At 38.3% G+C, this 72,089-nt stretch overlaps 1 protein-coding gene across 1 annotated transcript; it reads right to left on the reverse strand.

Moving 5' to 3' along the window:
- Positions 1-39,740: 39,740 nt before the first annotated feature.
- On the reverse strand, positions 39,741-42,174 carry LOC149024100 (uncharacterized). The gene is made up of 9 exons (XM_089142887.1): positions 41,776-42,174; positions 41,496-41,682; positions 41,260-41,393; positions 41,043-41,155; positions 40,708-40,963; positions 40,458-40,616; positions 40,291-40,370; positions 40,139-40,188; positions 39,741-39,901 (listed from the first exon to the last, which is right to left on the reverse strand). Exons 1-9 carry the CDS (start codon positions 42,172-42,174, stop codon positions 39,768-39,770), a joined length of 1,512 nt encoding a protein of 503 aa, XP_088999013.1. The 3' UTR covers positions 39,741-39,767.
- Positions 42,175-72,089: the final 29,915 nt, after the last annotated feature.

Raw genomic sequence — 72,089 nt, forward strand, 5'->3', positions numbered from 1 at the left:
TAAAATTTATTGTTGGATTTTTTTTCATGTGTTTTTGGATGTTTTTTGAGTGAAAAAACGTGTTTTACCGTTTTTTTTAAAAAATTTCGTTCAAGAAAAATTGAAAAATCGCCGTTATTGGTCACTGTGGACCAGGACGGACGACCGTCTGACTAGACGGTCGTCCGTCTATTATCAGAGTGGTCACAGTGACCCAGACGGAATTTCCAATTCCGTCTGGTCACAGAATGCCAGACGGTCATCCGTCTGGTCACAGAATGCCGAGACGGAATTTCCGTGCGGGCGACGGTCATCCGTCCTGGGCATAAAAGGCAGATGGAATTCCGTGCGGGCAGACGGCAATCCGTCTGGGAGATGGATTTTTTTGGATATTGGTCTCGTCCCGGTTCGAGAATGTGTTTCTAACTTACTGGACACCAATGGCTCGACAATCTGTGTGATGTTTGGGCATTGAGGGCCTATTGGGGCCTAGTGGGAGCTAATGAGGAAGAAGTGTTCTGTGTGAACCATCTCATAGTTTTAACATGATTGCATGTTTTATTTTAATAAAACTATTTTTTATTTATGGGTCTATCAATCATGTTTCTTGCACAGAATGAAGCTAATGTATAAGTCTATGTGGGTTTGCATGAGAATTTGATTGAATGTTTTTTTAGCATCTCTTTTGGTTTAAGTGCTTATCCCATAGGTTGACTATGCTAGTGTGATTTTTTGTTGCATGAGTTGTGTTTTATGCTAGATTTATTGAACTCATTCTTGTATGTAATATCTCTAAAAAAAAATGGCTGCTACCAAGAGCATTGTTGCTGACCTCACTAAAGGAGATAAGCTGAATGAGAGGAATTATGACCTCTGGCACCGAAAGGTGCAATATCTCCTGGAAGAGCAGGATATGCTGGAGACCATAAACCAGACCATGAACCCACTTGAGGAAGGTACCACCGCACAAAGATCGCAGGGACCTTGATATATACAATGCTTGGAAGAGGAAAGACCGGGTAGCCGGGATTACAATCCCGAGCTCCATGAGGGATGACCCGATACTTCGTTATGAGAAGCATAAGACTGCAAAGTCTTTGTGGGAGGCTGTGAAGTTCCAAAGATGGAGGGACTTCCACCACAAGAGGCCGCCAGCTCGGACTCACTTTTGACGGTTATAAGATGCGCCAGGGTCACACCATGAGGCAAGCATATAACCATCATGTCTAACATGATTAGTGAGTTGAGCGCATGTGGGCGCGCCGAAGACCGATGAGGAGCAGGTCTCCCGCAGTCATCGTGTCATTGCCAAAGACTTGGGAGCATATGAAGATCTTCTTGACTCATGCCGATGAGGTCAAGACTTTCGATCAAGCCGCCAAGCACCTTGAGCTTGATGAGGATCGGATGTTGGCCGATACCCCTCAAACCGATGTGTTTGCTGCTGAAGCTAGCACTAGTAAGAGTGCAGAGCTTCAAGCGCAAGAGAGAGAAAGCTCAACCTCAGCGGTCCAAGCAAAGTAACCAGGGTGGGAACAAAAACAAGAGTGGGCCCAAGCATTCAAGGGGGACTAGTGCTGGCAAGAAGAAATCAGCTTTGATTTGCTTCAAGTGCCGAAAGCCTGGTCATTTTGCTCGTGATTGCACTAAGCAAGAGGTATGTACTATGTGTTATACCTCATCTTGTTATGTAACAAGTTCTACTATGCTTGCTGAACTAAATCCTTTGTGGATTGTTGATTCAGATGCGACAAAACACATAACAAGGGAATGCTCGAGCTTCGTGGAATACCGTCGTATTCCAAGAGGAAGCAAAAGAATAACGATGGGGAACAGCTCAAGCGTGGAGGTTCATGGCATAGGCACATGCAAATTAGTTTTGCGAGGTGGCCAGACGCTGTTACTCCATGATGTGTTGTATGCTCCAGACATTCGGCGAAATCTTGTTTCTGTTATTTATCTTTTAAGACATGGTTTTAGAGTTGTATTTGAAAACAATTCTTTCGTTTTGTATCTGGGTGATACAATTTATGGTTATGGTTTTCTTGATAATGGTTTCATTGTATTGGATACAATTGATTATTCATTTAATTCTAGTAATACTTTTGTTTGCCAAAATACTGTGTGTATTGATTCTAATTTGTGGCATGCTAGACTAGGACATATTGGCTTAGATAGGATGAACAGGTTGGCAAGAGAAGGTCTCTTAGGCCAAGGTTCACTATCCGATTTGCCAACCCGTGAGTCATGTCTAGCAGAAAAGCAACTAGAAAACCATTTAAAAAGGCTTTGAGAGCCTCTCTTCCTTTAGAACTTATCCATTCAGATGTGTGTGGACCCATGAATGTGCATACTAGAAAAGGACAGTCTTATTTCATCACATTCATAGATGACTATACAAGGTATGGTCACATTTATCTAATTTCTCATAAGTCAGAAGCTCTGGAATGTTTTAAGAAATTCATGAGCTTGGTTGAGAATCGCTTAGATAAAAGGATTAAAACTCTTAGAACGGATAAAGGAAGAGAGTATCTCTCCGATATGTTCAAAGGGTTATGTGATGAAAAGGGGATATCTAGACAACTTACTATTCCAAGGACTCCACAGCAAAATGGGGTTGGTGAGAGGAGGAATAGAACCTTGCTAGACATGGTGAGATCCATGATGGCGCAGGTAAATCTACCCATCTCTTATTGGGGAGATGCTTTGCTGACTGCGGCCTATATCCTCAACAGAGTTCCAACCAAATCGGTTTCTTCCACACCATATGAGTTGTGGACCGGAAGGAAGCCAGATTTGAGTTACTTGCGCGCATGGGGATGTGCAGCATATGTTCACTCTACTTCTCACCAATATGGAAAGCTTGGACCCGTGAGGAAGAAAGTGTATCTTTGTGAGATATTCTGAACCCTCAAAGGGCCATGTCTTCATTGGACTAGATGAGAATGAGAGGAGAACGGAACTTGAGTCTAGGGATGCAACATTCTTGGAGAATGTTTTTCCATCTCTTTCAGGAGTTAACAAAGAATCATCGGAATTCTTTGAGATACAAGATAGTGGTCTTGTCACTCCAGGGATTCAGATTCTGGATAATGAACCTGGGGTTCATCCAGAAGATCCTAGTGGGAGTGGGAGTGCAGATGTGATAGCTACCTTAGACGGTGAGCAATCTGACATGCACTTACGCCGTAGTTGGCTCGGGCTAGTTCCTCGTCGACGTTTCGACATAGAGGATGAAGCCTACATGGTAACTCTTGAAGAGATCGACTGTGAGATGATTTCAGTCGATGAGCATGAACCAAAGAGCGTGAAGGAAGCTCTTACGGGGTCAAGCTCAAAGGAATGGTTAAAAGCAATAAAGGAAGAGTTGGAGTCGATGAAAGTTAATCATGTCTAGGACTTGGTTGACTTGCCGCCAGGCCGAAAGGCGATTGGGAACAAGTGGGCTCTCAAGATCAAAAGAAAGGCGGATGGATCTATTGAGAGATTCAAGGCTCGTTTAGTGGCTAAGGGCTACACCCAACGAGAGGGCGTTGATTATGAGGAAACTTTTTCCCCTGTGGTTAGGTTTGCCTCAATTCGCCTCATACTAGCCATTGTTGCTCAGTTGGACTTGGAGCTTTATCAGATGGATGTAAAAACTGCTTTTCTCAATGGAGAACTTGAGGAAGAGATCTATATGGATCAACCTCAAGGCTTTGAAGCACATGGACTTGAGCACAAAGTGTGCAAGCTTAAGAAGTCCATATATGGCTTAAAGCAAGCATCTAGACAATGGAATGTGCGCTTCCACCAAGCTATGATGGAAAATGGTTTTTCCATGCTTGAGGAAGACCACTGTGTTTTTACACCAAGAGATCTGATAATAATTATGTCATTCTGACACTATACGTAGATGACATACTTATGGCTAGCAATAGCAAAGAGCTATTGGAAACCACTAAGAAATGGTTGTCCTCCGTATTTGATATGAAGGACATGGGTGAAGCAAGCTATGTGCTTGGTGTCAAGATTGTCGAAAATAGGCAAAAGAGATTACTCGGGTTTATCTCAAGAGACCTATATTGACAATGTCTTGACGAGATACCGATGCACAACCGCAAACCAATTGATACTCAAGTGGAGAAGGGTTTGCATTTGAGCCTTGATATGGGTCCTAAGACTCCAGAGGAGAAAACCAAGATGGAAAGAGTTCCATATTCCAATGCAAAGTGGGTAGCCTTATGTACGCTATGATGTGTACTAGGCCGGATATTTGTTATGCAAAGTGGGTTTGGTTAGTCGATACCAATCAAACCCGGCATAGAGCACTGAAAGCAGTCAAGAGGATATTGAGATATCTCGGAGGAACGAGTAACTACATGTTGTGTTACCAAGGATCGGATTTGCGGTTAGTTGGCTATAGTGATGCCGATCGGGCTGGAGACATCGATGAGCGCAAATCAACCTCCTGGATATGCTTTCTTACCGAATGGCGGGGCCATTTCGTGGTGTAGCAAGAAGCGAAGCTTGTATATCCCTCTCGACCATGGAAGCAGTAGTATGTAGCATGCTCAGCTGCGGTTCAAGAGGCTGTTTGGTTGAGGAGATTCCTTCGACATACTGGGATTGTGATGACATCCAAAGAGGCTGCCCTTGTCTACCGTGATAGTACGGTAGCTCTTAGCTATGTCAAGGACCCCAAGTATCATGGGAAGACCAAACATATACAGTTGAGATATCACTTTGTTAGAGACATTACATCAAGAAAGAAAGTTGTACTTAAGCACATATCGACTAGTTTGATGGTAGCTGACCCTCTTACCAAACCTATAGCCAAGGATGTTTTTATTTCTCATGTAAAATCCTTGGGCTTATGAGATTGTGACTTATTTTTGTACCGAGACTTTCTTATTAATGAGTAATATGAGTTCATTCCAGCATTTATTCTTATTCACTTTCTGTGTGATTGTGTTTCTTCTAGCATAAAACAAGATATGTCAATAGGCAAGAGAATGGCTCACTCACACGAGCATTCGCCTCTGGCACCTTGGAGGCGAGCAGAGATGAGACGGATTGTGAATGACTTTGTGTAGGTCAATTTATAATCATGATGTCGCCTTGATTTGGAATCAAGATGAGTTTCTCTATTGTGAAGAGAATCGACATGAATGTTCCCACTATTCATGTTGCCTATAAGAGCCAGGTGCGAGTACTTTATGTGGCGCTAGGGTAGCGACAATAAAGAAACTCGGGTTAGGTGCAAGAGGTTGCGACTAGACTAAGACCTGTATGGTGTTGAGATGGACATACGTTCTATTGTATATAGAATGCTCCACCATAGCACATATATCATACTATGTGTGCTTATCGATCATTGGAAATAAGAGGATGGATCCCTGCTCCTCTCATTGTGTGAGTCCTGGACCTTATGGTCCATTAGTGTTCTTAGTGACTTTCGACGACATCATGAAACGAAGGGTTGATGTGGCTACTTTGGGGTGTTACCTATGGTCATGATTGATTCGACCTAAAGGGGCACTACCGGGAAAGGAGTCAATCCTAAGTATAATGATGGTCTGGGGCGAAAGGAAATGTTTGATTCAACTGCACCCTAAAAAGTGTTTGCTGGCGCCAATTGTATGTGTTACAGTAGTGAACATTTTAAGGACAAGAAGGTGATCTCTCAGAGGGATCGAGATACCTTTAGTCTGGTGAGTTTGAATAAACCTAGGACACTGTGTTATACTAATGCTTATTTGATTTGTTTCTATGAGTGATGTGCCATTCTGCCTTCTTGGGAAGGTTTCTAGTTTGGGGTTCACGTGTGCAGGTATATCACCGGTCGCACAACCCATTTTGCCAGTATGACTTGTGGATATTAGTGTCTGGGACACAGGTGGTCTATGTATCTGGGATACATAGTGAAGAGATCAATATATATGTATATCTGGGATATGCATGTGTGCCTGGGACACAAGAGGTCTATGTATCTGGGATACATAGCAGAGAGATTGAATGTGTATATCTGGGATATACAAGTGTGTCTGGGACACATTGAAAGATTAACACTTGCCCTTGTGCAAGTGGGAGCTATTGGAATTTATTAATTTGATTAATAAATTAAATGCCCAAGGGCAATATTGGAAACTCACTATTAGGGCGGTTACAAAATAGGGTTATATATTTTGGTAACCACCGCATTAGTGAGTAAGTAACTGAGTGATTCATTCGTACGAGCGAATCTCTGAGAAACGACGGCTCCATCTCTCTCTCCCTCTCTCTTAGAATCGCAGGCTTAGAAATTCTTCTTTCCTAGTATTTGATCTTCATCCCATTAATCCACGGCATTTGGGTTGTGGATATTATTCCCTTTCCCTGTGATTGTGGAATCTCGCCGGTAAATCTTTGGTGGTGGAACGAGAACGTGGATCTAGACTTTCGCTGCAAATACTTCAAGTAAGGGAAAGCGAATCCAGGTAAGGAATTTTTTCCCCATCAATTAATTGAATTGAATTACTTTTGATGTATTACCAACAATTGCAATGTTTGTTATCCAAGCAAATGTTTACGGTTCCTACTATAGTCCCTGTTCAAATACTCAACCACATGTAAAAAACATGCATATCGTTGTTTAGGCCACATTCCACTCCCCATTTTAGGGTATTCTCCCTTAGAACCAATTCTTATGACACCTCCCCAAGAATCACCTTTAGCACCAATAGCTAAAGAATTAAAGAAGTTCTTTGGCCAATAACCAACGGTTATGCCTTGAAATTGCAGCCACCAGTGCCCAGTTTTTCGATCCTGTAAGAAAACAATCAATAGAATTACCAACAATGATCTAAATGCAATCTACTAATTTAGTCTTATCAAAAGATATACCGATTAATTGTATGAGACCTATTCTTACAGCACATGTCTATGTGAGATTGGCATCCTCGATCATAAAGAGGAGATACAAATGTCACTAATATGCATTTTTTTGATGACTTACTTGGAATAAAAGATAAAAGAAAGTTATACTTGGTGAACAACGAGATGGAACTCAAACTGTTTGTTTCTAAGATCAGATTTATAATAGCACCTGGCCTAAATGATCAGTCAGTTTGTACAAACCCTCTGCATTGAGTATTGGGGCACCCATTTTTGTAATTATCACCCTGCACACCTTGAAATTTTAGTTTTTTTTCTTCCCGCTAAACTGTAATTTAAATTAAAAGCGAAAAAGACCATACAACAACCAGAAATTTTAATTATTTAAATAATTAAGTATTTTATAAAAAAATTGATTAGTTATACAAGAAATTAATAGATTAAAAAGTGCAAAGAGGGAAAGGATTCTCATAAACGTAAATGTTTATATATGGTGTCTTTATTCATCACATATTTTTTTAATTTAACCTATGGAAAGAAAAATATGCATGGAATGGTCAAGGGTTCAAATCCCCTCGGGGCCAGGGGAGAAGCCTTGCCTTATATTTAGTATTTATATGTGAAAAATTACCCTCCTGAGGATGTAATCAATGAGTTAGTAAGTTGGGCTTGGGTGAACCTCAATTCCCAAAATAAATATTAGGACAAAAGGGAAAAAATATTATCAATCAATTTAAAAAATGTAGAAAAAGAGCAAGAATTATTAACTACAATATAATGTGTTACCAACCATTGTAAGTCTTTTGATCCCAAGAATAAAAAATAAAAAATGAAAAAAGAAAAGAATTATTGTAAGTCATGTTTTGATGTGACAAATTAAAGAACTAGAAGTTATTAAATATACCATTTAAAATGTAAATAAATGAGTTTCTGGGTCACGATATAAGCTTGGATTAACCTGATTTTTAAGAGTGTAGATGTCATACCCGGCCCGCCAGGCCCGGTTACTCGCCCGACAACCCGTGGGTGCGAACCGTCACAGGATCCACGGTTTTAGTCTATCAACAATAATAAATACAAATACAGATAATCAAGAGCAAGAATAGTGCAATAATTAATAAAAAGGTTATAGGAGTCCAATTACTCCAATAAATATCCAAGAAATAATCAAAGGAAAGAATCAAGAATCAAATGTAATATCGAGATCAGCGGAAGCAAAAAGAATAATTAAATAATCTTCTTTCTGGGTTTCTTTTCTAAATCTAAAAATGGGTTTTCTAAATTAACAAGTAAAGATGTCCTTCAATCTTTCTCCCTTCGATCATAACAATCCTGGCAATTTGCCTCCGTTAGCCATCAATGGTGCTAAAAGTGCACACAAGCATCTTCAGGAGGCTCCATGCTCTGCAAGTCCATGTACCACTGTCTGTGCCACATCAGCTTCATACGAGAAGGCTCTTTCATACGAATCATCTCCAACTTCCAACATTGTGCAACCATCTGTACAATTTATATAATACATACAATGAAAGGAATGAGCTCTAACGAACTCAGTAAGGAACAGACAATTCTCATATATATATCAATACAATCCACGAATGCATATATGAAATGATATGAATGGTATGCAAAAATATGAATGCTACTAAGATCTAACTATGCAAGTCTCTAACAGCTGACATGCTTTAAGATATACACCAGCCCTCCTCTAGGTAAGTCTCATCACTCTGATCCGGCAAGGACTGGTTACCTCTGTAGGGATCTTGGGCAAAGGGGAAAGTCCACACCTGGCTCTCAAACCATGGCTGGGGGTTAAGTCAACATTGTCTCACCACGACCATTGGCAATGAGTACTGGCGCATGTCGGGTTTCTAATCCAATGCAAGTCATAATGATAACATACTATATGAAGTTTAGATACTTCCCCTATGGCACCAACCAACTCGGTTCAATATCCTTCGCAACCTAGGAGTGAGAACCCTCACGGACTGGCTACCGCTATTGGACTCCACTCCTTAACCCTATGGTCATCCACATATAATTGAGGCGGATGCTCTCATGACTCCTCACGACACCCAGTTTGTTCCTTGGACGTCCATGAGCCCAACCCTAACATATGCAACCCTACCATTGCATGACCAACAGTGGACCACTGAGTCTCCGCACGGACTAGTTACCGCTGTAGAATGAAACATAGTCACGTCACCATTGTCACGGGTCACGCGGCTTCAATTCCCCTGCCGAAAGGGTAATAGCATGTGGGGTACCTAGCCATGCAATTCTAGACTCTCCTAAGTATGTCATCCAGTAATCATGATAGTGCTAGAGGCATCAGTGAGCATGTGTCCCATACCACAGCCCTCTGATATCTCTAGCCAAGATATCCCCAATGGAATACCCCTTCCATCACAACTACACTACATCACTCTTTATCATATCATGAACAGTTGTGCAATATCATAAAAGATGAAGTACATTAAGGAACAGCACAAACAGTGATTATACAAGAAGATTCACATGCTTTATATAATTACAACAAGATACATGATCAAAGAATAGTAAATAGAACAGTTGAATCATTATGTATATGTAATTGCATATAAATAAGAATGCATGTCCTTACCTGTAATTGTGTAAAATTCCTCTAACTTGAATTCCAGAAACTATTATAACACTTTTACTTGAAATAGAGAACACCTAGGCATAGGGTTACAAGAATATATAAGAGTCAAGAGTCAAAACAAATCCAAAATCAGACTTACACAGACACTGGAAACCGGCCGGTCGCTTGAGCCGGTCGCTTAGGTTAAGCGTCCGCCATTAGTGACCGCCCAAAAAACAGAGAGTTTCAATTCAAAACTCAGGCTTCTGATCATCCGTTTTCAATCCGGATTTCGGGTGATCATGGCCTAAGTCTCGAATCTAACACTCCTAAAGACAATAGGTGAAGGGAAAACTAACAATCATCATAAATGGATTACCCAGAAACTCTCCCCTTGACTGGATCTATCCATTAACAAATGCAGGGATTCGTTTCTGGACAGGATGTCATCAAGAACATTGGAAAAAGAGTACAACAAATCAATTGGGTAACCACTAACAAAAAGGGGATGGGTTCATATCAATTAGAGGTTAAAAAGAAGAGAATTGCAGATGGATTTTCATTACTTTAACCAGAATCACCAAGAATAGAAGAGAAAAGGTTCCATAACATTAACAGCACTTCAAACCTGAATCCCACACATTTCCACAGCCGCCTAATCGCCCAAAATAGCAATCCCGAACATAAAAATGTGTTAATAGGGCGAGGGATGCTATTTATAACGATCAGGGGGCAAAATATGGCAAAACCTCGAAAACAGACTGAGCGGTCGCTCCAGTCGGTCGCTTGGTTCAATCGTTCGCCACTAGCAACCGCCCCCATGTATATTTCTATACAAGGGTGCTTTGCTCATGGGGTTGAAGACCAAGTACAACCTAACCCAAAAGAAGATATGGGGGAGATCTTAGTCCGAAAATGAATCTCAATAGGTCTATAACAAAGGGGTTAGGATTTCATCATACATAACCTATGGCTCTCATGGAAAGGCTAGGGGGAATCAAGATTCACCCTAGGGAAAGAGAAACAAAGAATGCACAATCTAAAAAGGTGTTGGGGAGTTTCCAACAGATAAAAGAACATTAGGGTTTCAGATATGGTTACCTCTCATGAGAGTTACCCATAATCAACTCACACAAAAACAACCCAAGATAGATAAAGGAATATCACATTAGTATTTCAAAATAAAGAATGGCATTGGAAATGGTCTACCAATGAGAGAAAATGAGGTTCACAATTAAAGTGAAAGGAAAAAAATTCTAATCATACAATTAGGGATTTACTAACAAGAATCCGTGTATCCCACGGAAAGACTAGGGAGAATAAAGATTCACCCTAGGGCAAAGAATTTACAATCAAGAAAGGTTTTGGGGAGGGAACATGTTTCCATGTAATCAATGCCAGGCATCTACGAAAATCCTTGTGCCATAATTCATGATTTATATATCACGATTTCATTCTTTTTCTCATTTCATTTTTTCGCAGAAAACTCAATTGTACCCCACTGGCTTTATACCTTCAGATGTTGGACTACAGGTCCAAAAACTTTATTTTTCAAGCGAATTCAATTCTGCTTGAATTGCGTCTCTACATTTTGGCCAATCATTTATTGATTTATATTCATCAACAAATTTATGTTCAAGATCCTCGTCTTGATGTATTATTTCAACAATAAAAAATGTTGTCGACAAATTTATCTTTTCGGTTCCATCTTTTTCCTGCAATGACATAACTAATCGAGATCTCTTCATTATTTTCAGGTACCTGAACCTCTTCTGGGGTTTCATAGAAAGTTATGTCTTCAGGATTTTCATAATCAATTGTCTCCATTTTATGACCATCTTGATCATTTGCTCCTTTCTTTTTCTAGGATTTTATCCTTGGAACCGATTGATTTTCCACCTTTTGAACGTGGTTTAATTTCAATTGCACTGATAGATTGTCCTGCTGGGACATCAATTCTAATTGGAGCATTTACAGCTGGAATATGAGATTAGTAACTCTTAGCAAGCCACAAATCGCGAGGTGATTTATAATATTTATTGCATTATCCTTTGAACTTCAAGTTCACAGTGCTCAATGCGAGGATCTAATGAGATAATGATAATGCATACAATCAATCTCTTTTTCCAACTGTTTATTCTCTCCCCCTCATGTTGGAAAAACTAATTCATCAAAATAATACTTAGCAAATATTGCATTAAATAAATCTCCTATCCTTAACAATATATTGAATTATATAAGGAGATTTATATCCAACATATATTCCCAACTTTAGTTTGGGACTCATCTTTGTGCGCTGTGGTGGAGCAATTGGAACATAAGCCGTACATCCAAAAATTTTAAGATGAGAAATATTTGGCTTCTGACCATAAGCCAATTGTAATAGGGAGAATTTATGACAACTTTTTGGCCTGATGCGTACAAATGATGCTTTGTTCTCATAAACAATGGTTTAGCAATTAATTGGAGAAAATTAATAAATAATTTTACCAAACCATTTTGGATATAAACATGAGTAACAGGCTATTCAACTGTGATCTCAGTTGTTATACAATAATCATAAAGCCTGAGATGTAAATTCACCAGCATTATCAAGACAAACTGTCTTTATCTTATAATTCATAAATTATGCTCTTAATCTCATTATTTGAGCAAACAATCTCACAAACACCAAATTGCGAGTTCATAATGAACATACATGTGACCACTTTATAGATGCATCTATTAAAATCATATATTATCTGAATGGTCCACATGATGGGTGAATGGGCCCATACATTTCACCCTCTATACGTTTCAAAAACGTAGAATGTTCAATCTCAACTTTAGCTGGTGAATATTTAATAATAAATATTTCTTGAGAACAAACAATACAAGAAAATTCACTTAATTGAAGAATCTTCTGGTTCTTCAATGGATGATAATTGAATTTTCAATAATTTTTCGCATCATACTTGATCCGGAATGGTCCAACCGGTCATGCCAAATAATAAAATTATTGGAATCAATGTTCATTTGATTTACCCAAGCATGTGTTTCAATCATGCGATATTCGTGTAGTACAAATTGGGAGAAATATCTAATAACTTTGTATAGATATTTATTTATATTATTATTTGTAGTCTCAATCTGATAATAATTTTGGCAAAGAGCTTTGAAACTTAATAAGTTTCTTTGAGACTTACTACAAAATAATGAATTATTTATAACCAATTTTATCTCCCAGATAATAATAGATTAGCTCTTCCGGAGCTTCCAATCAATGTTGTACTACCGATTTTATATGAACATTGGCTTCCGCATTATCAAATAAGAGAAATATGTATATTTTTCTCTCAGTATAATATGCGTCACAGCATATAAGAGAATATTCACATTCTTCATCAAAATGAAACAAAATATATTAAAAGATATATAGAAAGTCAATAAAAAAATTTTATAGAAGAAAAAGATTAAATTTAAGATAAACTAACATATGAGATGAGATTTGAAGAGAAAAGAATTACATAATCAAATATTCAACTATTATCTTCAAAGAAGTTTGCAGCATCTAGATATGTAGTATCTGTGAGGCCATTAAAATCATTCATTTTATAGGCAAAAATTGCTCAAATATCATGATTATGGAAAATCTAATTTATCTCCACATTATTTTTATTTCTTTAATTAAGGCTTGACAAAGCTTAATTAAATATTGCGGAGTATGACAAATACATGTCTAATAGCTTTCATACCACATCGGTAAAAAATATTATCTTTACTTCTTGAATTGTTATATTGAGAATCCTTATTATTCTCTTATTTACTTCCATAATAATGACGGTAATTATTCCGTCTTTTGCCTCATCCTCTTCTACAGTCATGACCATAATTTTAATTTTACCTTCTTTCAGGCATATCATGAATTGATGCATTCACTTCAGGGAATGGAACAGAGCCAATAAGATGAGCTTCATGACTTTCATTAATAGTCCATTATTTTACTCAGCCACAAATAAACATGATATCATTCAGAGTATTTCTTAAAAAACTCCTTTTACAATATTGTTACTGTAACAACAAATCTGAAACTTGAAAATTTGCTGACATATTTTCATGAATAATATTTTCTCCTTATAATTTCAATAGAGATTTAATTTCAAAAACTACAGAACTGTATTTATTTACAGTTTCAAATCTTGCAACTTCATGTGCATTTGGAACACTTTACTCATTTACAGTTTTAAATCTTGCAACTTCAAGTGCATCTGCAGAACTGTACTCATTTACAGTTTCAAATCTTGCAACTTCATGTGCATTTGTAGAACTGTATTCATTTACAGTTTCAAATCTTGCAACTTCAGGTGCATTTAATAATATTCGTGGTGCAAAGCTAGCAACCACTATATACAATAAATAAAATCAATTGTTAATGACAAATCACAATTGTTAAAGAAATCTAATATCTTATTATTTGTTTGATTCTTAGATTCAATAAAACACATACCTTTTTATCATGATGCACTTACATTTCAAGATGGACAAGGTAAACTCCATTGTTTACAAAAACGTGCAAGGAGGTTGATCATTGTTTTCACTTTGGAATAGAAAACATAATGATACATAGTTTGCTGTCTTTCTTCTCAAAACGCAATACTTCGAGTGGAGTCGTTCATAATTACTTCGAGCGGAATCGTGCTGATAACGTGTTATAAAATAAAGAGAAAATATATTAGATACAAAGAAGAAAGACAAGATGAGTTCAATCAGAACTAATTCATTCAGTTGAGTGCATTACATATTTATAGTAGAAGGAGCATCTACTCTGATATGGAAATACAATATATGATTCTTGCACACAATAAGATATTCTTGATATGGAAAGATAGATTGCCGCCCAAGATAGAAGGTGCATAGAATGGAAATATTGACTGCCAATATTGTGTAATGAGATGGTTGTGATCTTCACCAATATTGCATCTTGAGGTAATTGAGATCTTCAATTGGAAGTACAATCTCTTTGGGGTAATGGACATCCATAATAAATATTATTTATAACAGTTCACAATTAAAGTGAAAGGAAAAAAATTCTAATCATACAATTAGGGATTTACTAACAAGAATCCGTGTATCCCACGGAAAGACTAGGGAGAATAAAGATTCACCCTAGGGCAAAGAATTTACAATCAAGAAAGGTTTTGGGGAGGGTCCAATGAATTAACAGAAATAAAAGGGTTCCCAATTGGTTACCCTCTCATGAGAGTTACCCAAGAATTCCCCTCAAAATCTCTCCCCTCAGGTTTCCAATGGTCCAAGGAATATCAGGGATCAACTCCTCAATCATGAGGACACAAGGGAAGGTCATGGTAATAGTATGAGACCTTCCCACAATCATAAAGATAGGTGAAAAATTCAGGGAAAGTATCATCAAGATCTTTGGTGGAGTCAAATTCAAGAATCATCGCCATATGGCTTCAAGAACATAGAGTGAATTGGGGGAATTCACTCTAGGGCTAATAGAATTAGAGAAGAGGTCATTACAGTAGTGTAATACGCTTCTCATGATCAGAAGATCATAAGTAGAGAAGAAAGAATGAATTAAAGAAGAAACGAATTGAATACCAACTTTTTAGAAGAGAAACCGATGAAGAAACCTGAACAGATGCTTGAGGATCTTCCTTGGCTTCGAAGGAGAGGTTCTAGGGCTCTTCCCACGTTTTCCCAAGGCTTAGAACAGATTGAGAGTGAAACACATGGAGTTCCCCCTTTTAAATAGCACAAAGGGTTCAAGAATTACTAGGATTTCATCAAACTGACCAAACTGACCCTGTTGGTTGATTGGTTGCCAAAGAGGAAGTTCTAAGGTCCTTCCCACGCCATCAAGAGGTTTAGAAACATAGTGGGATAGCTTAACACGAATTTCAAAGAAATAAAGCTTTTAAAAACCTTCAAAATAGAAAATTACCAAAATGCCCCTGCCTGGACAGCTTATTCAAAATAAAGGATTTAATGGGCCTAACTTCAATATTTTTGGATGGACTTCTTTCAACACATCATACTACTTACCTAATATGGAGGCATGTCTTCAAACCAAGTCCAACTAGGCTTTAGGTCCATCAACCAAGTTCTTCATCACAAATAAATAGTTCAATTCCAAATCAAAAAAGATTTCCATAAAGAAACACCATCATCAATATCCATGGGTTTTGGGTCAAACATCATATCTTCTACTGAGATGGCCCACAAAGACATCTTCCTCATTTTGGGACATTGGATCAATCCTAAGGGAAAGGTCTGATATGGTTTCCTAAGATTTTCAAAGCTAGTAAAACTGAAATCAAAACTTCAAAGTCAACATTAAACAAACCCTACTTCACCCAAAACAGATCGGGTCTTTGGGCTAGATTTGGGCTGGGTGTCACAGTAGAAAATAAAGTTAGATAACATTCAAAATTTATTCAATTATAAACTAAAAGGTCTTTTTTTTTTTTTTTTGGGGGAAGGGGTGACGATTCAAGTGAGGAACGAGTTCAAATAAATCTAGATTGTTAAAGACATACTGACCATCCAGTCATTATTTAATTGGGGGATTCATTTGGATCACCATTAATCCAAATTTGAACATTTGTAAACTGCATACAGTCTGTAAGAGTTGGATTGTATACATTAATAGTTGCAGAAGCTCCATGAATTGGATAACCCGGCAATTCATTGTTAACATTTGCAATCTAAATGTTCAATTTCTAGAGGTTAATAATATGTTCAATACAAAGAACAATAAAAACCCATATACTTCGATTGCTATAATTTAAAACTACTTTAGTATATACATCCAACCATGTGATTATTTTGCTAAAAAAAAAAAAAAAGGCATGTGACTGTTTTACATTAGATTTGATACAAAAACCATACCTACAAATTATGTTCTGGGGAAACGATAACATTACTAGTTCATCTCTAAAATAAATTAAAATGCCAGTTTTATCCTTATCCAACTTTTTTAATTTTTTTTGATAGTACCGGTTTTACCCTTTCACAACAATTCCTATATTTCCAACCAGCGTAAGTGTTCTTGAGAAGCTCCAACTGAGCTGCAGTTCCCCTTTTATACGTCGACTTGTTCTCTCCTCCTCCATCAGCGTGTTTCTTTGTATCAACTTCTGTTAGAGGATCCCTCCATTATCACAACACAGAAGGATTTAAACCCTTTTCTGCTCCAGAAAACCCATGGATTAATTCAAATTTGCTACTAAAGATGATGCCGAAAGTAATTTTAAGAACTTTGTTTTCTTCCTCCATGCAACGATTGGAGATCTATGGAGAATAGGAAAGATTAACTTGGGTTGTGAATGGGTTAAGAAGGGTATTTAGTCAATTCAACTAATATTAATATTAAAATAGATAAATTATGGTATTATAGTCTTCCCATTTTAAATGGTTTAACTTGCAGAGATGTGATTACCAATAAAATAAAATAAAATTTCAGAGATGTCTTTGTCACTGAATTTTTTGCGGTAGTATTAGTTGAAATTGAATGTAAACTCAAGGATATATACGTATGTAATTTGCTCTTAAAATTAAGACTCAGGTTATTTTGAAAATTTTAGTTAATTGATTGTCCTGAAAACTTGAAAAAACTTTCTATTGATTATGCCTACTCCAATTGGAAAGGTTTCCATTAAATTTGACTTTTACTTTAACCTCCATTTGTTTCAAGGACTTCTCAAAGTTTTAACTCCAGAAAATTCAACACATAAAATTTTGTTTGCTAGAAAATGTTTATTTTTCGTTTTTAATTTTTAAGAGAGGCCTTAATGGAAAATTTGAAAAACTCATAAGCACACTATTTCCCGTTAGGGCTACCATCGGGCCGGGTAGGACCGGGCTTGTGCAATACCAAGCCCAGCCCTATATGTTCTAATATGAGCCCATTCCAGCCTTGACCCTAGTTCAGGGCCAAGGATTATTGTCCCTGGACCTAAGCCCTACAGAGCCAAGCCAAGCCCATTCTCGCCCTAATTGGGCCGGGTCGGGATGGATTGGCCCGGATTGGCCCTGACCCTGATTAGCCCTGATTGGCCCTGGCCTTGACCTTAATTGGCCCTGATCCTAATTAGCCCAGATTGGCCCTGTCCCTGGCCCTAACCCTAATTAGCCTTGTCCCTGACCCTGATTGACCCTAGCCTTAATTGGTCCTATCATTGGACCTAAAATATCAAATGTAAATTCATAAAAGAAATAATAATAATAAAAATAAAAGTATCATAAATAAACTAAAAATATAATTCATAGAAATATAAGATGATTCAAGCTTATACAAAATGATAAAATAGTCAATAAGTTGATAGCGTTGCTTTAAACATAAATAAATTCATACTCCATAATTTTATATTGATATCTGAAAGTCTATCATCGCTTTGATGATGGAAATTTAAAGCATCTTCCATTACTTTGGTGATGGAAATCGAAAACCCCTCCCATTGATATCCTTGTTCAATATATATATATATATATATATATATATATATATATATATATATATATATATATATATATATATATATATATATATATATATATATATATATATATATATATATATATATATTTTTTTTATTTTGTGTGTGTGTGTGTGTGTGTGTGTGTGTGTGTGTGTGTGTGTGTGTGTGTGTGTGTGTGTGTGTGGTATTCAAAACTTTGTTAACAAGTAAATCAACGATAATTTAATATTGATATTTTTTTCGTAGTTAAAGAAAATTATATTTTAGTTACAAACATAGCTATCTATCCTTAATAAGTTTTTTTTTCCCCTGAAATATCACATTGGAGGCAAAAGAAAGATGTCAATATTCATGATGAGAAGTTGGGGTGTAGATATGTTAGATACTAATTCTCTATATATTTGCTTTTATTATTTATAATATATTATCTCACCTTAGTCCCAAAAAAAATTAATGATTTTTTAAATTTAAAATGACTTAGTTCGAAAAATAAAAATTATCTTAAAAATAAAATAAAAAGTGAACTCATAGTCTAATATGATCAAAATGACTGAAGGTCAAAGTCGAGACTTATAGTTATATCAATGTTAATGTGAAGATTAAGATAAAAATTTAATACATGATCAGGGTCAAATTAACTTTAAGACTAGAGCCAAAATTAGGGTCAAGATAGGGCCAAAATCAGGTGGATGTTTACTACATTAGTAATGAAGATATAATTTATTTTTATTACTTTTTTACAAAACATGATCATATTTTTAAAATTTGACACATGTCAAATATTCACCCATGTAGATTATAATTAATCCCTCTCTATATGGGTGGAGGGTCCAAAATCAAGGCCAAAATCATGGGCCTAGATCAAGGCCAAGATTTGGGCCAATATCAGAGCCAGGATTAGGGCCAGAATCAAGGCCAAGATCAGGGTTAGAATCAAGGCCAAAATCAGGGCCAAGATGAGGGTCGAGATCAGGGTCAAAATCAGGGCCAAAATCAAGGCCAAGAATAGGGCCAAAATCAGGGACGAGCCAGGATGGACTAGGTGGGCCGAGAGTAATCCCAGGGCTCGCCCTTCCTTGGCCCTAGCTTAGGGCCAGAATATTTTGGCCCTAACCCGGCCAAAATCTTTAGCCCAAGCCCTATTCGTGCTCAGGGTGGGCTTAAGGCAGGTCAGGGCCATCAGGGCCAAACTTGCACCCCTATTTCCCATATGACTTGTTATATTAACATTTATGTTGACATTATCTAGTTTCTTAAAGCTACCATGATAATAGACTAGTTGTTTGGTGTAACTTGGAAGAGTTTCAATTATAGCTAATTAATGATCCTTTTAAATTTCAAATTTGTTGAATCTTCATATGTACGAGGCATCCGGATGGAATCCACTAGAGCTAAGAGCTAAGTCCTATGTAGTAGATTTTGACTAATGTCACATATTTATAGTTACAGAAATATGCACATGTAAACATTTCATGCATTCCATATTTTTATCTATATTCCTATTTTCAAACAATGGTTCAACAATGGAACCATAAATTGTTTAGTCTAAGCAAAGCAATTTTAATAATTAATCGTTGTTGGGATATGCCATGTTAGCATTGCTACATCAGCCTCTATTAGTTTTGATGATAACCAAACATGAATTACTAATGGCTATATTGAATTATGTATGTCTAGTTTAATATGAGAGCAAGTTGATTAAATTCAACTCATCACCGGATGCCCAACCCCAGGTTAAGGCCAAGACCAAGCCAAGATGAACATAAAGTCAAAGTCAAGATGAGCATGAAGAATGAAGTGCAAGAAGACTTGAGAATATCAATGAACATCAACTCAAGCTCAAGCAAGAAGACTTAGCAAATTAGGGCTTATGACACTTCCTTGCACATACAAATGTAATCGTACTCATTTTCACTAAAACCATGTGCATCATGTCATTAAAATGACCTAGAACATGTTAGGAGCATGTGTACCAATATAGGGTTGGTTAGGAGAACCTAAATCCCTTTGTAATTCCACTCTAGGCTGCAAACGGTTCTCCGTTTGGGTCATAGAAGCTTAGTCATATTTTTCGTCTGAGCAGACAGTGAACCATCTGACCAAAAAGTGATCCGTCTAGGTAAAAATGCTTCAAGTTCTATTTTTTTAACGACTATATTTTAATTAGACAACGATCCATCTGATCAGAAGGTGATCAATCAAGGCCAAAATTTGTCCATTTTCTATCCATTAGGAGTTGGGCTGAGGCACTTGAAAGCCATCTATATAAGCCTAATTAAATACTCTTAAGCTCCCAAATTGTAAGAATTCAATTGTATTTGCTTGTCATCCTTACTCCACCCTTCAAAAACATACCAAGGCTTTTAAGCAAGTATGTAGAAGCTAAGCTTCAGGTGATAGAAGGTTATTGAAAGGTCATTTGTGGTGCATATCATTTTCTATTTGGGTATACAGTTCTCATTGCATTAGACTCAAATAAGGGGTAAAGTGTCCTTGTTAGGTAATCTCTAACCATACTATTATATTTGGTTGTTTTCAATTCTAAGTCTAGGTAGACTAAAATTAGTTTAGAAAAAAAAAAAAAAAAAAGGTGCTCTTGCTCGTGAATAAAGATTGTTGAGGATACTTGTTACACACCACCCATCCGGATTCAGACTTATCTAAATACTTGTGGGGGTGATACACTACAGGATCCAGATTCATGACCAATCCATAACCCATAACACCCTATAGCATAATCCAAGAGAAAAAGAAAGAAAGATCACAAATATCAAAATTATTACAGTTATCTAAAGTGTTAATCAAAGTTAATCTAAGTCAAAATCAGTGTTTAAATAAAGAAAATGTTCAATAGCAGAAGTCTCAAATGTTTCAAGAAGGGTTTAGAGTATTCAATGGCATTTCCTAACGATACAATAAAGTGTGTACAACAAAGAAATCAAGGCAACAATGTCTCCATAAAATATCTCTGGAATATCAAAACGCTTAAATTCCATAGGTGCAGTCCAAAAGGGACATGACTCTCCGTGTACCTTGGTGTCTCTCCAGCCGATCCTTCATAGGATTCTGCCAACAGCGAACTCTCCAAGTAAATGGAGTCCTCATAACTTGCAACAAAATCTAAAAAGAAATATATTTCAAGGAGTGAGTTCCACAGAACTCAATGAAGTCAATATGATCACATATCATGCTTTTGACATACACATCAATATACATTATATATACATATAAACAATAGTTTTGGTGGACAAAAACTGCTTCGTTTTATGGGTGTTCCATATACGTCTGCTTTTGCGTTGAAATGAGCGTTCTAAAGAAACTTTTGAAAAGCCATAAAAAAAAAAAGGTATACAAAAGAGAATTCTTGAGTTCTTTCCCTCATGCTGAGAAAGCATTCATTTTTACTTAAAAAATACTTCAATAGGTATGCGCAAGAAATAGGCCAATTCAGCAGCTCTTTGTTCAAGTTCTTAGAGTCAAATTCTCATCAGTACAAGTCAAGGGAAAGACTCCCTTCCTTATATGATTTCTTCTTCATACAAATACATAGGATCTATGGGGCAATTACTTAGAAGTACATTTTGTGCAACAGCCCTACCTATCTGATAGAAAAGGATCCCATGATCCTGAATTGGTCTTACTTGCGATCACAAATCCCAAGTTTGCCTATGAAGAGCGGATCTAATTGTATTAGTATCTAGAATTGATTTCTTCTGTGTAATACTAATTGATAGGGCCTCATTGGTAAATGCTACAAGATCTCGTGCATTGGGAACTCATGGTTATGTAACCGAATCCATTAGTATTGAACATTTTCTTTTTCCAAATGGGTTGCAATCAATCCAAATTGTGTTTTCTATGGATATTGTAATGAGTCCATCTGGCACAATTTTTCTTTCTTGTGAGTGGACTAAGTGTGTATGAACCTCTCCATTAGCATCTTATAAAATAAACTTAGGAACATAAATCACAACCATGGTTTGTTTCTATGTTTATTACAACATGTTTCTCTTTTTGGTAACTAAGAAACATTGTATAGTAAAGCAAAAGTAGGTCCCTTATTGGTGCTTTACAATGTACTCGGATGGTTTATTTGATCAAAATATCAAACCCCCACCCCCATTGCAATTACTATTGAGACCAAATGATGAGCAATACTCAGTTTATTATCCACTAGAGGGGTTACCCTGGCTGAGGTGGTGGTGAATAGAAGATGTTTTGGACAAGAAATATTGCTCACTTTTAGCCCTGTGAACTCCTTTGCTATCTTCTTCTTCTTCTTTTAATTTATTTAATTATTACCAAGTTGATGCCAGTCATCGTGACTGGGGGCCCACAAGCCCTTGAGGATGGGATGGGGGGGGGGAGAGTGTGGGGGAACGGAGGATCGAACCACAAACCTCCGTGTGGACGGAATAGAGGATCTCCTCTACTATCAACAATTTAGATTTGAACTATGATCCCAATACTTTAACTTTAATTTCTCACTCTTCAACTAGGCTTACTACTAATTTAGCTCATAAAGAATTATTGTTTGCTAACTATTCCCCCCCCCCCCACTCGCTCATATAAATCTGGGTGGTTCTTCTTTTGGAAACTTCACATCATACCAAATAAAAAAATAATAAAAAAAAAAAGATTGGCAACTTTTGAATGTAGGAATACCAATTATAGAGCTACTATCCAAATGGACTAGAAATTCCATGCATTGTGTGCTTTGTGACAGAAGCTTTGAATCAAGTTGGCATCTTTTTTTTTCCCCACTTGTGACTGGACAAGTAGGATTGGGCGATAGGACCACTAGGATTAAGAGCCGAAAATCTCCCATATTCTTATATTTTTTATTTCTGTCTTAATCTTTTTTATGGCCTTACCCCTATAGAGTCAGTATTGGGGTCTCGGACCGGAGTTTGCAGGCTGTGTTGCCAGCAAACGTAGGCAACATAGAGGATTCCTGTGAAAGGTTTCATTAACGCTTAATCCATGTCGAGTAGACCTTGTTGTTGTGAGAATTCTTAATTTAAAAATTTAAGGAGGGACTTATGTCACCACAAACAGAGACTAAAGCAAGTGTCGGATTTAAAGCTGGTGTTAAAGATTACAAATTGACTTATTATACTCCTGACTATGAAACCAAAGATACGGACCGACATCAATGACATAGGTCGCATCTGGACGAGTAGCAGTCAGTAGGCATAGAAGCAGTAGCAGTGGAAGGAATATCTCTTTGCCCCTCTCGGAAGGGCTTTGGCCTCCGATCAAAGGGAGCAATTCCCCCAGAAAGGGTAGAACCTTAGTACCAGAGAAACCCGAATTTTCCCGGGTATCATATAAATACTTAGCTTAGCGATCTCCTCTGGTACCTACTGGTACGTCAGGATCCGATTGGTCATGAACATCGTAAGGTGCTGCTCTTCGCGAATCCCAGCATACCCCTGGTTGGGATGGGTAGGCCCACCACTTCACTTTCACTTAGGCCCGGGCCAAGTCAGTTAATAATAGGTCTAAGAGTGACAGTAACAATCAATACTACGATCGTTACATCTATGATACTAAATGTTGTTACACGTGTCATGAAAAAACCTCGCTCCATGTTGGGCTTGAAGTCTTCCGGTCCATCCGCCCGAGAAGAGATGCGGAGGCCCACGAGGTAACGAGGGACGTTAAGGAGGACGTGGTAGAGGTGATAACCGTCACGTGTGCCAAGGAGGTCCTAATATTCTTGCAGAATATATAGCTGGACAATTAAAAAATAGAGTTTCATTTCGAAAGGCAATGAAAAAGGCTATTGAATTAACTGAACAAGCCGATATGCCTCCGCTCGGTCAACCGTCTCTCGAATTGCAGCCTTTTCCGGTTCTGCTTCCACTCCGCCCGCCATCCAGTGCCAGTGGATCTTCACCTGGCTAGGATTCTAACTCTCGAACGGGGGAACGCAGCCGAATAGATTTATATTAAAGCGGTACGTGAGCTGGGTTCAGAACGTCGTGAGACAGTTCGGTCCATATCCGGTGTGGGCGTTAGAGCATTGAGAGGACCTTTCCCTAGTACGAGAGGACCGGGAAGGACGCACCTCTGGTGTACCAGTTATCGAGAGCGTATCAATTCTTATCAACGAAAGACAGGGTTAACTGAGGCTCTTTCGATTAGGGCTTGACGGTTTCAGGGGGACACCCCCCGAACCCCCATAGTTACAGTCGTCCGTGCCCCCTATTAGCTCGGAAGACCTTTGGCCAGCCTGGCTACTCCTTCAACAGCTGGGTGAAGAAGACTTGGGGCGAAAGTCCAGTCATGCAGTGGCCGGCCTACTACGGGCACCTGTAGGGATTAGTGCTATTTAGTTCATTTTTATTTAGGATGAGCTAAGCCAATAAGATAGGATGAACCAAAAGAGTTCTGCATCATGAACTTTGTATCGCGCATCGACCAGTCCACTAGAATGGTTGGATTAAAAAAAACCTACTATCCCTAGAAGCTGATGTTGTTGTCCCGGCCCGATCTCAATCCCCCACTGCAAGCGCAAGCGATAGAAAGGATAGTCCCTCGCGCGTTCGCGCGAACTACTAGAAAATGGTGAGATCATTAGTGAAAGAAGGACCAACGACGATCCTATCCTAAAGGAGAAGGAGGAGTAGGAGGAGTCAGTCTTCTTTGAAGATCGAGGCGAAGAAATGTCTCCACCTGCTGCCAACAGTCTTTCTTCGGAATTATACTGAACGGGTCGATCCTCCCCTCCCGTTTGTTTTAGCAACTTATCCTAAGTTCTCCTCGCCAAGAGCTCCCCGGCGACGACAGAGGATCGAATAGAGCGGGCTCATGTACACGAGCGAGGGTGGTCGTAGATCAGGTGAGGGATGAACCACAATCCAGAGGGAAAGGGAAGAACTACGGGGGTTCGGGGGGTGTTTGAAAAAGGCTTCGCCATTTCCAAGCGCGCCCCTATATATATATGTTTTGGTTTTCTTCGCTCCTTCGTTTGTGATCTACGACGTGGAAAAACGTCCCGATAAAAGGGAGCTTTAGCTACCCCGAACTTTAAGTCGAGCAAAGATCCCAAGGGCATGTTGTTCCGCAGAGAAAGGGTGCTTTGCAGTCCTTGTTCGAAATCATCATGGCTTTCCACCCCTACTACGAGATAGAATGCCCTCCTCTTAGATGGTTCTGTCTTTGCTTTATCCATTACAAGCATTTACTGGTTCAGAGCGAAAAGAAAGCGCATTCCACTTTTTTGTTAAAAAGGGATAAGATTAGATGCCTTCCGGAAACTATGTGGGCTAGTAGAGGAGTTCAAAAAATACTATGATGGTTCCGTTGCTTTATAGATTTATTTCGTCTGTGATTTAGCAATCCCAAAGTTTCTTTCTGGTTTGAACAATTAACGAAAAAATGATCCTTTTTTTTTTCGTACTCTTTCATAACATAAATATTGGAAAGAGAATTCTGGTGTGAAAACAAAAAAGAAAAAAGTTTGTGACGCTGAAATGGATCCCCGATAGATACGATCAAATCGGAAATTACCTTTGTCTCATACTACTCTCTCGATACATAATCTTATGTTATGAAAAAACAATAAAGGTTTGCTTCTATCGCGATCGACCTGGCTGGCCTCTCAATCCCGAGTCTTCTTTCTCCCGCCCCCGACCCCCCCTTACTCAACAATTGGCCTTTCAAGTTCGACGAAGCTTTCACAGTCTTTCGCCTCTCGCTCAAAGAAAGCGGCGGCATCTCGTCTTCGCTGGCTTGGAAGCCGCACTCGATCCTTAGCAAAGTCTCCACTTTGATTGTAGAGTTTGGTTAATATAGATAAGTTGTTACCTTTGAATTTGACAAGGGTTCGGCCACAGCTGCTCTAGCCATGTTGCATAAGAAGGAAAGACCCTGCATCTTTTTGATTTCTCCCGCATTTTTTTATTAAGTATTTCACGTTTACGATGAAATTTATGAAGATTGACCCGCAGTTTGTTCTTCTGCACAGAAGCATCGTGCCTAATTCACTAATTCGTGGGAAGATACTGAGCTGGCTTTCGATAGGTATTCCACGGCTGATGTATAGAACTCTTATTATTTCACTACGCGGCTCCGGTGGGTTCCCTTAACCAAGCCACTGCCTATGAGTCGCCGGCTCATTCTTCAACAGGCACGCGGTCAGAGCCCTGCCCTCCTCCCACTGCTTGGGAGCTTACGCCGGCATTGGATCAAGACATGCGTTCGAGGACAGTAAGGGATTCGTTCCTAAAAAGGGCAGAATACTCCAACCCCTCCTTTCCCGAAACCCGAGCAAGCTGATTTCTCGTCCTCTCTAAGGAGAGTCCTTCACTCACTCACTACCAACACCTAGAGATGCACTACAGTAAATAGGGACCATGTCTCACGAGCAGAGTTTGAATTTTTCTTTTTTTCGTTTAGCTTGGAAATCGGGTTGATCCATTGTCGCGATAGATGACTACCGTAAATCCCTGCCTTTCACAGAAATTTCGACAGACTGAAAGCACCAAGTCGGAAAGAAATGAGTCAGGGGAAAGCTTTCATAATCACTCAACGTCTTAGCGGCAGAACTTCACTTGTTGGTTCAACAAAAAGAGTACTTTTTATTCGTAAATAAGGAGTAGTTCTTTCACAAATAGTTTTTTAGTACCAAGGATAAAAGCTAGCTGGATAAACAAGACAGGGATCGCCCGCTCGGCAATGCTACCTTGGGGAGGAGAACCGGATGTCGGGTAATTTCCTCGATAGGCTGCTAAGGCTCGGAAGGGGATCTTCCTCTACTGAATAGTCAATTGATGATCCGGGGTCAGTACCAAAGATTGCAACCGATTCCCAGGACCATTCCCCAGCGTCGGCAGGTAAATCAACCTCTCTTTAAGCAGCAAAACAAGAGTTGCGGCTCGGTCAACCGTCTCTGGAATTGCAGCCTTTTCCGGTTCTGCTTCCACTCCGCCCGCCATCCAGTGCCAGTGGATCTTCACCTGGACTCGTTTTGGGTCAATGCCCCCCAGAAGAGGCCCATGCCTGCGTCTTTAGACCTATCGTTGAATAGCAACATCTTTCTTATTACAGCACAAATCACAAACAACTAATTGAGACAGATATAGATTCATTCTAAGTAGAGGAAGAGGTTTCGCAGCTCACCCTTGAACCGAACCCGTCGTATGGCGGCACCTCGCTACATGGCCTGGCGTGCCTTTGCTCCGGCACATTTGCCCACTTTGCTCTTTCTTTGAACTCTCACTCACGGGTTCTTATCGGGGGATCAACTAGGCTGAGAGACCTGAGTGAGTTTGTTGAGTGCCCAAAAGTGCCGGGTTATTCTTGGATGTAGTTCAATCGGTCTCACGAACTATTCCTCCCCCTATTAAAGTTTGCCTTTCATCTCTCTGCCTGCTCCATGCTGTATAGCCTAAGGATCATGAGCTGGTTGAATGCGTCAATAATTGACCCACAAGGTCAAAACATTTCCACATGAGCCCAAAACGTTTGAGCTCAGACTTAGGATTAAACTTAATCTCGTAGACAAGGCGGCTTGCCCCTATCTCTAAGGGGGCTTACGAAGGAGTGGAGTCGCACGGAACGAAGGCACGGATTATATACCAAGTCTTTCCTATTCTCCTAGTCTCGCAGTTGTCAGCTCCAACGCTTTGGTTTTAGCTACTTGGCTTCTTTGTGTTCGGGCTGTGCAGTGACAGTACCAATATCCACTAATCGTTGTTTCCAGATACGGTTGCCGGTTGACAATACACCACTTCCCAAGCACTCATCCCAAACCTTCTCCCCTGCAGCGTCTAATAAGCGCGTTCTTTCACATCTTCGCAAGCTAGGGCGGATTAAGCACTCAGAATAAGCTCTTTTGACCAATTAGCACGTTTGGTAGCCAGAAAGAAGATATCATAGAAAGCATTCACTTTTCTACGGTCACTGATCAAAAATGCATCGCTTTTCCTACCTCAGTACACTCGAAACTGGCATCTAATGCCAGAATAAAAGACTTAAATAAAGGGACTAAAGCGGGAAAGAAAGAACCATCCGTTCGTAAAGGGGGTGCCATCCTTTAGTCTGATTCTTTGTCTTTGTGGTAGCTGGCTTTGCTTCTTTTCTTTGCCAATGATGGATTTCGCGCCACGGAATGGATCGAGGAACTAAAAACGTTTCCAATACCGACAGCAGCTCCCGCTGAAGCAATTGTAGCAGCTCCGGCACCTATTGATTTTGCACCTGGAATGGCCTAACTGACATCCCCGAAGGGTATGATGGGCATTGTCTTTCCTCTTTTGATCGAGGTCCGCGGGCCCTACAATATCAACTAAATAAGCGGTTGTGAGCGAGTGTGGGACGGCCCTACGCGCAGGCAGCAGCAGCACCGGCTCTACGAAGTCAGAATCGAATCTTTCTGTTGGCTTTCCCTCATTCGTGAATAAGAATTCAAGGGCGTGAGGGTCGCCTTTGGAAGCGTTCGCCGGTAACCAAAGCGTCTCGTTCCGTTCCCGCAACCACTTTGGTACTTTGTTGTTTCTTTCGTGGCCGAAAGAGGGGAAGGAAGCGGAGCTCCCAGTTTGACAACCAATATTAAGATGGATATTTTCAATCTTATTAGTACATTTTATAGCATTTAGAAGTTACACAATGATTTTATTTTCAGAAATGCTCAACCAGATCCTATACGGGTTTTGAATTTTATCAACCTTTTGTTTAAAGATTTACACCCTAAACCACTTGGACAGTACGATGAACCATAGAGAGAGACACTGTTTGACTTTAATTGACCTAATTTTAGCTACCCAATTTTAATGTGTACAAAAGATTCCTAACCAAGTCCAAATCCTCTCTACCTAGTGATAAGTAAAAAATAACAATGAACTAGATGATCCACGATTGGTTCAATTAGTCCGGTCGGATTGGTTCAAGAACTGAGTTGAGAGGTAGCGTAAGCATGAAGAAACCCAACAGTTATAGAAAGAGACGCGATCCCATTTAAATTCGGGATGTTCGGGCTCTATATGGAAACTGTAACTGACTTCGATTGAGGGGGGGGGGAACCCTACAATCTGAAGGCTATGAAGGAGAACTATGAATGAATCTAATGCTTGAGCATATGAGGTAAACTTAATATAACTGAAGTATCACTCAAATCGAAGGTATCTAAATCATTTCCCTCCATCATCGTTTTCAATTAAACCTTACATCTAGCCAAAGCTCTGTGGTGATCCATTATTGACTTAACATACGGAGGTGGCTTCCTGACCGTGGAGTAGGCCCACATCTAATCTTGTTTTGCAGGCAGGCATTAAAGGATTGACCAATTTTTGGACTCATCATTTGTTACACCCCACCTGCCGGTCTCGATTACCCGCCCAACAACCAGTGGGTGCGATCCGTCACAGGATCTACAGTCTTACCCATCAATAATAATAAATGCAAGTATATATAAATCAAGAGCACGAGCAAGTTCAAATAATTAATCAAAGGATTACAGGAGTCCAAATACTCCAATAAAAGAATCAAAGAAAGAATCATTAATCAAAGAAATAACGAGTTCAAAAGAAGCAATCAAAATAAACTAAATTATCTTCTTTCCAGATTCTTTCTCTAAGGCTAAATAATGTTTTTCATGAATAACAAGGAAGGGGGTTCTCCAGTTCTTCTCCATACGATCTTCAAAATGTCTAGCAATCTGCCTCCTTCTGCCATCAATGGGTGCTATGAGCGCACTCCAAGCATCCATAGGAAGCTTCATTGTCTCCATCTCCCACTGACGGTGCCACATCATCTTCATACTAGAGGGTTCTCTCATATGACTTATCTCCAATGTCCGACGACGTGCAACTATCTGTACAGTTTAGTATAACATACAAAGAAAATGAATGAGTTCTGATAAACTTAATAAGGATAACACATTTCTCATTCATATGTCAACACAATCAGCAATGCATATATAATATGAATGATATTCAATAGTATGTATACTACTAAGATCTAACTATGCAAGTCTCTAAATAGTTGACATGCTTTAAGATATAACATCAGCCCTCCTCTAGGTAGGTCTAGTCACTTTGATCCCTCACAGACTGATTACCTCTATTGGGATCCTGGGTAAAGGGGTAAAGTCCTCATTAGGCATCCATGGCTGGGGATTAAGTCAACACTCTCTTACCACGACCATTGGCAATAAGTACTGGTGCATGTCTGGGTTTCTAATCCAATGCAAGGTCATACTGGTAACACACTATATGGAGTCTAGATACTTTCCCTATGGCACCAACCAACTCGATGCCATAACCTTCGCAACCTAGGAATGAGAACCCTCACGGACTGGCTACCGTTGTTGGATTCCACTCCCTAACCCTATGATCATCCACATATTATTGGGGCAGAATGCTCTCATGACTCCTCACGACACCCGAGCCGTTCCTTAGACATCCATGAGCCCAACCCTAACATATGCAACATTGCCATTGCATAAACACCAGTGGACCATTGAGTCTCCGCACGGACTACTTACCGCTATAGGACGAAACAGAGTCACGTCAACATTGTCACGGGTCATTTGGCTTCAATTCCCCTACCAAAAGGGTAATATCATGTAGGGTACCTAGCCATGCAATTCTAGACTCCCTAGGTATGTCATCCAACAGTCATGATAGTGTTGGAGGCATCAGTGAGCACGTGTCCCATACCACAGTTCTCTGATATCTCAAGCAAAGATGCCCAATTGGATACCCTTTCCATCACAACTACACTACATCAATCAAGATCATATCATAACCATTCATTCAATATCAAGAAATGATTCAGTATATAAATATAACACAAACAATAAGTATATAACAATATTGAAGTAAATTAAACAACTACAACAATGTACATGATTAATGAATAATATAGGAAACAACTTATTCATCATATACATGTCATTGCATATAAACAAGATATTGTGTCCTCACCTAAAATTAAGTAAAAGCTTAATAGAATGCAATCAAACCACAATTACAAAACCTTCAGTAGACTCAGAGGACACCTAAACATAGGGTTACAAGCATACATAAGACTCATGAGTCATATCAGAGCAAAAACCAAATTCACATAGCTACTGTGACCCAGCTGATTGCTTCTGCCAATCGCTTGGGTCAAGCGACTGCCACTAGTGACCGACCCCTTTTACAGATAGTTTCGAGCTCCGAAATTTAGACTTTTGATCATCCAATTTCAATTCGGTTTTGGGATGATCTTAATCTGAATTTCAATCTTAACAAGTCTATAACAAAGGAGCAAATCAGAAACCTAAAATTGACAGAGATCTAACACCCAAATCATCTCCCTTGATTAGATCCATCCTTTATTCGAATGCGGGATTTGTTTTCCAGATAGGATCCTCTCAAACACATTGATTAGGGTATACAATCAATCACAATTAGGTTACCCCAACATGAAGGAGATGGATCTACATCAATCCAAAGTTAAAGGAAGAGAATTGAGTGAGGGGATTCACTTACCTCAACTAGCTTTGCAAACAAACGAGGGAAACAGATCCAGATCTCAAACCACGCTTTCCTCACCTTTCAGCACGTGGTCACTGCCTCCTAAATGTCCACAGTAGCAATCCCAAATATAATAATGAGTTAAAAACACAAGGTTTACTATTTATAGAGGATAAGGGGCAAATTAGGGCAAAATCCTGCAAGCAGACAATGGTGGTCAATTGTGGCAGTTGATTGGTTCAATCAACAGCCTTAAGTAACCGCCCCCTAGTACATTACTACACTTGGGTGCTTTGCTCAAGGGGTTGACTCCCAACCTCAACCTAACCCTAAACAACACATGGAGGAGGTCTTACCTTCAATGACACCTTCAAACACCTCTTGACCCCTACTTGGGATTCAACTTCCCAGCAAGGTAGGTTCTTCAACAAGAGAATCCAGATCCATGGGTTTAGGGTATGGAATCATGGACTTCAATCTGGATACTCTAAAACTTATTCCAACTTGACCTTCGGGTTATCGGACATGCAATACGGATTTTGAGTTAGAATTGTGGTACTTGTTACATCATTTGGTGTCGTTTGTGGGAAACGCTTCAAAATGGCATGATTGCACTGGTAACAGTCCTTTCCTTTATGTCCAAGACTATCAAAAATTTGCCAAATAAGACGATTGCCAAGTCTAACACCCTGAAGGCCAAGTTTTATTGGAGATTAAAATTTCTTTGCTTTTCTGGTGCAACTTGATGAGTGTAGTATCTGTGGGAGGAGATGGAAGCTCAAGGAAATTCGGAGGTGCCTAGGGAATCGGTCTTCCTGCGTTTGAAGCCTCCAGAGGTGCCTACCAATGGGGATAAATCTTATGCGGGAGTAGTGGGGAGTTCGTTGTTGCTTGAGATTGATTCCCTCCCTTCTCCTATACAAGCGGGTAAGTTTCGCAGGATTGTAATCCCGCAATAGGAATACGAGCTGCAAAGAAATCAGTTCCATTTTTCGTTGATTGGGCGAGCTAATTTTCGCATCACTACCATGGATGAATTGCGAGAGCTAGCTAGGGGTGCTTGGAAATTGTCTCACGGGGTGATCTTACATTCATTGGGGAAAGGGTTTATCATCTTTCAGTTTCATAGTGAGGCAGATATGACTGAGGTGTGGCGCAGAGGTTTTTGGAATGTTGGAAAGCAATACATTCGTTTTCAACGATGGAGGCCGGATTTTAATATCCACTCTCCTCAACTAGCAGGTAAGTTGGTGTGGGTTCGTTTTCCTGATTTACCTCTTGAGTATTGGCATGAGACAGTGCTTCTTTCTATAGCAAAATCTGTTGGGAGACCTGTTTCTCTTGATAGACGAACTCCTCTTGGTTCTATTGGTCATTATGCTCGAATTTTAGTTGAATTGGAGGTCGATGTTGTTCGAGTGAATGAGGTTGAGATTGAGCGCCTTGAACCAGGAACTCTTCGAGTTTTTAGTTTTCTTCAGAAGGTAATTTTTGAGGATGATATTTTGCGGTGCTCACGGTGTAATCGAGAAGGCCACCTGGGTCTTCATTGTAGGTTTGCTTCAAACGATTCTTTGGATGGTTTGCAGGTTCAACCCTCTATCATTACTGCAGAAAACCTACCAGCAGATAATCCTATTGTGGATGGGATTCCTACTAACGGTGTGAGAGTGCAAACTCCAAGCTCACTCCAACATCAAATTCATGTGGCTCTAGATGTGGCGGGTTTGGAGGACTCTATTTCATCCAATGAGGGTGCAGCAAATTCAATTTCAAATTTCAATTCAAATTTCAAATCTACAAGGTTGGTTCCCTCTGATGTGATGATCGTGTCTAGCGAGAACTCTTCTCTTGATCTTTCTCTCTCTCAAAGTGATCCTTTTCAACTTCAAAAAATTTTAGATAAAGGCAAGAGTTCGACGTTGGTTGGTAATCTTTCAATGAATGTAGTTACCTTTGTTGGTCCCACGACTAACCAACTTCCACCTAATTCGGCCACTAAGGATATTGGCTCTTTTGAACGCTTTGAAAAGCTTCATGAGAGGCCTTGTGGGGCCCTGCTGAATTCGGTTAGAGTGGAAGACTCTTCTACGGAACATAATTCGGTTTATGTGGAAGACTTTTCTACGCAACAAAATTCGATTAGATTGGAAGAAACTGCATTGGACGTGAACTCTGGTTTGGAGCTTCAAGTGGGGTCATGCGGGGCCCAACAGAATTTGAATAATTTTGAAGCAGCTTCTTTGGTCGTGGACTCTAGTTTTGAAATTCAAAATTCCTTAGATGCGGCAAAGTGTTTTAATTCAATTGGTAAACTTCCTTTGGGGAGTTCACTAGTGGGACCTACAGATAAGCTCGAAAGTGGTTCAACCACTCCTTTTGAATTTCAAAAAGTACTTGTTGCAGGTAAGAGTTCTATGCAAATTGGAAACCCTTCTTTGGAGTGTTCATTGGTGGGACCTGAAGTTGCAAATATTATTAGAAGTTCAGCCATTGAAGGAACTACGGATGATGATTTGGACTATTGTGGGGCCGATCAGAATTCGGCCAGGCTGGAGAGTTCGGTCAATGATGAAACTTTGCAATTGAAAGTAGTTCTTCCACTTTCGTCTTCGTCTATATCAGTGTGGGCTGAAGGTTCTCCTCGTCGGAAACCTGGTCATCCGAAGAAGAAGGCTCACGCAGTGAAGAAAGTAGTAACAAGTAAAAAGGTTTCTATAGCAGAGGAATTCAAGAAGGTAGATGCAGCTTTAGCGAAAGTATCCACAGTGCATCAGAGCCTCCCATTGGGAGAGGATAGTGCTGCTATGTAACTATTGTTATGAAGCTTTTCTTAAAGATCTTGATTTGGATGCATCTAGACGTCCTACATTTCGTTTCTGATGACTTAGTTGTTGCCAATTATGAGTAGGAACCAGTGAGGAAGGGTGTATTGGGGGCAACTGTTGTTGCGGGTGAGAAATGTAGGTACTAATTGCTGTATTTCTTTTCTTTTTCTTATTTTCGTTATAAAATGACCCTTTTAGCGAAAAAAAAAAGACGATTGCCAACTTGATGAGTTGGCTGATGTGTATGAGAGCCATGATGATGAGAAAAACGACCAAGACCAAATATGCCTCTTGGAGAAAAACACCCTTTGTAAGGCTAACGTGGAGGCCTAATAGGGTGGGTTGGCTAGTGGCCATGTTTTCCATAGGAGAAGAAGAGTCAACAGTCGTTAGTTCATCTCTTAACTGAATTTCCTAAGTCAATAACATGCATCGTAATTCATCATAGGAGATGGGAGAATTGCGAGTGGTAATAGCACTCACAAAAGGAGAGTATTCAACTTCCAAACCATTTCAAGACATGAAGATAGAGTTCTTCATCATTCATAGGCTGTCCCACAACGGCTAATTGATCAGAAATATTTTTGATGCAAAGAAGGTAATAATGAATGCTATTGTTACCTCTTCGAATATTTTGGGTATGAAGGTGAAGTTGCATCATGCGAGCGGAAGACCAAGTTGAGTAGATCTGCTCAAGCCTGGACCAGACTTCTCTATAGGTGGAGCAACCAATAAGTTGCATGTGCACTGGTTTAGTAAGGGAAGCAATGATCCAGCACATCAATAGTTGATCTTGACGATTCCAATTTTGATAGTCAAGATTTGGTCAAAAGATCACAGGATCATTTTTATCGGGAATGGCAATGGGTGGGCAAAGAGAAGAGCCATCAATAATCTCAAATAGTTTGTATGTCTTTAGAAGAGGAACAATCTGAGATCTCCATAACAAATAATTTATCTCATTAAGCTTTGTTGAGAGGAAGCCATTGAGGGAGGGAAATGAATGGATGGGAACCTGGAGCTCTGATGCCATGTTAGAAGCCATGAGTTAGGGTTAGAGAGACACGTTTTTGGGTGATGGAGAGAGAGAGACTCAGTTTTATGTGGTTAGGTTGATCTCTGCATCCTACGTCCACAAGAATGTGATTTGCTTTATTAAGATTGACTGTAGTACATATTGCATATTTCTAATTACAAGAGTCTTGCTCAATATTAATCTTGGACTCTAACTCTAGAGTTTGAATTACTCAAGTTATCTATTTGTGTTGGTATGAACTATGTCTCTTGTGTGTTTGAGTGCAACTCTGAGTCTGATCCACTTGTGGATAACATGTAATATGTTGGAGTCTCTTGAGTACTTGAGTTTGAGTTTGGTTCTTGAAGTCTTGCACTCATGGAGGTAGTTGAGTTTGAGTGGAGTTCTTGAAGCCTTGCACGCATGGTGTAGTGGTGGCTTGGGAAACCCTAGATTTGGCTAGGGAAACCCTAGATTCGGCTAGGGATGCCTGTGATTTTCTTGTTTTCAGACTGCGAAGGACCATTATTATCCTTAATAGGGTGCATGAGAATAGTCGGGTGAAAGGTTTAAAAACTCGTATTCCTGTCCATTTTACTGAACTTGTCAACCAAAATGAAAACTCGAAAAGAAAGTCGTAATTAAAGCTCACCTTGACCATTTATTGGAGACTTTAATTGCGCAAATCCTCCTCGTTCCTTGTTATGCAGCTTGCAAATCCTTTTTGTTTGGCTCTATCTTAGTTAGGATTGATCCTTTGGAATTCTTTGTTATAATTGACAAACTTGCTAGTTTATTGGTTTACTCCAATGATTCAATCTTTTACTCGATGATAATGCAGGTAATATTTGGGCAGCGGGACCTCTTGGACTTCAGACGGAGTTCATCTCCAATAATTCCTTCCTTCAACTTTGCAACTCTTTCTTTTTAAGTTCAAACTTGGATAAAGTATCCAATAATTTTTTTCCCGTAATAATCTGCTATTTTATATGGATTGAAAGAAACGCTAAGGTTTATAACAATAAAGAACATAACTCCACTATAATCCTACATAATGTGAACAATTGGATAACTGATCTACATCTATACCATGACTCTACTACAAAACCTGATGATAAGCACATACATAGCACAACTTCATGTATATGTGACTATGTAAAATCATTTTGCTCACCCACTTTATTGTGTGCAGGGCTACATGATGAATTCTAAACAAGATAAGATTGGAGTGTGGCAATATTCATATTGTAAGCACGGGGAACATAGAGGCTGAATCAATGCAGGAGGCAATGGTGTGAGAGGCTTTTTGCAAGGCATGAGCAAAGCGAAGGATCTAAGAGTACAAATCAAAGAAATTTGTGCCAGGAAAAGAAAACCTAGCCACGCTGAAAGACAATAATCGCAACATTTGGCCTCTAAATTTGATACCCCTATTTGTAGAACTGGTAAGCATCACTAAAAACCTCAAGATGTGCAAACTTTGATCCCCACCCCTGGTAAAATGGTTACTAGAGCTAACCCCATCTATTTTGGTTGAGAGAATTTTCATAGGACTCTCCACCTTTAATTGTAACTGTTAGGACTGCAACTGGGCCGAGCTGGGCTGGGCCGGGCTTTTACAATCCCAAGCCCAGCCCTATATGGTATAATTTGAGCCCATTCCCGCCCTGGCCCTAGTTCAGGGCCAATGATTATTGTCCCTGGCCCTAAGCCCTACAGGGCTAAGCCAAGCCCATTCCTGCCCTAATTGGCCCTAATTGGGCCGGGTCGGGATGGGTTGGCCCTGATTAGCCCTGGCTCTGTCCCTGATTGGCCCTGATTGGCCCTGGCCCTAGCCCTAATTGGCTCTGATTGGCCCAAGCCCTAATTGGCCTTGTCCCTAGCTTTAATTGGCCATATCTTTGGTCGTAAATATCAAATGTAAGACAAGTAGTAATTAAAATACATATTAAAGTAATTAAATTCTTAAATTCCAAAGGAAAATAAAATAGTAAAGATGTCAATAAATAATCCAAAACTTATATTCAATATGTATTTAACTATTTATACCCATTTAGATTTTAGAGAAATAGATAAATTCAAATTTCTAGGGTTTTTTAATTTGCTATTTGATGAAAACTATGGTTATTATATGTAAGCTCGAAGGGAAAAAGAAAAAGTTTTATCTCAATTCTCAATTAATTTCTAACTTCTAAGACAATGGTCAAACTTCATTCCACATTTCCAATTTGTCTTTCCCCGAAGTTTCTCTCTCTCTCTCTCTCTCTCTCTCTCTCTCTCTCTCTCTCTCTCTCTCTCTCTCTCTCTCTCTCTCTCTCTCTCTCTCTCTCTCTTATTCGGTTTTTTCCTTTGGTTTTTCTCCAACACCAAAGAGTTAAAATTATTCATGAAATATAATAAGTAGAGAGAAGAATTGTAATTAAGTTTAGGCATATTTGAAAATCAAGTCAATTATAGAGAATGTCACAAAAACCCTTTTTGTAAACTTAGAAACATCAGAGATTCAGAATTCAAAAGGAATCTGATAAATGAAAATTTTATCTTCAAAGTCAAGAATTTAAGCCGTAGGTAGGTATGTTTTCATTCACAACTGTTCAATAAATTGATAACTTTATTCAATACAAAAAAATTCATATTCAAAACCTTGTTAATAAGTAAATCGACGATAATTTAGTATTCAACAAAAAAAAAATGTATTTTTTTCATAGTTAAAGAAAATGATGTTTTAGTTACAAACATAGCTATATGTTTTTAATAAATTTTTTTTGAAATATCACAATAGATTTGTTAGATATTCATGATGAGAAGTTGGGGTATAGATTTTTTAAATATTAATTCTTTAAGTAATAGTTTTTATTATTTATAATATATTATCTCGCCTTAAGCAAAAAAACAAAATCAATATTTTATTGAACTAAAAATGACTTTGTTGAAAAAGTAAATTACCTTAAAAATAATATAAAAAGTGAATTTATAGTCTAATATGATCAAAGTGACTAAATGTCAAAATCAAGACTCATATCAATGTTAGTATGAAGATCAGGGTAAAAATTTAGTACTGTAGTACATGATCATCGTCAAATTAATATTAAGATTAGAGCCAAAATTAGGGTCAAGATCAGGGCCAAAATCAAATAGATGCTTATTACATAGGTAATGAGGTTATAATTTATTTTTATTAATTTTCTACAAAACATGATCATGTTTCTAAAATTTGACACGTGTCAAGTATCCACTCATATATATTACAATTAATTCCTCTCCATGTGGGTGGAGGGTCCAGAGTCTTTAGACTCAAATCAGGGCCAGAATCAGGGCCAGAATCAGGGCCAAGATCAGGGCCAAGATCAAGGCCCGAATCAGGGCCAAGATCAGGGCCAAGATCAAGGCCCGAATCGGGGCAAGATCGGGGCCAAGATCAAGGCCCGAATCGGGGCCGAGAATCGGGGCCAAGATCGGGGCCAAGATTAGGGCCTAAATCAGGGCTAGGATCAGGGCCTGGGTCAGGGCCAAGATCAGGGCCAAAATCAGGGCCTGGGTCAGGGCCAAAATCAGGGCCTAGGTCAGGGCCAAAAATCAGGGACGGGCCGGGATGGGCTGGGCGGGCCAGAGAGTAATCCCAGGCCCGCCCTTGGCCCTAGTTCAGGGCCAGAATATTTTGGCCCTAACCCGCCCTTAGGGCCAAAATCTTTAGCCCAAGCCCTATTCGGGCTCAGGGCGGGCTTAAGGTGGGTCGCTAGGGCCAAACTTGCACCCCTAGTAACTGTAAGCACTATTTTAACTGAAAGCATTTTCAGTTAGCATTATGACGTGGATTTGACCTCTCTGTTGCTTTAAAATAAAATTTGCTATTAACTGAAAAATGGGAATCAGATCTGAAAGATTTTCCATCAACTTCATCATTTCCCCTAATTTATAAACCTAAAATAGCTATCAACCCTAGTATTGTCAGATTTGAGAGCTCAACTCCAGTGCAGCGCAATTAATGTGCAGCACTGTGTTGCGACAAATGGTCAAGATCGAAATCTTGACCATCCATTTTTCAAAAAGTGTGAAAATCACTTTCTGGAAAAGGACGGTCGAGATCTCAATCTTGACAGTTCGGTGCAGGTGATGTGCATTAAGTGTGCAACGGTTCAAGCAATTTTACAGATTTGAAGCCCTAAATCTTTGAAAACTACAGCAATTGAAATAATGATCAGTCTAACAAAGCTACAAGAAGTAAAAGTCTAAATCCTAATAGCCCTTGAAGATCCTACTTATGCAAGCACGATCCATGTCCTCTCTCTCTCTCTCTCTCATTCCTCATTGTTTTTTAAATCACGGTCAGAAACTGTCACTGTTTAGCTCTCTAATTTTTTATTTCCCTTTCTAAATAAAACCACCAATGGTTCTATAGTCAACAAATTTATTCAAGAAGAAAGATCACTTGTACAAACACTAGTCTTTCACCATAATCAGGGAGAGACACCACCATTCCCCACTAGGAGAAGAAAATAAACACACACAATCCCTAAATTAGTAGGTGTTCTATTGCCATCAAATATTTGCTTTAAGATCCATGTAATACGTTCTCAGCCATTCACCAATTATTTTGACCTCTTTCTTCCTTTGATGGGTCAACCACTTTGGATCATCGGGAGAAGATCCACCTAAATCCAAGCAGTGAGATCCTGCGTTATCAATATCAAGTTTATATGAGTACACTTTACATACAAAACTAGGGTAATCATAATGAGTCAAAAAGGAGTTCGGATCACATACTTATACAAGGACGTCAAAAACAACTCACAAACCAATCATAATGTGCCAGGATACCCAGATGATTGATTTCTAGAGTGTCTTCGACTTCATTGTATAACGAAATGGTGCGAACTTATCAAAAACATAACAAGTAATACAATACATGCCTTGTTTTGTAGTAACCACTATGAGGCTGGGAGATATGTTTTCAAGCACCCTAAGAGAAAATCAAAGTGAGTTTGATCAAGAAATTAAATGGATAATCCAAAACTGAGAAGACTTTAAATGACACATTATGTATCAGTTACTAATTAATTACCCTCCACTGCTATATGGATCTTTCAATCCATTGGAGAATATGATGTTACTTCCAAATTGTTGAAGAACCCGTTTAATATCCTGCATTTTTAATCCATAACAGCATTAATTAATTAGTATTTATAGTTCAAAATGTGTTTCAAAGAGTGGAGAGCAACTAAAACATACATGACCACCAAACTGAGTTGTGATCCAATGAGGCCGAGGACTGACTCCATATCTCTCCTTACAATCTTCCATGAAGCTGGTGAGGTTGAACGATTTGGGTGGGAACATTGACTCACTATTTGTACCGGCCGCAATCGGCATTACCATCTCACTACATGTCTACATGAACACAAAGCATCAGAGGTTGTAAATTAAGATCGTATCCAGTGCAAAGTCTCGGTGTTTAGTAGGTTCAGAGAACAATTATTACCTGCCAATTCCAACCATCATTTGTTTCACTAGGGGAGGTGTATTCATTCATATCATAGCATGCCGATTCGTTTCCCTTGAAAGCAACCACGCCTGCAAATACCCGACTTAGAACATCGATTGTTCTACTAGATTCTTCATCCATTGCCTTGCAAATAATTGAAACTTGATAAGGAGGTCGTGGACGATTATACTGTGCAGCGATTGCATATGTAATATCTAGGTAGTCCTTGAGTTGTGAAGAATTGCTCAATGGGCTATAACAAACACATACAAAAATTAATTTTTTTCCAGAAAATGGGAACCAAAATTCATACCAGTAGGACTCTTAATTACCTGCAAGTCTTGAATTTTTCACTGAGAAGTTTAAGGCCATTAGGCATGGCAGCAACGTCGTCAATTGTAGACCACACTTGTTTTATGTTATTGTAGCAATTCTCACTTGCTTCCTATACCACAAGAGAAAGACTATAACCACACGCTCTAGAGATCTTTACCAAGAGTGGGAGAAGGTGCATGTAAGTTTAATTTATTGTTATGGTTTGAATTTTACCCTGAAAACCTTCGTAACTAGAGAGTAGTAACTATCTTCAGGGACAATGTTGTCGAAATAGAGAATTGGTGCTGATGATGCAAGTGCTCCACGGGCAATATGAGGATATTTTAACCGAAACCATGATGCAAGCACTGTAGATAGAAAGAAAAAAAATGACATAAGAGACTTACAGAGTTTTAAAATATGAGCAACTATATATATGTGACATGAGCAGATGTAAATGATTCACATACTTCCACCGTAAGATCCTCCAATGACAATCACAGGGCTGGCCTCTGCAGACAAATTTTTTTTCACATAATTTATCACTTCTGCATAATCGGCAAGAGCTTGAGAAGAGCTGAAGTATCCACGTAAATTTGTGTTTTGTAACGCTTCTTTGATTGAACCGTATGGGACCGAGTGCCCATAAAAACGATGCTATGAAAAGACATGTATTGTTTAGCTTTTGAGGATGAGTTCTTATTGTATCCAAAATTCTAATGAGAGAAAACAAGTACCATTCCTTCTTACCTCTATGTACAATTCAAGAGCCTTGAATCGAGGAGAATTCTCATTAAGGAACCCAACATAACCAAGATCGCCATCTAAAGAGGCTTCAGCGCCAAAATAAACAAAGATTGGAGCACTAGAATTTGCACCACCCCAATGCTTAAAATTGATCACATATCTTTGTTGAAAGGTATTGTAGCTTTCAGGTCCAAAATTGAAATGGTCAAGCGTCTGTGTGTAGTTGAAGGTCTTCAAATCTTTGAGAAGAGGAGTCGTAAGGCTGCCTCCGTTGGCCACATGGTTGAGGTTCTTCTTCCTTATTCTTCTCTCCACCACACCTAGCCTTGGATTTGCAGAGACACAAGTTATGAAGACTAATAGAAGCAGCCCAAGTAGCTGAGAAGGAGTTTTCATAGCCATTGTTTTGACAAACAACAAGGATCATGTGATGTTACAAAGCTTGTAGAAGTAAGGTCGTTATATATGCAACTTTTTCTGTAAGGAAATAGGTTTCTTGGGGAGATAAAAGTAGCATTTGTAATAGAAGAAATAAAGTTTACAGGAACATTGAGAATTCTAGAATTTTTCCCTATCAGTCTCTGCCCTTGCAAGAATGGTAATCAGGTCTTGCAAGGAAGATGAGGACCACCGGAGACAACCCACAAAAAGTTGGATTTCCGGTAAAGTTGAATGAAACCAACTAAGAAGTCTAAACATTAATTTATTCACTTCTGACATGTGATGTCTAAACATACAAGAAAGAAATTTATGGTCCCTTAGGTTATGGATGTCCTCAGATAATTTTGGTGAGCAAGTAATCAATTTCCCTTATTTTGAAGCAAATAGCTGGAATTCTGTTGGACTTAATCAAGATAAAGTGTCAAAATTACTAAATAAGTGCATGATTATTTAGACTCAATTCATGAATCTTTCTAATCCTGGCTTATACAACAAGGTATGACAATGCCAGTTAGCTGGTTAATTTCACAACTTAAATGCCAGTTAGGTGTAATTTTCGGAGTATAATGGCTTGAGGATCCACTTATTATGGAGACATATAACGGTTTTCTCTCGAGAGTTTTTCAATGTTTGGATAAAAGTAAAAAGTGTACCCTCTGTTTCATTTTTTTATGGAAAAAAATAAGATTCTCAAATTGCATGACCCCTATGTTCGGATCGACATAAAGAAGGATGAAATAATTCTTCAACCTTAAAATGAAAACTTCATCCCTAGTCCTTTGAATTAAGGGAACTTCACATTTCAATTATCCCATTTTTATTTTTTTAATTTCCGATTTTTATATTTTAAGGTAACATAAGCTCTCTCTCTCTCCTTCCATCTCCACCAAATACTCTTACAATTAAGGTGATACTTCTCCCACGTTTGAAACTCTAGAAGCTTAAAACAGGCTTCCAACATGAGATGGACGAATATAAGAAAGAAAGACACAAAAACCGGATTTTTATTTGCAAGAGTGATTGCATCCTACAACCAACCAGTGAGATTTCCCCACGTGCATAGAAAGCAATTGAACGGTCTCAAATCAAATAGTGGGGATTTCATTGTAAATACAACTTTTTATTTTTATATCCAAGGGTTTAATAGCTTATGAATTTACAAAATGAAACCCCTAACCCTACCAACTCTAACGGCTAGGGTTATTTTTATTTTATTTTATTTATTTATTTATATGGAGCTGACGAGTTGATATTATGGGTGGGGGGGGGGATATTACAAATATATATGCCGCCGGATGGGTGTGAACCCAAGACCTCCCCATGGGAGTTTTGGGTTGTTAATCGCTCAACTAACCTCCCCAGATTTGTGTCATTAGAACAAGATGAACTAGATGACAAAACACCAGCTTTAGAATTCCTCAAACTACCTGAGAACAACTCCCATGCCAAGATGTGTAGGCAAATGGTAATGTCAAGGACTAGGGTTTATCTGATCAATCAAATCTTGCAAACATCAATGCTTATTCATACTGAATATAAGTTTTGATTAAGTGGGTTTTGGCAAAACTATTCTCTCTACTGATTTTCCATATATACACAAAAAAGAATTGATCAACCTGACGCAACCAAGTAAGTTTGTTTAGAATTGGGAATTTCCTAGCCTAAAACTTTATTCATCAAAAAGATCATAAATTAAAGGGGTGGAGGTTACTGTAAGCGAGAAAGAAAAGGAAAACGAGTCAATCAATGATGGTGTAGTTGGTGAGCTTTAAACTATTCTAGCATCGAAGACGGACATAATCACTATTAACGGTGAAATTATAGAGAATAACTAAATGGAAGAAGAAATTATAGGGAAGAAGAAACAATGAATTTATAGAGTTTAGCTCCCATCAAATCCTTGTCTGCTAACTGCTAACACAAAGTTGGATGACGTTGGATGGTAAAAATGACAACCTTCAGCCCAATTTGGTCTCCATTGATATTTGACCCCCAAATAATGTTAAGGTTAGGATTTAAACACAAGGTTGCTTAAAGCATTACACCCTGAGTATATAGATTGAAATACCCAGACCGTTGCTTCCAGCAGTATTTATAGACCAACACGAGGTTCTATGGTTAGTTGGACTCTCTCATAAAGGCTCATTACAACGTTTGATCGTAACTGATCCAATGGCCTATATTATAACATACGTTGGGTATAACTCAAATACCTCAACCATATTTGAGTATGACTCAGATACCTCAACAATCTCCACTTATGTTCTACATATGGCTCTAGTGTTAGTCCCATAAATGTAATGTTCAAACTCAATACAGAATCATTCATAACATTCCAAAAGATAATAGTAGTTAATAAAATCCAAAAGAACACTTTGAACCAAAACATGAGTTTTAGAACAAATTTAAACACAATCTAATTAGAAGTTCTCCTTAGGATTGAATTACTTATTCTCACAAAGAACAATACAATTGTTCCTTGCATTCTTGAATGATTTACTCATAAAGTGAATCATTCTTGTCGAGATCCATCCTGACAGCTTTGATTGATTTTACTTGTCAAGTAAATCTTTCCATCAAGCCAGAGGATTGGATTCGCTCCTCCATTTTCGTCATTCATCGCAAATTTACCAAAATATGAATTTCATAATACATGAATTCAATCATTTGCATAAGTATCTAATTCAATCAAAAGAACTTAGTACAACCCACATGATGACTGAAAATCATTTGCATTCTCATTAAGTTTCTATACAAGAACAAGATCTAAATTGTTTCTTTTACAAAGAACCATTCCATATTTCTATTTGAAATGTTAGAGTTATTATATCTAACATAGTTTGCATTCTCGTCAAGTTTCTATACAATAACAACATCTAAATGGTTTCTTTTACAAAGAACCATTCCATGTTTCTATTTGGAATGTGTTTCTATTTGGAATGTTAGGGTTATCATGTCCAACATAGTTTGCATTCTCATTAAGTTTCTATACAATAACAAGATCTACATGGTTTCTTTTACAAAGAACCATTCCATATTTCTATTTGGAATGTTAGAGCTATCATGTCCAGCATAGTTTGCATTCTCATCAAGTTTCTATATAGGATTAAGATCTACATAGTTTCTTTTACAAAGAACCATTCCATGTTTCTATTTGGAATGTTAGAGTTATCATGTCTAACATAGTTATTGGTTATATTATCAAATTTGTAATGATAAACCTTTCTATGGAAAACATATCATCAGATGTAGAATGATATAAAGATAACAATAACATCATCGAAGCATATTAACAATTTTCATATTCTTTGTTTGGAATAATAAGGTAATCAAACTTCATACAAAGGTTGTTATATTATCAATGTGGAATGATTTTACAAACCTTTATACTCCACAATCCTGCCAAATTATCTGAAATATGTAAATTGTCATGAATGCTAACTATGACTAGATGAAATTCGAACAATTCAAAATAACATAAAGTTGGATTAAGGCATATCTATCTATATGATCTTTAATTCCATCACCCCCACAATTTTGAATATTCGATTTGTATTTCAATCCCTTTGTAAGGGCATCTATCATGTTCTATCTTGATCACACATCAACTAAAATGATCACTTCTTGTTCTATTAGATAATTCAGCACATCCTACATTAGCCTAATTTGTCTCCTCTTAGCATTAAAGAGCGAGGTATTAGCTATCATTGTTGTTGCTTGATTATCACAAAACAAAATTTTAAATTAATCGAAGGAATATCCAAGATCAGATCTTTTATCCACTCTCTGTCTTATCTCCTCTTGAGGTTAGAGAATATAATTTTGATTTCATACAAAATAGAACTCAAAACAATACAAGTTCATCTCTTGGATTTCCTTTCAACAGCCACTTCTACTAGTGTAAAAATAATCACTAGTAGATTTGTTGTTTCTATTTCTGAGCAATAAAATGCATCAAAACTATCCTTCCAAAATTTGAGGATGTCCAATTTAGAGAAAAACATAATTTAAAGTACCCTTAAGGTATCTCATTAGCCTTGTAAAGACAAACCAATGCTTTCTACTAGAATTTCTAGTGAATCAACTTAGCATGCCTACTGTATAGGCTATGTCTGGCTCTATACAACTTATTGCATACAAAAAACTACCAATCAATTTAGAATGATTTAACTAATTCACAACTTTACCATCATTCAGTACAAGCTTTTATTATAATCATATGATGTCTCTACTAGTTTGCATCCACTGAATCCCCATCAAGAAAGTAGGTTTTTCAATATAACTGAATTGGCTATGGGTAATTCCTTGCGTAGAAAAACTTACTTTCATGTTAAGAATGTGTCTACAACACGAGGATCCGTCATGTCAAATTCTTTAGCTAAGCTTTCTTTTATGTCATTCACTACAGAATGATCAGAACCAAGAATTAGCATGTCGTCTACATATAAGCAAATAATTATGACCTTATTCGACACATACTTATAGTAAAGGCATTTATCAGAGTTACTAGTTTGAAACCCAGAACTCTTTACTTAATTTGTCAAATTTTTTGTGCCATAATTTAGATGCTTATTTAAGATCATAAAAGACTAACTTAATTTATAGTCTTTATGTTCGAAACCTTTCATGACATACCCTTCAAGTTTGTTCATGTAGGTTTTATAATTAATATACTCTTTGTCCATATCATTCACTCTATCAAAATCCTCAAAATTGTAAAACCGATATGTAACATAAACTTAAAGACATGTCCTTTTTATTTACAAGACCAAGAATCAACAACACAAGAATCATGTAACTAAATCAAAAACACATTAGTGTTCTATAAAACAAATTTAGAATCTTTCATTCAAATTTTGTTTTCTCTTATTTGCATTGATTTAGACCCAAGGAAAGTCTCTAACTTGGTCAGGTTAAATTGGACGTGTATCTCCATTCAGGTGTTCTCTCTCTTCCCCTCCCTTTTTTTCTTCAAAAAAATTGCTAAAAATTTTTACAGAAGAGAGTAAGTGGCAGTTTCTTTTTGGATTTCGACAGTGATAAAGCCATCACTTTGTTCACTTTATTCGAATCCTTTCTTCTCTTTTTTTGCTAAAAGGATCATTATATTAAACGAAGAAGAAATATTAAAAATACATCAATTAATACCTATAAGAAACCAACCTCCCTTACCCGCAACAACTGTTGCCCCAATACACCCTTCCTCACTGGTTCCTACTCAGATTAGAAAACCAATAACTCGTAAAACAAAATCTAGGACGTCTAGAGGCATCCACATCAAGTTCATTAAGGATTGAAGCTGACCAAGGAATGTTTATATCAGAAGTTCCTATCCTAGCTGCTGAATTTGCCAAAAAATCTACCATTGTATTAGTTTCACAATAGCAATGTGAAATCTACCAATCTATAGTCAGCAAATATTCTTGTAACTCTCTCCACAAATGAAAGATATACCAAGGTATTTTCTTTTGCTGTATTAAAGTCACCACAACTTTTGAATCACTTTCTACCCAAAGCTTTGTAATTTGTAAATGCCTTGCCCAACTTCATTTCAAAATACTCCTCCACCGACAGACCTTCCTAGGTTGCCTAAAGAAGACCCATCAATATTTAGTTTTACCCATCTTGCAGCAGGAGAATGCCAAAAAAATTCTTGTGGAGGAGCAGCACTAAAGACAGAGAAGTGAAGGCCCAGTTTTCTTGCATCCGAAAAAATGGTAGGAGTTACTTTTCTTCCATCCATTTTAAAGCCAAACTGTACTAAATATGAAAAAATTAAACTCACCACCTCATCAGTCTTGAAATTTAAATTTTTAGACCGGATTTGATTGCGGACCATCCAAAGAAAGTATAAAAGCAAACAACATCCATTAATCCAAGCAGTCCATAAAGGAGACTGTGAAGCCTGGTGTTTCTAAGCCTTGAACGACTCTACAATCGAATCTTTTATTGTCCAGCTATAACCAAACTTTGCTGCAAAAGCTTCTCCACATCCACGTGAAAATGAGCAGTGAAAAAAGCGATGTCTTATGTCCTCTGAAGCTTTACCACATAGATTACAATGAGAGGCTAGCATAATCCCTTTCCGAGTCAACAAGGTATCAACAGGTAGCCTATCATGAAAAAGTTTCCAACAGAATACTTGTTGTCTAGGCTACAAAGAAGTCTTCCAAATACTTTTTCCCATTTCAGTTGTTCTCCTTTTCTACGATAGAGATCCTATGCGGATCGAAAACTAAACTCTCCCCCCACCGAACCTTGCCAATGACAAACATCAACAAAACCAGCACAAGGAATAGGATATAACATAAAGAGAGATTACTTCTTGAAATTTGGCATTGTAAACTGACGAAAGTCTCCACTCCTCTTTCTGTAAACAATCTGCAACAGTCAATTTCAAATGACTCTCTAGATCCAGAGGAATACCAACATAGTCTGCAATGGTAAAATTCCCCAACCATTTGTCAAACCAAAAATTTATATTTTGACCATCTCCAATTGACCACCGTTCATGAGCTTGAACAAAACCCCAAACCTTCCTTAATCCCAACATCAAAGATGATTGCTGCCCATAAATCTTTAAATTTCCCCTTTTGTGCACCATCTTCCCCTTTAAAAAGTGAGCAAAACTAGAGTGTTATGTTGAATTATCCAAGCCAACTTGCATAAGGATGCCAAATTGACATATCTTAATCTCCGAATACCCAAACCACCCTCACATTTTGAAGTACATAGTTTTGCCCAAGACACTGTAACCTTCTTCACAACCTCTATACTCCCTGTCCAAATGAAGTTACGCATCCAAGCCTTTGCTTGAGAAATGATAGAGCTAGGCCACCAGTACACTGAGAAATTATGAATTGGCATGCTAGAAATAACTGAACGTACCAGTTCCACTCTACCTTCCAAAGATAACAGCTTTCCACACCACCCTTGTAGTCGATTATTAATCTTGTCTAAAACTGGAAACAATCTAATACGAGTAACTCTTCTTTTAAAAATATCTACCCCCATATATCAAGTAGGAAAGAGAGCAATTGGGAAATTTAATATGTCCACAATTTTCTGTTTCCGACTAGGAGGCACATGTCCAAGAAAAAGCTTACTCTTCTCCAAATTGATATGTTGACCCAAAAATTCTTGATACTTCGATAAGAAAATTTTTAAAGCTTTAACATAACATAAAGAAGCATTTGAAAAAATAAAAATATCATCAGTATACATCAGTAAAGAAGGAACTTCTACTCCCCTGGGACCTGGCAAATCTCTCAATCTACCAGCAGCTATCAAAGAATGAAGGCCTTTGCATAGTACATCTTCTACAAGAAGAAAAAGAAGAGGAGATAAAAGGTCCCCTTTCCGAAGCCTTTTCTCAACTCCAAAGAATCCAATTGGTCCCCCATTCAATAAAACTGAGATTCTAGTAGTCTGAAGTATCTCATGAATCAAACCAACCGATCTATTTGAAAATCCGAAAGCCTTCAAGACCAAGAATAAAAACTCCCATGATAGAGTATCATAAGCTTTCATAATATCAATCTTAATTCCCATCCCTCCCCCTCTAACAAAATAATGTAAAATATTTGTAAGTTAGGAAGCTACAACAACATTTTCAGAATCATCTTACCTTTCTAGAAAGCTCCTTGCTCCTTAGAAATAAGCTTAGGCAAAAGAGGACTCAGCTGAGAAGCCATTATCTTAGACAATGCTTTACAAAAAAAATTCCCCATACATAGAGGCCGAAATTTGTCCAGTGTAACTACATTCTCCACCTTGGGAACTAAAGTGAGGAAACAATTATTTACCCCTTTTGGAAGTTCCCCTTTTTAAAAAACGGATTGAACTGCAGTCATAAAATAAGCAAAAACAATATCCCAGCATTTGCGGATAAAACTTCCCGGAAAGCCATCTGGTCCTGGAGAATTGTCAGGATCTAGGTCCCATACCACTCCTTTGATCTCCTCATTAGACGGCAAACCTTCAAGTAATAAACAAACATCATCCATCAGCACTTTTGGAATAACAGACAACAACTCTAGGTGACCTAAGTAGGAACCAGTTTTATGATAGTTTTCAAAGTAAGTCACCACATAATCTGCAGTTCAACCGAACTTGATATTCAAGTGTCATCCATTCTTCGCAAAGATTTAATAGAGTTTTTATTCCTTCGAAGTTTAGTAGAGAGATGGAAAAATTTTGAATTCCTATCTCCCTCCCTCAACCACCTGACCTTTGCTTTCTGCCGAAGAAGAGAGTCCAGACGATCCATTGCTTGTACAAGTTTTGACTTCAAGGAAGCCTCTTGATCAAAATATTCATCTGTCATATCAAGTTGATCAATATTAGTTTGAAAGGATTCTAGATCTTTCTCCGCTTGCTGTACTTCAATAAAAAGATTAGGAAATGTCATTTTTGCCCAGGCTTTAAGACGCTGCTTAACATTCTTCAATCTCTGTGCTAGTACAAAAATGGGATCACCAACAACCGGTTCTACTCAAGCCAAACGAACCACCTCCAAAAAAGAATCGTCAGTCATCCAAAAATTATTGAACCTGAAAGGAGTGTTTACCGGTTTGACACCTTTGTCAACAAAGACAAAAATTGGAGAGTGATCTGAAGAGTGTGTCGGAAGAGTGATCTGTTTAAAATCACCAAACAACTCTAACCATATGGCATTGAAGAAATTTCTATCAAGGACCAAACAAACATTACCAACTTTGTTTTGATTTGACCATGTAAATTTCCTACCCAAAGATGGAACTTCAAAAAGCTCACAAGCATCAATGGTAGCCTGAAAATCAGCTGTTGCACCCAACTGGAATCTGCCTGAACCCCTCCTTTCAGACACCTATAACACTGAATTAAAGTCCCCCATAACCAAAAATGGTAAGCTGGACAAAGGAAGAGCAATAAGATCCTCCCAAAGCCATCCGCAATCAAATCTTTCACAACAAGCATCAACCACTGATAGACCAAATGGCACACCTTGCCACTTGAATTGAAGAGAGAGAGTTGTTGGTTAGATGAAGAGAGAACAGAGGGCCGCCGCAACTCTCTCTTCCAAAAGACCCAAAGATTTGGAACTTTCTCTAACAAAAAATTATACACAAAATTAGAAGTATATCCCAATCTATTAATAAAAAGAATTGGGCACTTACTGACATCCACTTTTGGTTCAGCGACACAAAAAATGTCTAGTTGATGAGTTATTAACAGCATTTTAAGGGCCCTCCTACCAGACGCATTACCAATGTTGCAAATATTCCAAAAGAAAAGCTTCATATCAACAGATACAGAGCAGCACTTTCCGCTCCCAATGAGAAGCTCTTATTTACTGTAGAGACTTTCCCTAAAGCAGCATCTACCTTCTTGAATTCCTCTGCCAACAAACCCTTTTTACTTGTGGCCACTTTCTTCACTACATGAGCCTTCTTAGGACGACGCGAGGAGAGCCTTCAGCCCTCATTGAGATAGAAGACGAAGGAGCAGGAACAACTTCCAATTGCAACATTCCATCATTTTCAAATTTGGCCGAACTCTTCTGGGCCCCACTAGAGTCCAACGCATTCTCCCTAGTTGCCACGTTAGCCCCTAAGGAATTCTCTCTAAACTGCATTCCTTCCTTGGTCGAACCTCCTAGTGCATTTACAGCATTGGGTCCTACCAATGAATCCCCCAAAGTAAACTTTTCAAGTTGAATAGAACTCTTATCACAGAATGAACTGTTTGAAATTCAAAATGTTTGGCCGAATCACACCCTTCATTCTTTATCATTGGGTCCCACAAATGAATCCCCCAAAGAAGGGTTTTCAATTTGAATAAAAGTCTTACCCGCAACATGAATATTTTGAAATTCAAAATGCTTGGCCGAATCACACCCTTCATTCTTATCATTGAGTCTCACCAATGAATCCCCCAAAGAAGGGTTTTCAATTTGAATAGAATTCTTACCCTCAACATGGACATTTTGAAATTCAAAATGTTTGGGCGAATCACACCCTTTATTCTTATCATTGGGTCCCACCAATGAATCCCCCAAAGTTGCGTTTCAATTTGAATAGAAGTCTTACCCGCAACATGGACGTTTTGAAATTCAAAATGCTTGGCCGAATCACAATCTTCAATCTTTTCTTCGGGTCCCACGAGTGAACTCTCCAAAGGAGAGTTACCAATTAACTTAGAACACTTATCTGCATCTAAGGATTTTTGAAATTCAAAATTTGTGGCCGAACCAATAACCACACCATTTTGAAAATCAAAACCATCATCCAATTGAAGGTTTCCATGAGATTTAGAACTCTTATCTGCATCAAGGATTTAACTATTCAATGCTTTTATACTAACAAAAGAAATTTAAAATAAATAGCAACCCCATCAAGATAGGTCTCCTATTTCAAATTTCATGGCTTAAGGGTTCAATTTGAGGTCTTTCAGTTAAATGTTACCCATCTAATATGCCATGCATATAAACCACAAGAAGGGGCTTTGATCAGCTACCAAACCCAGCCACTTAAGAGAAATCATATTCTAGATTTCATAACCAATTTTCTTTATATATAAAAATAATATAAAAGAAATTGAAGGAATAAAAATAGAGAGATGGATAATCCCCATCTCAATACATTCATCTTTCAGAAATTAATCCATGATCAATGGTCGAATTCCCACAAATTTTGATCAACTGATTCCAATCATGTCAAAATATGTAAAAAAATGACTATAATCATGGCAATATCTGAAAGAAAAGAGATAATCTCAGTTTTGTTTTTTCATGTAGAAAAGCATCCAATCTATTGAATTCAGTTTGAAAAATTGACGATGGATTGATTAAATCAAGCAAAGAAGGGGGAATAATCAAAAGACCGTTTAAGGCACTTTGGTATTACTTTTCCTTTTCTTTCTTTAAATTATCAATCCCATTATCAAAAACTTAAACCTCAGATTGAAGCATGAATATATTATTTAAAAAACTAACTGAAGGTGCTCACCTTACCTTCGGAGATGCAGAGCAGCATAGGTAAGGCCTAAGCAAGTTATCATGAGGCCCCTAGACTATTGCTGCTGCCACAAAAGTGGCCCATGGCTGAGAGCGATATCCTGTAATCGCCAGAAAATCCCATTTTTCTATTACGTCAATAAAAATTCAAAGTGAAGAATTTAAGAGGAATCAAAACGCAACTCTGTCCATGAGTTCCACGCCTTTGCATCACAAAACATGAAGCTGAAAAAACCACTTGTCAGTACTGGCCACCACACGACCTTCAGTGATTGCCAAAGGCACCATATACTCCCTCCAGCCTTGCCTTCTCCATGGAAAACCAGTTTTGGGTCTCTTCTTCAGAAGAGCAAATTTCTTCACCCCACAAGCATCAAGAAACCCGAGAAATTTTGATTTAATCAAGTTCTTTTTCCTCCTCAGCCATGATTCAGGTTCAGAACTTGATTCGATCCTCAACATGGTAGCGATGTCAAATCCTACCCAGAGTCTGTGTCTCCCCATTGAACCCGTGATCATGAGAGGACCCTCTGCTCTGCTCATCACCTACAGCCTTTTCACGGCAACCTGGTTGCCATTAGGCATGGCGCCCTAAGCCCTTGTACACAATACCTGCACCTTTATATCTTTTCCTTTTAACAATAGAAAAGAAAGATATTAATAGTAGTAAAGAAGATCAATCGCACCTGAGCAAAGAGTAACAACCAAACTGAATAGTTAACGAATGCTTCTGTGCATAAAATGCCGGATTTTGCTTGGGGGCAGTGCTTACGTGGCACTGCTCCAAGCAGCCAACGGTTGGATTTTCATTTAGATGCTTAGACTAAATCTCCATTGTACATTATGAGCATGTGCATTAAATCCCAACTTAAGTGAGAATAAACCGTTTCAATTTATGTTTCAAATGAACCTAACCATCTTGAGGTTCAAATCAAACCCATGTTTCTTCAATTTGATAGAACGGGTCCACCATTTCGGCCCAAAGCTTCGGTGCTCCGGCGATGATGAACCAAGCTGCTCCGGTTGCTGGTACAACCAGCGCCTTAACCATTCTTAGATTTTCTCTCATGTGTTTCTCCATCATCACCTTAACTGGGTTCTTAGGCTTTTCATTCACAGAATTCACTCTCTACTTTTTCAGTTACAAAAGCAGAAAAAGAGGGCAAATTTGCCACCACACTTTCCAAGCTCTGCAACTAACTATTTCACCAAAATTTCCTATGCCAGATTTCTATCACAAGCTACATCAGCACGAGATGTGGTCTTTCTTGGGACACCCTACTGCTCATTTCAAGATATTTTTTAGTTTTTGTTTTAGTAAGATTTCTACAAAGATGGGATCTTAGCTTCTTGTCTGAGAAACCCAATTGCTTTGTTGCATTTTTTTTCCTGAAATTTCAACCGGAACAAGGCAAGATGGGATCTTTAGTTTCATATCTGGACCTGAATCTTCTTCCTGACAACAACATTGTTACAACGAAAGTGGAACCCAAGCTTGAACCCCTGTACAAAGAACACTACTACTCAATCCCAAATCCTAATTCTAGCTCTTACTCTAACCCTGACCTGAGTATTTCACTGAATCTCGTTCGGATGTTATCCAAGAAATCTCTCCAGTTTCAGAAATTTCTATAGAGGGAAACGATGTATAATGGAAAACCGATTGCGACGAGCATTGTAGTCTCTGCCTGGGCTGAGCCAAGCCATTTCCGGCGCTGGTTGTGCCTGCAGCAGGAGCAGCTTGGTGCATCATAGTTTCTGGAGCACCGGCACTTTGGGCGGAAATGGCAGACCCTTCTAATGCAATCAAAATTAATTGAAGAAACATAGGTTTGAGTTGAACATCAATATGGTTCGGTTCGTTTAAAACATAAATCAAAATGGTTTATTCTCACTTAAGTTGGGGTTTAATGCACATGCTGATAATGGACAATGGAGATTTAGTCTAGGCATCTAAATGAAAATCCAACCATTGGCTGCTTGGGAGCAGTGCTTACGTGCTGCTTGGAGCAGTGCCACGTAAGCACTGCTCCCAAGCAAAATCCGTGCCTTATCGAGCTGATGTGTTCAGTCATTGATGGTTTGTTACTGCTAACAGCCACCTTCCCCAAGAACCCATCTTGGTATTGTGCTTCCTGCTGAGTGGATTCCACGTACTAAGAAATTTCAAAGAGAATTTCTCTTCTCTATTCACTCACGTTTTCCAGCAGCAGTGTAGGTAACAATAATGTTTTAACAGATTCCTAGACACTATTGTTTTCTTGAGTCCCATCTAGAAAGCTCGAACAAAACTAATGCTATAAAATTGTTAGGGTTAGGGTTTAAGCACAAAGTTGCTTAAAGCATTACACCATGAGTATCTAGATTGGAATACCCAGACCGTTGCTTCCAGCAATATTTATAGACCAACACGAGGTTCTACGGTTAGTTGGACTCTCTCATAAAGGCACATTACACCGTTGAATCGTAACTGATACAATGGCCTATATTAGAACATACGTTGGGTATAACTCAAATACCTCAACCATATTTGAGTATGACTCATATACCTGAACAAATAATTCTGCAAAACTTACTTTAACAAACAACCAAAGAAACCCTAGAAACATGGAACCTAACCCCAATTCGAGTTGGAGATCGTCAACTTGGATCAATCAGACATGAACCCTAGACTTCTCCTAATCCACTTCGGTATGCCCTAGAAATCCATTTGGAGTCTCCCTGTGCTTTTCTCCTCTCAACAGAGCCATTCCAGACGAAGCCCATTCACCATTTTTCTAATCTAATCAGCGATTCATCTATTTAGGGTTTTTTCAATTCCATGAATTTTTCTCATGGATGTAAATCTTTAGAAGAATCTCACCAGAAGCTAGAGACACTCAGATGTCATGGATTTCTCGATTTACTCCATTCACCCAACATCCATCGTGGTTGCTTATAAAATTTTAGTCATTTAGAATGGGAAATCAGAGAGAAAATCCCACGGGGGTGGGGGGGGGGGTAAATGGATGATTGACCCTTGTAAAGATTAACATTTAGGTGGTTCTATAGAAAGGAATTGACCACAAAATCTAGAGATTGGTTGAGACCTCAACAACGAAACACTGAAATTGGAAAATAAAGGATTAGAGTTGGGTAGAGACATGAGTTTCATTTTATAAATTTGTAAATTATTAAACCATTGAATGCAAAAATAAGTAATCGTATTTACAACAAAATCCTTGCCACCGATTGTTTTCTGTACATGCTGAAATCATGATGGTTGGCTACACGCAACAGGCAGTAAATAAAGATCCACAAAAACCTAATATTCTACAAGATAGAAGATTTTACACCCCGTTGGATGATCTAGAAAAAGGGTTAAGCCTTGCAATTAAGAGTACACTAATAACCAAGGGCAGAATCAAGATTCAACATTGGGGAGGCCAAAGAATAAAAGTCTAGATAACCTTCTCGTTGGGGAAGCAATAATGTTTTTTTGCCACACATTGTGTGGGCCTTGCAAGACCACATATATTATTTTATTATATTAAAGAATAGACCCACATATATTTTGTGGGGCCCACACATATTTGAAAAAAAAAAGGTTAAATTATTGATAATGATACTTTTTTTTGGGGGAAAAAAAAAGAAAAAAAAAACACATGACTTCAACGCTAGAAAATTAGATACAAACCAAAATTTTCTTTGGTAGGAGATGCAAACTAATTTATTTTTAGGTAAGAGATGTAAGCCATGGTAGTTAGTTACCTTACTAACAATAGACATTTTATTCATAAAATAAAATAAAATTAGAAAGAAAAAAAAAAAAAAAAAAAAAAACAAGAATACAAATCAAATAAATAAAATATATAAATAAAAAAAAATAAAAAGAAAAAAAAAAGAAAGAAGAAGAAGAAGAAGGAGGAGGAGGAGGAGGAGGAGGAGGAGGAGGAGGAGAAAGAAGAAGAAAGAAGAAGAAGAAGAAAAGAGAGGAGAGAGAGAAAAAGAGAAACGATAAATAAATTGAGAAAAAGAAAGAGATCTAATTGTGGAGAAGATTTTTTTTCCAAATTTTCCTTAACCCACGCTCATAGAAAGGGAAGAGAATAAATAGGAAGAAAGAAAGGGAAGAAAATAAATAGGAAGTGTTACAGAAGAGATGCACACGTGCAAATATGCACATGACTGATTGGGTCAAATTCTCACTCAAGTAATCAACCAGCTAAGTGGTCGGGACTTAGCCTGGTCAAATGTGACTAATATGGAACACTCCAGCTGATCGAGTAGAATTCTCACCCGAGAAATCAACAGGCTAAGTGGTGGGGACTTACCCTAGTCAAATGTGACTAATATGGAAAACTCCATTCACACTAAGACAAAGAAGGTAATGTCAACATAAACAGAATGTCTACCCTAGAGATAGCAAGGAGGGCCAATGATCGGGACCCTATTGGTTCTAAGTAAGGTAACCCACACATTACTTAACAAGGACTCAATCCTTAGGTAAACAGACGGACATTTTCTAGTGAATCCTAGAGCAGCACTCGCTCGGGACCTTAATCTAATCCCTGACTGACTTAGCCATTGGAGGCAGTTGCCCGGCATCCTAGCTGGCCACATCTAACATCTTTTGTAGGTTTCACCATTTCTTGCTCGAGAGATCGCTCAGGAGTCAATCCAACTAGGTTGGGACTAGGATCAGATCTGAGACACAACAGTCTTTGGCACTGTCTGTGGGAAACGAAAAACAAGTCATGACAAGGAGAACAAACAATGCCGGATGAGCTACCCGGCAAAATACTACAAGTGGGGATCAAAACCAAGATGATCAAAATCTCCAAGATCATGGAGGCCAACACTCCTCTTGAGAGGCTGATCGAGATGAAACACGGGCTGTGCCAAACCCTTTCAAGGAAGGTACCTCAGCAGAGTCCCAGGGACCTACTACCATCATAGATCTAAAAGAGATCCGGAAGGCATGCTAAAGCTACAAGGAGTGCTGCGTGGTTTGGTGCACAAAATAGGAATTCAGCAAGAACTCCATGTAGCACCTAGGCCAGGAGACTGCATCAAGCTGCCCGAGCAGCAAGGGGTACCTGGCCAACAAGAGCAAACCAGGCCAACGAAAGGTGGGCGGCGCGGCACGAGACCCCAGCGGACAAGAGAGCGGGAGAAGGTATGAGGTTCAGCGCCTCCAATTGGCTCTCAGGCCCTAGACGGACCCAAGATCTCCCCCAGAGGAGCTGACCGAGCAAGGATGACCAAGAAGGAGAGAGTCATCCATGAGGACGCTCGGGCAAATCATGATCAAAAGTGTCAATATACCAGTCACGTTTGGCCCGGGCAAGTATAATGTTGTCTGAGCAAAACAGATCAGGATGCAATCGATTACAAAAACGGTAGCAGAGGTCAAGAGAAAATTAGAAGACTCCGACCTTGAACAGGAGGCAATTCACTTAGGTGTGGACCATGACGAGGATTTTGACGTAGTTGATTAGGAACCTTTCTCAGGTGAAATAATGAACATGCCACTCTCGGCTAACTTCATCATGCTGACCTTCACACCATTCGAAGGAAAACCCAATCTGAAAGAGCACATAAGCTACTTTAAATCCATCATGACTGTCGTAGGCCACGAGGATGAGCTACTCTATCGTACCTTCCCAACCTCTTTGAAGGGACCGACAATAAAGTCGTTCAGCAGCCTAAAACTGGGATCCATCAACAACTTCAAAGAATTTGCTAGGAAATTCATTGCCCGGTTCAAGGGCGAGATCTGGAGTAAAAAGACGTCTGGTAGCCTATTCGCCATCAAGCAGGACAAGAACGAGTCTATTTGGGACTATTTGAAGCGTTTTGATGAAGTAGACATCTAGATCGAGGAACTAGACAATCAAGTGGTGTACAACGCCCTGTGGAGCAGCATCATGCACAAGAGACTCCTGGAAGTCCTACTGTCAGACAAACCAGAAACTTAAGAAAACCTTGCTACGAAAGTGCTAGAAACAAGCCAGTGTATACGAAGTAATAGACGCTCAGGTAAAAGCTAACAAGGAGTGAAAGTCGGACGATGAGAAGGAAGGTCACTCCATTGCCCAGGATAAAGAAGCCGGGGACGGAAAACCAATTGACCAGTCACGGAACTCTACCAATTTGAGGAAATTCTACCAATAATTGTACAAGCCTTACATTTAAGAATAAAAAATCCTATTGGCCCAACCGAGGGTCCCTGGCACCATCCTGTTTATATCTCTTTGCACCTCTCTTGAGGACTAAACATACTTTTGAGTACCATGTCCCAGGCATCATCCCGGTCACATCTCTTTGCACCTCTCTTGAGGACTAAACATACTTCTGAGTACTATGTCCCGGGCACCATCCCGGTCACATCTCTTTGTGCCTCGCTTGAGGATTAAATGTACTTTTGAGTACTATGTCCCGAGCACCATCCCAGTAATATCTCTTTGCACCTCTCTTGAGGATTAAATGTACTTCTCTGAGAACAATGTCCTGGTCACATCTTTTTGCGCCTCTCTTGAGGACTAAACGGACTTCTAAGTACTATGTCCCAGGCACCATCCCAGTCACATCTCTTTGCACCTCTCTGGAGGACTAAACGAATTACATCCCAGGTACAATCCTGGTGATATCTTTTTGCACCTCATTTGAGGACTATACTTCTATGTACAACCACCCAGGAATCAACCTAGTCATGCTTTTGCACCTAGCTGGGTCACCCCCATAACCATTTATAACAAGGGGTGATGTGGCAAATATGTTGGCTCACACATAGCGCAGCCATATGACCAGCACTTGGGTCATACATGGTTCGGCCGTATGACTGGGACACCCCCATAACCATTTATAACATGGGGTGACGCCTCAAACATGTTGGGTCATACATGGTTCGACCATACGACCTAGGGTATTTATATCGGATTGTACCGGAAGATGTGGAAACGATCTCGATCGGACAACTAAGAAATGACATGATAAATGGCCAGGATTACAAGACGATTGGATTACCTAGAGAGGTGATTATGACTAACTATTTTGTCAAGTGAAGTGTGGGCACCAATGGGCTGGCACCTGGGGAGCTCAACTGTCATATAGTGGCCAAGTAAACTCGGGAGGCAAATCGGGAAACATCACACCAACCAATTTCCCGGCAAGTTCTACCCTGCCCAATGATAGCTACCATTGCACCGGCTAGGGGGCTAGTGTTATAGAAAGGATGCACGTGTGCAAATATGCACATGACTGATCGGGTCAAATTCTCACCCGGGTAATCAACCGGCTCAGTGGTCAAGACTTAGCCCATTCAAATCTGACTAATATAGAACACTTTAGTTGATCGGGTAGAATTGTCACCCGGGTAATCAACAGGCTAAGTGGTCGGGACTTAGCCCAGTCAAATGTGAATAATATGGAACACTCCATTCATGCTAAGACAAAGAAGGTAATGTCAACATAAATGGAAGGTCTACCCTAGAGACAGCTTGGCGGGCCAGTGATCAGGACCCTATCGATTCTAAGTAAGGTAACCCACACCCTACCACCCAAAAAGACAATCAAAGACAATCAAAGGATGCTCGTTGAGGAAAACTATGCAACTTTAAACTCTTTGACAACCACCAGGTTGTTTTAAGGATTAAGTTAGTCATTTCCAGCTAAATCATATCTAGAAAGAAAAAATTTCTCTAGAACATAATTTATAGGTATGGTTTTTGCATCAAATCCAATGTAAACAGGAAAAAGAGTTAAGAGTATGCTGAGAAACTTGTAGTCACTGATTAATGCAAAACAGTCACATGCTTTCTTTTTTCTTTTTTTAGCAAAATAATTACATGGTAGGATGTATATACTAAAGTAGTTTTATATTATAGCAATCGAAGTAAATGGGGTTTTATTGTTCTTTGTATTGAACATACTATTAACCTCTAGAAATAGAACATTTAGATTGCACGCAGATGTTAACAATGACTGGCTGGGTGGTCCAATTCATGGAGCTTCTACAACTATTAATGTATACAATCCAACTCTTACAGACCCCGTTTGCAGTTTACAAATGTTCAAATTTGGATTAATGGTGGCCCAAATGAATCCCCCAATTATATAATGGCTGGATGGTCGGTATGTATTTAACAATCTAGATTTATTTGAACTCGTTCCTCACTTGAATCGTCGTCCCTTACTTGAATTTTTAGTTTATAGTCGATTAAATTTTTAATGTTATCTAACTTTATTTACTACTTGTTAAAAATCAGGTTAACCCAAGCTTATATCGTTACCCAGAAACTCATTTATTTACATTTTGGTCGGTATGTTTAATAGGTTGGAGTTCTTTAATTTGTTGTATCAAAACATGAATTACAATGGTTATTTTCTTTTATTTTTTCCCCTTTTCTTTTCTGGGATCAAAAGACTTATAATGGTTGCCAACACATTATATTGTAGTTAATAATTCTTGCTCTTTTTCTACATTTTTTTAAATTGATTGATAATACAATGTATCACTATAATTCAATAGGACGTCAAATATGATTAGTCCTCACTTTTAACAAGAACATAAAGCTTTTATTTGTTAATTAATAATTAGGTTCTGTTTAGTACTTGAATTTCCTTTTTCTAAGTGGTAAACCGCTTTCTCTTTAGAAGCTTAAACAATGGTTTAACTCGTTAACTTTTTCTTTTGTTTTTTTCTTTCTATTGTCTCTTCAGTTTTACCCTCTCTCAATCTCAATTAATAAGAGTTTGTTCTTTTCTTTTTTCCAAATATTTATTTTGGGAACTGAGGTTCACCCAAGCCAGCTTACTAACTCATTGATTACATCCTAAGGAGGGTAATTTTTACATATAATATTAAATACAAAGCGGGGCTTCTCCCTTGGACCCGAGGGAATTTGAACCTTTGACCATTCCATGTATATTTTTCTTTCCATAGGATAAATTTAGTGATATGTGATAAATAAAGACACCATACATAAGCATTTATGTTTATGAGAATCCTTTCCCTCTTTGCACTTTTTAATCTATTAATTTCTCGTATAAATAATCAAATTTTTTATAAAATACCTGTTTATTTAAATAATTAAAATTTCTGGTTGTTGTATGTCTTTTTCACTTTTAATTTAAATCACCTTTTAGCGGGACCGAAAAAAACTAAAATTTCAAGGTGTGCAGGGTGATAATTACAAAAATGGGTGCCCTGATACTCATTGCAGAGGGTTTGTACAAACTCACAGATCAATTAGGCCAGGTGCTATTTTAAAACCTACTTCTGATCTTGGAAATAAACAGTTTGAGTTCAATCTCGCTGTTCACCAGGTATAACTTTCTTTTATCTTTTATTCCAAGTAAGTCATCGGAAAAAAAAATGCATATTAGCGGCATTTGTATCTCCTCTTTGTGATTGAGGATGCCAATCTCACATAGACATGTGCTGTAAAAATAGGTTTCATACAATTAATTGGTATATCTTTTGATGAAACTAAAATCGTTAGATTGCATTTAGATCATTGTTGGTAATTCTATTGATTGCTTTCTTACAGGATCAAAATACTGGGCACTGGTGGCTACAATTTCAAAGCATGAGCATTGGTTATTGGCCAAAGAACTTGTTTAATTCTTTAGCTACTGGTGCTAAAGGTAATTCTTGGGGAGGTATCGTAAGAATTGGTTCTAATGGATAATACCCTAAAATGGGAAGTGGAATGTGTCCTAAACAACGATATGCATGTTTTTTACATGCGATTGAGTATTTGAACAAGGACTATAGTGTCTCATATCCAGGATCAGGAGGAAGCATAAACATTCATGTGGATAACAAACATTGCAATGATATGCATTGTATACCTTATAGCGATGTAACACATGCAGCAGGTATTAATGTTGGAGGACCTGGTGGACGTTGTGGCTAATTTTTCTACTAAAATGTAATTAATGTTGATATGTTTCTACTAAGTTTTTTTTTTTATTATCATGAATAAATGAATATGTCTCCCTATAGATATGCTCCTGTGCCTTTTTAATTATTACCCATAATTATGAATATATAATTACGCAAGGCCTAACAAAGTAGTCCACTTGGCCCACAAACCTAAACCAAAACATCTAGCAGTAAGTGGCGGGCACAATCACCAGTTTTGGGTCAATTTTAGGTTAAAACATATATGAATCTAGAAGTAATTAGTGTGCGATTTTTAGATGGATGGAAAAGGTTTAGAAGTTTATTTTCTAACGCAATAAACAGTGACAAATTTTCTATTTCCTTGGGGAGTTATTCTCAAAGCCACCTCTCCACTTCGAAGCACATTGAAACTAATTAACCTTGGAGGAAACACAACCAACTTCCTCTTAGTCCCAACTTTCAATGTCCTATTATTGCCATTTTATAGTTTCAACAAGTTTTTATATAATGGGAAAGTTAGCCAGTAGAACTAGGTAGTCATTTTCAAGTGATTTTTTGGAATTGCCTATGCATGGAGGGATGTTCCCAATGAACTTTTATTCAAGCTCTTTATTGTGAAAGAATTTAAGATATTGGAATGAAAAATGAGTTTGGCCTTTAGCTTTAGAGGAAAGAGTTTTCTTTTCTATATATACCTTTTAGATCTTATTATAGGTTCTGAGCACTTCGTTGAAGTGGAGATTGGAGAGTAAGTCGTTGTCTGAATTCTATGAGGGACCAACATGCGAGAATGCAGAGGCACATGGAGACTCGTGCCCATGTTCAAATTGCTCCTACAAAGTCAAGTACTATCGAGGCAAGAAGGATCACCTTATGAGATTGTAGTTGCTCTTGTCACCATTTGTTATATTCTTCTTATTGAACCAATAGATGGTGGCGCTACTTTGTATTTTGAGCCTCTTTGAGATTTGACTTGACTAACTTAGGATAATGACAATCCAAAGTGATGGATAACTGTAATAACTTTAATAATTTGACTTTGATTTGATACTTTATGCTCCTTTCTCATTCTTGGATTATACTATATTGTTTTATTGTTATGGATTGACACTGAACCTATATCCTGTATTGTTATCAACCAACGGGTATTTAGGTTAGTCCAGATCCAGCTAGGTGGGGTGTGACAGAAGTTGTTACATAAGTCAGGTTCATTTTAAATCCTAAACTTGATACTATATAGTGGGAGCATCATGAATCACCAATCCATAAGTGACTCAACTGGGTTAGAAGTAATAGGTTTCACCACTAACTTGAAACACACAATGGAGTGAATGAGCATAATGGACCTAACTGAAATAATACACAATAATCAGATCAAACCCATGAGTCATATTGTCACACCCCACTCAGCTGGATCCGGTCATACACGAATATCCGCGGGGGTGATACACTACAAGATCTAGGTTCACAGCCAAATCCATAACACAATGCGTAATAATATAATCAAAGAGCAAGTGACAAGGATTAATCAAGAAGTAAAATGTTATTACAGCTATCCAATATTTGAAATCAAAGTCATCATCCCAAATTAGTCCAGTTAAATCAATTATCAGAGTTTAAGGAAAGGTTGTATATCAACAAAAGTCTAAGTTTTTGAGAAGGCTCAAAAGATTAAGTAGCGTCCTCATCTATCAGCTGGATTAGAAGGATGCAACACATAGATACAAGGGCAACTACCTTGTCCTAAGATATCTTCAGTGACTCAGAACTATTGGACTCCGTAGGCATAGTCCGAACAAGCACATGACTTGCCATATAGCTCCATGTCCTCAATTTTGGGTCCCTCATTGGACTCAAACGGCGGTGGACTTTCTAGAAGAACGAGGTCTTCATATCCTGCAATAATATCTAAAAAGAAAATGTACATAAAGGAGTATGAGTTAAAATAGAACTCAGTGAGGTCAGCTAACCATATATCATGCATTCGTCACAAATTTCCATAAACAATCCATGTATAGTATAAAATGAGATGAGTGAATGAATATGTATGCAAATATGCTCCTAACTTTAACAATGGGGTCTCTATGGTGGACACACATTTAGTTATACACCAATCTCTTCTAGGTGATCTCGCCACTCTCACTCATGACACTCAAGCATGTCTTTTAGGTTCTCTATAGTACTTGAGTCAAGTCACATCAAACCGTGGCTAGAGATTAGATAACCACTCTCTCACAACACCATTGGTTTGAGAAATAGTGCATGTTAGAGATAACCCTAAGTCAACTGCAAAGTCATAAAATCTCGTACTACGTGTGGTCCGGATATCTTTCCTCATGCCTAATGCCTTTTTGATCCAATACCCTTTTCCACCTAGGAATGATATCCTTAATGGGAGGCATCTGTTAGATCCCATTCCTTAACCCTATGGTCATATACATATATTGGGGTAGCTAACTCTCATGTCTCCTCACAGCACTCAAGGTGTCTTTTGGACGCCCACGAGCCCTACCCTAATATATGTAGCTCTACCATCTCATGATGACAGTGGGCCTGCTTGATAATCACAAGACCCAACCATTGTCGTCATGGGTCACTCGGCTTCAATACTCTTGCCAAAAAGGTAGTAGTACTCAAGGGTTCACTAGCCAACACATTTAGACACTTTTTTACCATGTACCTAGGTCTAAGTTAATGTAAGGTCACTAAGGGAATGGGTGAACCCACAATCCTAATTGGTATACAAGTATGGGTGGACAGTGTCCTACCATCCAATCCACACATTCATGTCATTTCAATATCATAATTCAAGTAATTGCAATAATAAATAAACATAATACAACATAGCCTTGTGCAAAGACACACTAAATTTATAATAGATACAAGATAAAAATGTAAACAAAGATTTAAACAACACTAATAAATGCACGGGATATGGCAATGTGTTTTCCTCACCTATTAATATTAACAATACTCTTCAAAGTCCCAACAGATTTGCCAAAGTGGGTTGAAGCAACTCAAATGGGGCTCTGGGGTCTTCACTAGTGTTGGTGCAACCTAGAGGGGGGGTGATTAGGTTGTACGTCGTGGATTATCCCAAATTCTCGGTTTGATTGCAATTTCAATGTAAGTTGATAATTTAAATGAAATTCGATAAAGGCAAGCAACCACAACACGGGATTTATAGTGGTTTGACTATACAAGTCTACGTCCACTCCTCTCTTGGCTTCAAGAGAGTATTCCACTATTGATTCTCTTTCAATACAATGGGTAGAGATCAAACCCTTACAATAATCTTTGTTACGGGCCAAGAGAACCCTTTACAATCTTTGTTTAGCAAGTAGGGCAAGAGCACCCCTTAACAATCTTTGTTTACGGGCAAGAGCACCCAAGCAATCTTTGTTCATGGGCAAGAGCACCCAAGCAATCTTTGTTCACGGGCAAGAGCACCCAAGCAATCCTTGTTCACGGGCAAGAGCACCCAAGCAATCTTTGTTCACGGGCAAGAGCACCCAAACCAATTCTAATCTACCAACCTAGACTAAAATTGAAACAGTTACAAAGGAAAGATGTTACCTTAACAAGAGGTGTGACACTTTACCTCTTGTGTGAGTGTGATGCAATGTGAGTTGTATGCTCAAATGTAAATGTATGCACCACCGACGCCTTCAATCACCTCAAGCTTGGCTTCCACAAGCTTAGAAACACCTTGGTATATTTCTTCAAGGTTGGGAGAGGGTGATAGGCAAAGCACGAAGCCTTTAGTCACCTCGAGCTTGGTTTCCACAAGCTTGCTTAATACCTTGGAATGTTCTTCAAGGTTGGGGAGAAGGTGAAAGGCAAAGTACAAGGCTTTCTTGCAATTTGAGAGATTAGGATCACTTGGGGAGTGGGTAATCAAGTGTGAGTGTTCTTACTCTCAAATGAGGTGAATTGGGTTTATATAGAGCACCTTTGAGTGCCAAAACCCAATCCCCAATAGATAGAAAATGGACACATTTTAAGTCCACTTTTCAGCCCAGACAGACGTCCGTCTGTTCAGACGGTCATCCGTCTGAAAAGAGCCATTAAACTAGCAGTTATAGGCTGTTTTTACACCATAAGGAATTCCGTCTGGGCAGACGGTCATCCGTCTCAGAAAAGAGTCGTTGCAAACTAGCCGTTATGGCTTAGTTAAACCCAAACGGAATTCTGTCTGCCAGACAGTCAGCCGTCTGCCAGACGGTCATCCGTCTGACCAGACAGAAATTCCGTCTGAGCTTCTGTGACTTGGAATCAGTCACAGCAAACCAGATGGTCTACCGTCTGAGCCCTGTTTTGTTGAATTAAGTTGGGGCTAGGACATGGCTTGGGTTTTTGGACTTTTTGGTCAACCCTAAAAATTGTACACCTCACTAACATGTCCTAGGTCACTCTAGTAATATGAATTACATATAATTGATGCATTTACATGAATGTGTATGCAAGAGTGTCCTAAGCCCTAATTCAACCTAAGTCTTGATCTTCGACTTGATTTTGTGCAACGATCTTCATGTCCATCTTGGCATGGTCATCTTGACTTAGACTTCATGCCCATCTTTATGTCTACCTTGGCATGATTTGGCTTTGACTTGAGCATATGGCTTTGACTTGGAGTTGGTCCACTTGTTCTCATCTTGAACTAAAACATCATAACTCAATATAGCCATTAGTAATTCATGCTTATTATCATCAAAACCAATAGAGGCTGATGTGGCAAATGTTGACATGGCATTTCCCAACAATCTCCCCCTTTTTGATGATGATAAACACATGAATGATTGGAAGATATGAATGATAATTAATAGCGAATAAACACTCATTCATATGCATGTTATTTAAATGTTTTTCCATGGTGAATTCTAATTCATGTTTGTTATCATCAAAACATGGTGAATTCAAGTTTCATGTTTGTTATCATCAAAACCAATGGAGGCTGATGTGGCAAAATGCTGACATGGCATTTCCCAACAACTAGGATAGTAATAGGGTCCCCAAAACACCCTTCAATCACCCCAAGTAGTTCCCAAACGAAAAGCCACAATTTGGGCTCTTCGTGGACAATACAACTACCAATAAATTACCACCAATCATTCTTGGATGGCCCTTTTTAGCCAATGCGAATGCTTGCATCAATTGTAGATTGGGTATCATGATATCATTTGGAAATAAGAAACTTAGAGTCAGCAACTTCAATGCATCCTTAAGCCCAAATAGGGATGAAGAGTGCTTTGCGATTAATCTTATTATTAATCTTATAAATGACTTAGTGGCTGATTATACTGCAAACATGTTTATTGATGATCCGCTACAGCATTACTTGCCTTTTAAGGAATCTAACCTAAATATTGAAGAAGTCAACACATTGTTGGAGTCTTCCACTTCTTTGGAGCAATCACCATTCACATTTAGATTTGAGCCTCCACCTCCATTGGCTGCATCTCCCCAACCCTCATCCCTCTTGTCTTCCCTTAAGTTGGATCTTAAACCACTCCCTTCCAATATAAAGTATACATTCTTAGTATACAATGAAACCTTGCCTGTCATTAATTCTTCTGATCTATCACCTAGGCAAGAGGACCAACTTTTAGGAGTGTTTTTTGAATTCAAGGCAGCCATTGAATGGTCCTTAGCTGATCTTAAAGGCATAGATCCTTCTATATGTATTCCTCAGAGAAATTGTGAGGATGGAGCGAAACTCTGTAGGGATCCCCAGTGTCGTTTGAATCCTAAAATGAGAAAGGTAGTGAAAAATGCAGTAATTAACTGGTTAGATGACAACATTGTCTACCCAATCTCTGATAGTGAATGGGTTAGTCCTACCGAGGTTGTCCCTACAAAATCTGGCATCAATGTGGTTCCAAATGACAACTAACTATGATCTTGTCTCAATTCGTACTGCAATGGGTTGGCATGTCTGCATCACTTACCAAAAGTTGAACAGTGTTACCAAGAATGATCACTTCCCCATGCCATTTATTTTCCAAATTTGGAATTCACATATTGGACATGCTTATCAAGTTAATGGTCAGTGATTTAAGCATTATGTGGATGGCCTAGCTTATGGCTAACTTATTGAGGAGTTGTACCTAGAAGACTTGCCTCAAGACTCTTTATGAGTCTCTCACTAAGTGTGGTTGAAGACCCTAAACCTAGTGCTTTATGGGAGGCAACCCATTTGTTAGATGCTATTTCTTGTTCTTTTCTTTCTTTGTTTGTTAGGTTCTACTATTGCTTGCTCTATCACAATATCAAGCATTGGGTACACTCTTTCCTCTATTTACTTCTATTATGTTCTTCTTTTCTCTTCTATCCTACATGCACTAAGGTCACTACATAATTGAAGTGTGGGGGTGTCAACTCGTTGGTAGTTGGTAGACCATTGTCACAGAGGTAAAAAGTGCCCAATTTTTTCTGGCTTTGGTAAGATAAACGTTTTAATTCCTTGGTTAGATTCAAAATGAGAGTTTAACGGTTTTAGAAATTCCATATGATGAGATGATCACCCTCTTGAGAGAATAGTAATGGGTTTTACATTTTGAGATTGAGGTTGAATCGGAAAATAGGAACTCCAGGTAGTCCGAAAGGTCTGACCATCTAGTGGTCTTGTATTGTCTTGTGCTCATGGTGACAAGTTGAGATTGATTTTAGACTGTTTAAATGTGAGTTGAATTGAAGTATAATATGAAGAAAAAAATGTTAAAGTTTAAAGTTTAGACTTCCTTCTTAGTAATTGGGTCTTGGTGTCACTAACATCGTGCCTCACATCAAACAGTTGGGGTGTCTTTGGTATAGTCTTGGCCCGTAGCCTGGTTGGCTTGAGTAAGTAAGTTTGAGGGGTATTCTACACCTAGTCCCTTAAGGCCATTTGGCTTGAGAACAGCTGACCCAACACTCATTACATAGGCATTCATAAAAGCTTAAGAGGCAAGACATTGCATGGACTAGAATTGTGAGTATTAAAGAAATAAGTGAATTAATGTGATTATAAAGGTGAAATGTCTAAGAAGGTTAATATTGCTTAGATCCTGAGTTCTTGGGATTATTTGGTATCTTGATTAGTCTTATCTGAGGGTGAACTGGTGGGCTGAGGATAAGAGGAGACTTCTCGATTGAATTGTTTGCCTAGAGCAAGACTCAAGAGAGGGTGCAAAGTGCTTAAGTGTGGGGGTGCCTATATTCCCTTTAGTCTTTAAGGGAGTGTCTTTGTCTTGGAATCTATCTTTTTACACTTACTATTGCCAGAATGATTAGAAAAGCACTTAAGAATTTTGTGTGTATATTCTCTGCAAACACTCACGAGACACAACTCATCCACTAGGGTAACCTAGGGGTTTAAAGGCTTTTTGCACATGTTAAGTGCAACCGTGATTTCTACAAAAGTTAGTTAGGTTTTTTCTTTTTCAGTATTGGTTTTATTGTTTCATTTTTCTTGAGGACTAGCAAGCACTTAAGTGTGGGGTATTTGATAAGCATGCATTTATCATTATTTTATTTGATTTGATTTCTCATACTTAGTTAATTAAAAGAGAGTTAATTGAGTAATTTTGTGTCTTTTTCATGAATAATGTGATTTTCGTTATTACAGATAATGTGGAGCAAAGTTGGCAAATATATTTGAGGATTTAATTAAAATAAAATAATGGGATTCAATCTTGCTACCCCAGAAATCAAGAATAGTCTTTACCAAAAAAAGAAAAAAAAGAAATCAAGAATAGTGAGATCCAACTTAATTAATGCAAAGAGAGCATGAATCTTAGCCAAATTGGAAATAGGTGGAGGTCCAAAGAACAAAATTGGTAATAGGATCTGAAAATCGCGTAAACAAACCAACCTTTGAGTATTTTGAGCATATCTCTCTTGTATGAATTCGGATTGAGGTAATTCAAGATGCTATGGAAAGAAGACAAAAATATATAATGTTCCTTTTGGGTATGCACCATGTCCACTACTGGGTTTTGGTGAGTTTGGGTGTATTGGTTTCAACTGCTATTTTGGTTGAGTGACTGTGATTTCCTGACATGGTGTGAATATTATAATTCATATATATATATATATATATATACTAGTAATGACTCACGTGCATATGCACGTGTAATGTGTTGTTAAATATAATTTTCTATTTTTATGATAAATCACAATTTGGGGTTTTGTCAGCACACGATTTTATTAACTATTTTGAAATTTAAATCTCGTTTAGTTATTTGGCAAATTACATTTTTGGATATTCTTTTTTGATGACTTAAATGTTTAGTAGTTTTAGAAGGAAGGGGTGTTTTGGGAAGTGAAATGTATACAGCTTTTAGTTGAGTGTTTTAACTACTTTTAGTGGAGTAGTGTAACCGTAGATATATGTTAATTTACTATTATATAATTTCAACTATCAATGGAAATTTAAATCTCGTTTAGAATTTCAACTATCAATTTTATTATATCTAATCATAATCATTTTATTTTATTTTTGAATCCCTAAACTTTCTCATAAAGTTTCCATTCATATTAATAGCAATTTAATTTTAAGTTTTATTAGTTGGATGTTTAAATATGTTTAAATTTTTGCCATTAATATTATTATTCTAATCATGATCATTGATTTTTTTAAATAAATTTATGATAAATCAAGATTTGGGGTCTTGTCAGCACACGATTTAGTTAACTGCTTGGAAATTTAAATTTTGTTTAGTTATTTGGCAAATTATATTTTTTTATATTATTTTTTTATGACTTAAAGGTTTAGTAGTTTTAGAAGGTAGGGGTGTTTTGGGAAGTGAAATGTATACTGCTTTTAGTGGAGTGCTTTAACTACTTTTAGTGAAGTAGTGTAACTGTAGATATATATTAATTTACGATTATGGAATTCCAACTATCAATAAAAATTTAAATCTCGTTTAGAATTTCAACTATCAATTTTATTATATATAATCATAATCATTTTATTTTATTTTTGAATCCCTAAACTTTCTCATAAAG

The sequence above is a fragment of the Hakea prostrata genome, chromosome 2, assembly GCF_041222555.1.
Source record: "Hakea prostrata isolate BN-2017 chromosome 2, UWA_Hpros_2, whole genome shotgun sequence".
NCBI classification, from domain to species: Eukaryota; Viridiplantae; Streptophyta; class Magnoliopsida; order Proteales; family Proteaceae; genus Hakea; species Hakea prostrata.

Excerpts from the sequence above, each read along its gene's own strand:
- LOC149024100 (XM_089142887.1), bottom strand. The coding sequence starts at position 42,174 with ATGGCTATGAAAACTCCTTCTCAGCTACTTGGGCTGCTTCTATTAGTC. Across the intron at positions 41,156-41,259 it reads TAGTTACGAAGGTTTTCAGG|GAAGCAAGTGAGAATTGCTA; the intron begins GTAAAATTCAAA and ends CTTGTGGTATAG. Across the intron at positions 40,964-41,042 it reads GAAAAATTCAAGACTTGCAG|CCCATTGAGCAATTCTTCAC; the intron begins GTAATTAAGAGT and ends TGTTTGTTATAG.